The sequence below is a fragment of the Monodon monoceros genome, unplaced genomic scaffold (genome assembly GCF_005190385.1).
Source record: "Monodon monoceros isolate NGI ecotype Baffin Bay Population unplaced genomic scaffold, NGI_Narwhal_1 Super_Scaffold_6, whole genome shotgun sequence".
Lineage (NCBI taxonomy): Eukaryota > Metazoa > Chordata > Mammalia > Artiodactyla > Monodontidae > Monodon > Monodon monoceros.
In genome coordinates this window covers 59,560,684-59,632,772 of record NW_021703783.1, presented here as the reverse complement: position 1 = coordinate 59,632,772, position 72,089 = coordinate 59,560,684, and the positions used below count along the sequence as shown (strand labels likewise).

The following is a 72,089-nucleotide window of genomic DNA, read 5'->3' as shown; positions in this document are numbered from 1 at the left end:
TACCACCACCCACCCACCACTTTACCTCAATTACTTTTATTAACAGATTGGCAGTAAAATCCAAGTGTTTTCTTGTATGGCTTACTGCATTGGTATCACACTAAAAATAAGAAAAAAGACGGTCCACACTCCAAGAATACTTTTGAAATTCTTCCTCATTTTTTCTAATACATTTATGGGGATTTTTAAAATTAAATATTTAATCTATACTATTTAAATTAAAATGAATGTGAGCTAGAGTTCTAATTATCTTTCTTCCTTCCTTCCTTTCTTCTTTCTTTCCTTCCAAATGTAAGCCAAGTACTCCAACACCATGCATTAAATAATACATTCTTTCCCTGTGGATGTTAATGGCACCTTTGTCATATATAAAATTCTGGCATTAATAATAGTTTATACTTTCACAGTGCACACAACAGGCCAAGCAGTGTTTTAAACACTTTACATATAATACCCTTACAGCAACTCTATGCAGTATGAACCATTTTATCCCCTTTTATAGATGAGAAATTTGAAATACAGAGAGTTTAAGAATTTGCCCAAGGTCACACACTACACTGCTTTCATCCGCTACATGTACCTCATCCTGAACTCTACTCTGGCCCATTATCAATCCCTCAGCTGGTATCATACTTTTAATTATTGCAGCTTTACAGTACATCTTGGCATCTCTTAGTGAACCGGCACCCTCATTGTTCTGTTTCTGTTTTCTTGCTATTCTCAGTCAATCTTTAATGTAAATTTCATCATTCGAACTAACTAGTGACAAGTTAGTTTAAAAATATTTTTTCAATAGAACTGTATGATTTTTTGTATATTTCCCACATCGTACTGAATTTTCATGTTCACTTCTAACAGATTTTCAGTTGATTCAACTGAATTTTGAGGCATTTAACTATAGCTTCTAAAGATAAAAATAATTGTGTCCATTTCTTTGCAATATTTGCACTTATCTGTTTTCCCATGTTATTGCTTTGATTAGAACTTCTAGAACAGGGGACTTCCCTGGTGGTGCAGTGGTTAAGAATCCACCTGCCAATGCAGGGGACACGCGTTTGAGCCCTGGTCCAGAAAGATCCCACATGCCGTGGAGCAACTAAGCCCGTGCGTCACAACTACTGAGATTGTGCTCTTGAGCCCGTGAGCCACAACTACTGAGCCCGCGTGCCACAACTACTGAAGCCCACGTTCTGCAACAAGAGAAACCACCGCAATAAGTCCATGCACTGCAACAAAGAGCAGCTCCCGCTCGCCACAACTAGAGAAAGCCTGTGTGCAACAACGAAGACCCAACACAGCCAAAAAAAAAAAAATTTATTTAAAAAAAAAACTTCTAGAATATTAAATAAGGTGTTAAGGCAGAAAGTATTAGTTTTCCCCCAGCATCTATTCTCTTCTTCATCCATAGGAAACCCTAGTTTTCAGATGAGCAAAAGGCTACTCAGAATAAAGGCTACAGTTTCCAGCATCCCTTACAACAAAGTGAAGCCATGTGACCAATGACTGACCAATGTCAGCAGAAGTATTATGTGGCAACTTCCATAAGCCACAGCAGACACCACAGTGGTCTCCCTTCTTCTTTACCCATTGTCCTTTCCTCCATCCTTCTGCCTTAAATACAGATATGAGATCTGGAACTTGGGTTATCATCTTAAAATATGAGAATGAAGACCATACCCCAGGAGTGACAGAATGAATCTGGGTACCTGAAGAGGCCATGAAGTAGGCCTACTTTACCGCCCTTAACTACCTTTCTCCAGTTTTCTTGAAAAGAAGAAGAGAGAGAAATAAAACCAAACCTAATCCTAACAGATACAATTGTAATAGTGATGATCACCCTTTTACCTGAACATAATAGAAATACTACTTAGTATAATACTTGCCATTGGCTTCTTATATATACTGCTTCTCAACCTAATAAAATTTCCTTCAAACTGATTTACAAAGAAATTTTTTTAATTTTTATTTTATATTGGAGCATAGTCGATTAACAACGTTGTGTTAGTTTCAGGTGTACAGCAAAGTGATTCAGTTATACGCTTACATGTATCTATTATTTTTCAAATTCTTACTTTTATCAAATGACTCTATTTAGATCAGCACTGTCCAACAGAACTTTCCACAATGATGGAAATGTTCATATCTGTGTTAACTCCATAGCCACGAGGCATATGTGGCTAGTAGTACTTGAAATATGGCTAGTGGGAATAAGGAACCAAATTTTAAAAAATAATTTAGCTTCATTTATTCAAATTTCTACTGGAATAGCTATGTGTGGCTAGTGTCTACCATGTTGGACAGAGCAGATCCAGATAACTGTATAGATATTCTCTTTTAATCTATTAATATAAGATATTGAAATAATAGATATAGTGATATTAAACCAGCTTTCATTTCTGGAACAAGATCTACTTGGTAATGCTAGATTTGACTTGCTAATATATTATTAATGTAGTAAGATGGAGGAAATTGCATTCACCAGGATTCTTAGAGAAAGCACTATATTTGTTTAGAAGAAATGCTTCGTAAGTCTCTTGGGGTAGTATATAAGACCTTGAGGGAATGTGCAAATAACAAGGATAATGGAACTTGCCCTCCATAATAAAGGAGTATGGAATTTTATGTCCTAAACAGAAAAAATGACAGGGACAGAGTAGAGCCTGCGAGGCTGAGTACTGCATGAGGAATGAAGGAGAGACAAATAAGACATTAGTGACTCCATAGAAAGAGAACGAGAAAGAAGAGAGATTTCAGATAGTTTTCTGAAAGATTGTAAATATCACGTGATACAGCTCTTCCTCTAGTCCCCACAAATTTTCAGTAAAGTCCACAAAGATCATTAATGTTGCAGGGTATGTGTGTGTGTGTGTGTGTGTGTGTGTTACTTATTGGACAGGTTCACAGATATTCTATTTCTTTGTCCTTCCAGACATGTAGTAGGGTTTCATTTTCTTAACCTCTTAAAATTAGTTGCGGCTTGCACCGACCAATAAATGTGAGTGGAAGTAACGTGGGTCATTTCCAGAAAGAAGTTTTTGGTGCCCATGCGTGGTTTTCCATATTCCCTTTTCCCTCTCATGGCCATGACCCAGATAGTGGAATCTCTGACAGCCTGTGTCTCTGAATGAGAACTAGATACAACAGAACCTACAGTCAACCTGTGACAGACACAGTGTGAGTGGGAAATAAGTCTTTGCTGTCTTGGGCCACTAAAATTTTTAGATCGTTACTGCAACATAATCCAGTCTATTCTAACTAATAAGGAAATTGATAGCTTATAGTGGAGTGTTGTGCATTTTAAAAAAACATTAAAATATTTGGCACTAGATTTAGGAATGCGAGGTAGATGGTGAAGAAAACATTGAGCACGAAAAGATAAAGATCTATTTTATACAGTGAGAAATCATGTGGAACAAGGTAGAGAAAACAAAGACATATAGCAAAATGGGAAATATGTTCAGAAAAGAATTATGGTTACACCTATTGGTACATGGAGCTGACTGAAATCAAATAGGAAAGTAGTCATGAATGTTTTTGGGTGATTTGTACTGCAAAATTCCACCAACCTGGACAAAAAATGATTCTAGACTTATGACAACCATAGGTCCCAATCGTCTATTGAACAGGAAGTGGGCCAGTAATGCTGCCTGCCCCAGTAAAGGATATAGTCCCTGATTCCCACTTCAGATATGACCAAAGATAATAGTGGAGAAGGAAGAATCTCTTAGAGTAGAATCTTGGTGCAATGAATAATAACAGATGTTCAAGGAGCCAAGTCAGGACTCAACCAAAGGATAATCCCCACTTCCAGAAAAGGGGCTCTTTTCATGTTACCCGACCCGTGTGTATATTGAGTGAGGGGCAGATAACATTTTAGTTCACAAGTCTCCAGATCAAAAGAAGCCATATCCAGGCTTGATAGAGATTATTTATTAGGCATCACCTCCTTGTTCACGAACAGCCCATCACACATCACCCAGAGATCCTGGACTGTAAGTCTGGTTTTGTTAGACTATAGAAATTTTGGGTAGTGTCCTTTGGAGAGGGGACAGTTGTATTTTGAATGTGGAAAGGAGAGTGAAGTCAGTAACTGGTGACCAGGAAGGAGTTCTCTGGTAATTATTAGGACTGTTTGCAAATATTCCAGACCTTTCTACTTCCATGATGAAGGTAGGATTCTTCTTAACCTTTAAAAGTTAGATGCAGACATGTGACTTGCCTTTGCCAATGATATCTAAGTAGAAATTATATATATCATCTCTGTAACAATACATTAAGAGGCCAGAATACGATTCCCCATATTTCCTTGGGTAATCATAATGACTGCAATTTAATGATAGCAGTCATTAAATAATTTTCCAAATGGTTGATATTCTGAAAGCCTGTATCCCTATGTGAGGAAATCCCCAGCTGAATAAGCAAGAAATAAGCTTTCATTGTTTTAAACCACTAAGGATTTGGGGTTTTTTGTTACCCTAGCAAAACCTTGAGTATCCTGGCAGATATAATGTGATTTGAGAAACCCTAGGAAAAGGGTGAGCTCTGCACTGAATGGTGCAGGGCCAAACAGAGTCGTCTTGTGAGGACTTGTAGATAGATGTTTTCTGGGACACATTTGGGATATATGCATCTATATTCATGTATATTCATTGTTTTCTTTTAGTGCTATAATATTTCAGTTTTTATATCAGTTATGCTAGCCTTAAAAAATGGGTAGACAAATGTTATGGGTTCTCTTTTCATATGCTTTGGAAGAGTAAAAGGAACAAAGGAATGATCTGTGCCTTAATTCATTTTTTAAGTTCACCTATAAAACCATTTTGATCAGAATTATTTCACTCGCAAGTGAAAGACTCCTAAATTAAACTAGCTTTAGCAAAAGAAAGAAAGGAAGGAAGGAAGGAAGGGAGGGAGGAGGAAAGAAGGATGGAAGGGAGGGAGGAGGGAAGGAGGGAGGGAGGGAGGGAGGGAGGAGGAAAGAAGGAAGGAAGGAAGGGAGGGAGGGAGGAAGGAGGAAAGAAGGAAGGAAGGGAAGGAGGGAGGGAGGGAGGGAGGGAAGGAAGGAAGGAAGGGAGGGAGGGAGGAGGGAAGGAGGGAGGGAAGGAAGGAGGGAGGGAAGGAAGGAAGGAAGGGAGGGAGGGAGGGAGGAGGGAAGGAGGGAGGGAAGGAAGGAAAGAAGGAAGATGTATTGCTTCACACATAGGAAGGACAGGAGTAGCACCAAGGACTCAAACAATGCTGGAATCTTTGTCTTTTACTTTATTTCCATGTCTGAGTTCTATGTCTGCATGTGTGCCTGTCTCTCTCAGATTCCATCTCTCAGTCAAAGAGTTTCTTATTGTGTGTCTGTCTGTCCTGTGTCACCACGCCCCTGCTCCTGATCCCTTTCTCTCCCTCTCTTTCTTGTCTTCCATTGCAGATGGGCTTAATTTATATGGGAGGGAGTTGTTGAGACCACATGTAGTTACAGGCTTACATCATTCCCATTTAGCAACCAAGACGAAGAGAACTTTTCCCACGGATGTGAACACAGTATTACCAGAAAAGACTTCGATTAACTCTACTGGGGTCACGTGCCCACCTTGGATCCTTATATACAAGGATATATACTAATATGGTTCAGCATGATTGGTTTACTTCTGTGGCTAGGAATCAGTGCAATATCCCACTATCATAATATCATATAACTGAGGTGGGGGAGGAGCCACCCCCCAAAGGAAGAAGTGGTACTGACTGATAAAAGAAAAAGAAGAGAGATATAAATGTAGGGAGAAACATAATACTTAGGCAAATAAACACAGTAGATATACACCGCCCCCCCCAAAAAACTGGGCTCAGCTCTGGAGGGGAATAAATCTTTGGCAACCCTTTTCAACTCCCTCCGTGGTCATTGGTCTATTTGGGTTTTCCTAACTCCACTTGAGTCAATTTTGGTAATTTATATTTTTATTAGAAAATCACTTATTTCATCCAGATTTTCCAATGTATTGGCAAAAATTGAACAGGCTTTTCCTCATAATGTCCATCAAAATGAAAGCCAATGGCATAATGCCATGGGCAATTCCATGCAAGCAATTCTCTGGGGAACTAAACCAAAAGTATTTCAGGCTGCAGCTCTCTCTTGGTTTGGTTAATCCAGGAACAAAATTGAGTGTGTCTAAAGAACAGATGGACTGCATATCCTTCAGGCAGTTCTCCATATATATTACTTTTCACAACTGAGCTTTTGATATGTACTGGGCAGCCGAGATTTCTAGGTTATAACCTCTGTCAAGAACCTGGAGTACAAATTATTTTACAGAGCCTCAATTTCATGTTTCATAGGTCAGTCAAAATGGAGAGAGTTGACATTCTCTTATGAAAGCTGAGACATCTAAAATAGGACACATGTCTGAAGAGAAGAGTCCTCAATACCTTACAAAGGTAGGTCCATGGAATAAGTACTCATGGACAGGGCCAATCTCTTCTCGGATCAACTAAACAGCTGAACGAAACACAAGACAGAACGACAGACAGCATTCTGTGAGAGCTCGGAAAGAGCCAGTGCACTGCCATCAGAGGGTATGGATAAAGCAGGTGGAAGAGAAAAATGACATACAGGTTTCATCACAAAAGTGGCAGTAGAGATGGGCATTATAGGATGGGAGGGACTTCAAAGGGCAGAAGGGAAGCAGAGGGGCAAGAGAGAACTTAATGAATGAGCATGTCTTGTGAAATATATGCCTTTACAGTTTAGGGAATGCCTGAAGGGATAAAACAAAGGTTGGATGAAAAGATAAACCAAACTATTGTCCAGCCACTGTGAGGTAAGGAGGTCCAGGCCGAATGATGTGGAAAGCGGCCACATGAATGACGCTAAAGATGATCACAAAAAGCAGAGGAAAAGTGCAGCTGAGCCCGGCCTGAATTCAAACCAACGCTGAGAAATAATAAACTGTCGTGGTTCTAAGCCACTACATTAGGATGTGGCTTGCCCTATTAGGTATACGGTCAGGTCTGGAACTGCCTACCCAGTCTTGTGCTACCCTTATACTAAGTAGTGTAGCATACTACCCTTACAGTAATATATATTTGCATTCTGAATCTAAACCCTCCTTCACAAAGGATCCTGAATTTCTTCTATGAGAAGGAGGATTACAGAGGTCCATGGATACTGAAGAAAAAAAGTAAATTCAACACCAGGTTTGTTACTTATACTGTGTCTATTAACATTCACCTTGTGTGCACTTTCCTTTTCCCCACATGATAAAATGTTTCCTTTTATTACGATTTCAACAATGCTTTGGATTACTGTCTAGATGTTCAAAATCCAAGGTTCTATCTTTTTCCCATGAAGATGTACATGATGACTGACACTGACACGAGTGACACATTCACGTGGGTTTATTGCAGGGGCTCTGAAAGCCCACCCCACTGACTATATAATCCTCTTGCCTTCGTTCTGTGGTGCAGCCAGTTTGGAGGGGTTAATTTTGTGAAATATTTGGGAAAATTTAGAAAGCAATTTGAAAAAATTATGGAAAGTCTGTCGGAATAACTTGTTCCTTGATTCAACTTTCCTCGACAATGGGAGAAAACAACACCCTGATTCTTTGCTTACACCATTCCCCTCTATGAAGGCGGCCCTTCCTTCTCTTTCACCCCTAGATAACTCAACCTTTGATAGCCACTTGCTGTCTCTAATACTCTCTCAAAAAGCAGAAATCAACTGTTCTTTCAACTGCTTCTCCCAGCCTTTTAAATGTACTTCTATGACAGGGAACTGCGTGTTACTAAACTACTTCTGTACGTGTCTCGCACTGTGAGGACAGGTCCAGTTGTCACTTTTACTTTTCCAGTTCCAGGATCAGTGCACAGCAAAGAGCAGGCACTTGGTAATTCTCGGCAGAATTAAAATGAAGTGTGAAAACTAAAAATGTTAACTGTTTAACAGAATGTAAATAAACTTAAATGGAAGAAAATAGTCTCGATTAATTTTGGCAGGACCTTTTTAGAAAGAAATAATTTGTGAAATGATGGAGAATAAAAGAAAAAATCAGAACCAGAACAGCTCAAATAAACATGTAAAAATCGTGATTAATTCTAAAAAATAATTAATAATGCAGTGATAGCACAATTGCTTTTTTAGCCTTCTAGTATCCTCTATTCCTTCTAGAACTTTATATCTGGCTTATAATTTGACCCTAGAAACAATTACTATATTCCAAGTCAGTATATTATCTAAGACGATATGGAGATCCTTCATCATTAATCTCAAGGCATGCGCTGAAATAGCAGGAGAATGGAGAAAAGGGGAAACAAAAATGCTGACATTTAGGACTTTAATTCTTTTACTTATCTTTATGGGCACAGAGGAAATAGAGGTAAATCAGAGGCTGGAGAGAACTATTATAACATTCCAAATAATATCATCAGATAATGTGGGAGCTACTACATCCACTGAAATAAGAACAGATGTCAACACAAACTATTAGAAATGCACAACCTTCCGAGACTGAACCAGGAAGAAACAGAAAATATGAACAGACCAATCACAAGCATTGAAATTGAAACTGTGATTAAAAATCTTCCAACAGACTTCCCCAGTGGTGCAGTGGTTGAGAGTCCGCCTGACGATGCAGGGGACACGGGTTTGTGCCCCGGTCCGGGAGAATCCCACATGCCGTGCAGCAGCTGGGCCCATGACCCATGGCCGCTGAGCCTGCGCATCCGGAGCCTGTGCTCCACAACAGGAGAGGCCACAATGGTGAGAGGCCCGTGTACCGCAAAAAAGAAAAAAAAAAAATCTTCCAACAAACAAAAGGCCAGGACCAGATGGCTTCACAGGCGAATTCTATCAAACATTTAGAGAAGAGGTAACACCTATCCTTCTCAAACTCTTCCAAAATATAGCAGAGGGAGGAACACTCCCAAACTCATTCTACGAGGCCACCATCACCCTGATACCAAAACCAGACAAGGATGTCACAAAGAAAGAAAACTACAGGCCAATATCACTGATGAACATAGATGCAAAAATCCTCAACAAAATACTAGCAAACAGAATCCAACAGCACATTAAAAGGATCATACACCATGATCAAGTGGGGTTTATCCCGGGAATGCAAGGATTCTTCAATATACGCAAATCAATCAATGTGATACACCATATTAACAAATTGAAGGAGAAAAATCATACGATCATCTCAGTAGATGCAGAAAAAGCTTTCGACAAAATTCGACACCCATTTATGATAAAAACCCTCCAGAAAGTAGGCATAGAGGGAACTTTCCTCAACATAATAAAGGCCATATATGGCAAACCCACAGCCAACATTGCCCTCAATGGTGAAAAACTGAAACCATTTCCACTAAGATAAGGAACAAGACAAGGTTGCCCACTCTCACCACTATTATTCAACATAGTTTTGGAAGTTTTAGCCACAGCAGTCACAGAAGAAAAAGAAATAAAAGGAATCCAAATCGGAAAAGAAGAAGTAAAGCTGTCACTGTTTGCAGATGACATGATACTATACATAGAGAATCCTAAAGATGCTACCAGAAAACTACTAGAGCTAATCAATGAATCTGGTAAAGTAGCAGGATACAAAATTAATGCACAGAAATCTCCTGCATTCCTATACACTAATGATGAAAAATCTGAAAGTGAAATTAAGAAAACACTCTCACTTACCATTGGAATAAAAAGAATAAAATATCTAGGAATAAACCTACCTAAGGAGACAAAAGACCTGTATGCAGAAAATTATAAAACACTGATGAAAGAAATTAAAGATGATACAAACAGATGGAGAGATATATCATGTTCTTGGATTGGAAGAATCAACATTGTGAAAATGACTGTACTACCCAAAGCAATCTACAGATTCAATGCAATCCCTATCAAACTACCACTGGCATTTTTCACAGAACTAGAACAAAAAATTTCACAATTTGTATGGAAACACAAAATACCCCGAATAGCCAAAGCAATCTTGAGAAAGAAAAACGGAGGTGGAGGAATCAGGCGCCTGGATTTCAAACTATACTACAAAGCTACAGTAATCAAGACAGTATGGTACTGGCACAAAAACAGAAATATAGATCAATGGAACAGGATAGAAAGCCCAGAGATAAACCCACGCACATATGGTCACCTTATCTTTGATAAAAGAGGCAAGAATATACAGTGGAGAAAGGACAGCCTCTTCAATAAGTGTTGCTGGGAAAACTGGACAGCTACATGTAAAAGAATGAAATTAGAACACTCCCTAACACCATACACAAAAATAAACTCAAAATGGATTAAAGACCAGACACTAGCAAACTCTTAGAGGAAAACATAGGCAGAACACTCTATGACATAAATCACAGCAAGATCCTTTTTGATCCACCTCCTAGAGAAATGGAAATAAAAACAAAAATAAACAAATGGGACCTAATGAAACTTAAAAACTTTTGAACAGTAAAGGAAACCATAAACAAGACCAAAAGACAACCCTCAGAATGGGAGAAAATATTTGCAAATGAAGCAACTGACAAAGGATTAATCTCCAAAATTTACAAGCAGCTCATGCTTTTGTAATCCAAAAATGGGCAAAAGACCTAAATAGACATTTCTCCAAAGAAGATATACAGAGTGCCAACAAACACATGAAAGAATGCTCAACATCATTAATCATTAGAGAAATGCAAATCAAAACTACAATGAGATATCATCTCACACCAGTCAGAATGGCCATCATCAAAAAATATACAAACAATAAACGCTGGAGAGGGTGTGGAGAAAAGGGAACCCTCTTGCCCTGTTGGTGCGAATGTAATCTGATACAGTCACTACGGAGAACAGTATGGAGGTTCCTCAAAAAACTAAAAATAGAACTACCATACGACCCAGCAATCCCACTACTGGGTGTATACCCTGAGAAAACCATAAATCAAAAAGAGTCATTTTCCATAATGTTCATTGCAGCTCTATTTAAAATAGCCAGGACATGGAAGCAACCTAGGTGTCCATCAACAGATGAATGGATAAAGAAGATGTGGCACATATGTACAATGGAATATTACTCAGCCATAACAAGAAACGAAATTGAGTTATTCGTAGTGAGGTGGATGGACCTAGAGTCTGTCATATAGAGTGAAGTAAGTCAGAAAGAGAAAAACAAATACCATATGCTAACACATATATATGGAATCTAAAAAAAAAATGGTCATAAAAAACCTGGGGGCAAGACGGGAATAAAGATGCAGACCTACGAGAGAATGGACTTTAGGATATGGGGAGGGGGAAGGGTAAGGTGGGACAAAGTGAGAGAGTGGCATGGACATATATACACTACCAAATGTAAAATAGATAGCTAGTGGGAAGCAGCTGCATAGCACAGGGAGATCAGCTTTGTGCTTTGTGGCCACCTAGAGGCGTGGGATGGGGGGTTGGGAGGGAGAGACACAAGAGGGAAGAGATATGGGGATACAGGTATATGTATAACTGATTCACTTTGTTGTAAAGCAGAAACTAACACACCATTGTAAAGCAATTATACTCCAATAAAGACGTTAAAAAAAAAGAATAGATGTCAACAAAAAGAGCAATCAAAGAAATCAGAGAAATTTCTGGAATGGAGCAGCTCCACCAGTAATTTCAAAGCCTTCCTGACTGTAGCACCCAAATTAGACGCCATGTTCCCACTTCACTGGCCATGAAGAACAGCCATGTTAAACTAAGCTGAGGTGATCAGACATTGATATCTTTGCCATCCATCTTTTCAATCAGTTTTATTGAAGTATAATTTACATATGATAAACTACATTTATTTAAGTATGCCGTTAGAAGAATTTTGACAATTTATAACTACCACAATGTGTAACTACCACCATAATCCAGATACAGAACATTTCCTCACCCAAAAATGTTACTGTGGCTCTTTGTGGTCAACTCCATCTCACTCCCAGCCCTAGGGAACCGCTTACGTGCTTTCTATCCCAGTAGGTTACATTTTGCATTTTCTAGAATATCAAGTAAACAGAATCACACAAAATGTACTATTCTTTGGCTTCTTTGCTGCATAATAATATGTTTGAGATTCTTCCATGTTGTTGTGTTCCTTTCTCTTTATCACGGAGCAATATTCTGTCATATGGCTATACTACAGTTTGTTTATTCACTCACTTCTTGATGGACCTTTGAGTTGTTTCCAGTTTGGTGCTATTATGAATAAAGTTGCTATGAGTTCATGATTAAGGCTTTGTGCTGACACATAATTTCACTTAGGTAAATACCCACGCATAGAATTGCTAGATAATATAACTGCATGTTTAACTTAAACTATATAACTGTTTTCCAAAGTGTGTGTACCATTTTATACTCCTTCCAGCAATGTATAAGTTACAGATGCTCCACACCTTTGCCAACACTTGATATTGTTAACCTTTTTCATTTTTTAAGCATGCTACGGGGTCAGTAGCGGTATATCACTATAGTTTTTGTTTGCATTGTTCTGATAAACAATAATGCTGAGCATCTTTTTATGTGTTTATTGACCATTTATATATCTTTTTTGCCATGTATCTGTTCAAATCTTTTGCTCATTTATTATTGGGTTGTTTGTCTTCCTATTTTTGAGTTGTCACAGAGCTTTATGCATTCTGGATGCCAAAAAAAAAATCCAGAACAAGGATAAAAGTAACTTTTTCGTATATATGTATTGAGAATAATTTCTCCCAGTCTATGTCATGCTTTTACTTCTTTATTCCAAGAATAAAAGGTTTTAAGTTCAATGAAATCTAATTTATCCTTTTTAAAGATTTTACAGTTTGTACTATCTCAAAAACTATTGCCTACTCCAAAGTCACAGAGATTGTCTCATACTTTCCTCTTAAGTTTTATAGTTTTGGCTTTTACATTTAGGTCTATGATCCATTTCAAGATAGTCTTTGTGTAAAGTGTGAAGTATGTGCTGAGAGTCATTTTATTCCATGTGGATATCCAATTATCTCAACATCCTTTGTTGAAAACATTACCATTTAATCCACTGAATGACCCTGAAATCCTATCAAAAATCAATTAATATGTGTATATATATATATATTTTTTTTTCTGGACTCACTATTCTATTCCATTCATCTGTATGTCTACTCTTAGGCTAAAATTCATTATCTTAAGTCCTATAACTTTATGACATCTTGAAATTAGATAGCATAACTTCTAACTTGATTCTTATTTTTCAGATTACATTGGCTAGTCTAGATCTTCTGTATTTCCATATAAATTTGCCAATATCTATAAAAGAAAGGCTACAGGAATTTTGACTGGGACTAAGTTGAATCAATAAAACAACTGGGGGAATTTTGAAATTTTAATAGCATTGATTCCTCCAATCCATGAATCTAATTATGTGCATCCCCATTTGTTTAGATCTTTAATTTTCCTCAGCAATGTATGGTAATGTTCTATATGCACATATTCAATATATTTTGTTAAATGTATTTTTAGGTATTTTATTTTTATGCTATAAAATAGTACGTGTTTCTTTTAATTTGATTTCCCAATTATTTGTTGCTAGTATTAAAAAAATTCAATAAAATTTTGTATATTGAACTTACATCATCTGGCTAAATTCACTACTAGTTCTAGTAGTTTTTTTGCAGCTTCATTGGGGTTTTTTACATATACTATCATCTTCTACAAATAGAAAGTTTTACTTCTTTCTTTCCAATCTATACACCTATTATTTGGTTTCTTGCCTGTTGCAACAGCTATAATCTCCAGGAAAAATCTTGAATAAAAGTAGTGAAAGTACATACTCTTGCATTTTCCCAATCTTACAGGAAAAGTATCCAGTATTTCACTATTAAATATGGTATTAGTTGCAGGGTCTTCAAACTCCTTTTATCAGGTTGAAGAAGCATCCTATATCTAGTCTCCCAAGGATCTTCTAAATCATTAATTAGTGTTGAATTTTTAAAAGTACTTTTACTGTACCTATGAAGATAATAATGTTTTTTCCCTTTTATTATTCTTTAATTACATTTGAATTACATTAATTGTTGAATACTAAACCAATCTTGCATATCTGGGATAAATCTAATTTGGTCATATGTGTTATCCTATTTATAGATGATGAATTTGATTTGCTAATATTTTGTTAAGAACTTTTCTGTGTTCCTAAGGAATAATGGTCTTATCTTTTAATATCTTCGTTATCAGAGAATTTCTGGTCTCATAAAATGACTTAGGAAGGGTTCCTTTCTCTTTTATTTCTTCAAGCTTTTATGTATGACTGGTATTATTCTTTCTTACATTTTTGGTAGAATTCACTAGTAAGTTCATCTGAGACTAGAGTTTTCCTTGTGGGAAGGCTTTTAATTATAAATTCAAATTATTCAAAAATATAATGCTATTCAGATTTTGTTTCTTTTTTTTATCCATTTTGATTATTTGTGACTTTCACTTATGTCCATTTTCATTTATCTCAATTTTAGTAATGTATTTCTGTCCTTTATATCTTTTTTGTCTGATACAAACGTGTAAGAATTTCTGTAGGATATATACTTAGATGTGAAATTTAGTGCTTTGTTTATTGTCTCCATTGTATCTTTATTTTCGTTTACATTAATCTCTGCTTTTATTTTTATAATTTGTTTTCTTTGACTTTCTTTTTCTTTATTCCATTCTTTTCTAACTGTATGTCTTCCTCCTTGATTTTCAACCTACATTCTTTTTCTTTAAAAAGCATTTATTACTATAAATTTCCCTCTAAATACCTCTGTTGCCCATCCCTCAAGTTTTATCCTTAGTACTTTCATTATCATCGAGCTCTAAGTATATTTTAATCTTCAATATTATTCCTTTTTGACTTAGAGTTATTTAAAAATACATTTTTAAAGGTTCAAAAGTGTGGGGTTTTGCATTTTTTAATATCTTTGTTATTTTGATTGTATACCAGATTGCATTACTGACAGAAAGTATGAATTACATGATACCTAATCTTTGAAATCGGTTAAGGCTTGTTTTATGGCCTAGCACGTGGTCAGGTTTGTTTGTTTGTTTGTTTGCTTGTTTGTTTTAATGTTCCTCATATTCTCCAGTATAATATACATTCTTTAATCAGTGGTTCTAGAAACATGGTTCTATACATATCTATTAACTCACAGCTGTTAAATGTGTGATTCATCTTCCATATATTCATTATATATTTGGTCTACATGACCATCAATAATTGACAGTCATGTGTTGAAATATTCCATTCGAGTATTTCATTTGTCCACTTCTCATATAGTTTTATCAATTTTGTTCTATATATTTTGAGGGTTTATAAATTTTACATTGTATTTTAGATATTTTATTGAGTTCTGTAAATTTAGAATTACTAGAACTTCCTGTTGAAATAAACCTTTTATCATTTTTATGACTCTCTTATCCATAACAATATGTTTTGTCTTAAAGTCTACTTTAATATAACTACAGAAACTTGAACTTTCTTTTGGTTAGTATTTTCCTGGTATGTCTTTTTAAAATTCTTTTAATTCTTTTACTTTTCCTTCACTTTCAACCTTTCTTAGTCCCTATGTTTCAGGTGTGTTTCTTATAAACATGCAAATGGATTTTGCATTTTTATATCTAACAACCTCTGTCTTTTAGCTGATAAGTTCAGATGATTTACAGATACTGTTAGCTGGACTTGTTCCTATCATCTTGCTCTTTCTCTTTACTGTACTTTTAATTTTTTTTTTATTCTTTCTTTGAGCAAATTGTTGGTTTGCTCTCATTTAAAAAATAATTTTTATGGTGAAATACAAATAACATAAATTTGCCATTTTAATCATTTTTAAGTGTACAATTTAGTGGCATTAGTTACATTCACAATGTTGTGCAACCATCACCACTATTTCCAAAAGTTTTTCATCACCCCAAACAAACTCTGTAACAATTAAACAATAATTCCCTTATTCTTCCCATCCCCCAGCCCCTGGTACCTTTAATCTACTGCTGTCTCTATGAATTTACCTATTCTTTTTTTTTTTTTTTTTTTTGTAGTACGCGGGCCTCTCACTGTTGTGGCCTCTCCCGTTGCGGAGCACAGGCTCCGGATGCGCAGGCTCAGCGGCCATGGCTCACAGGCCTAGTCGCTCTGCGGCATGTGGGATCTTCCCAGACCGGGGCACAAACCCGTGTCCCCTGCATCGGCAGGCGGACTCTCAACCACTGTGCCACCAGGGAAGCCCCAATTTGCCTATTCTTGATATTTCACATAAGTACACTCATGCAGTCTTTGTTCTTTCGTGTCTGGCTTATTTCACGTAGCATAAAATTGTCAAAATTCATCCATGTTGTAGCATGTATTGTAACTTCATTCCTTTTTATGTCTGAATAATATTCTATTGTATGTACATACCATAATTTGCTTATCCATTCACCTGCTGATGAACATTTGACTTGTTTCCATCTTTTCTATATTCTGAATAACTGTGCGGTAAAAATGGGTATGCAAATATCTGCTCAAGTCCCTGCTTTCAACTATTTTGGGTATATACCTAGGAGTGGAATTGTGGTTTGCTTTCTTGTTTGATTTTTTCCTTCTACTGGCTGAAGATCACAGACTCTGTGTCTACTCTTTACTGATTATCTTTTAAATAATATTGGGTTGGCCAAAAAGTTCGTTCGGGTTTTTCCATAAGACATTACGGAAAAACCCAAACGATCTTTTTGGCCAACCCAATATCTTGCATTCATAATAACTAACAGTCTATAGTTAATATTTTAACCCCCTCCATACAATACAAGGAGTTTAGAAACTTAACTCTGATATCCTTCCTCTTGGCCTACATATATTTGTTGTCTAGAATTAGGTTTGTCTTCTTTTTAACCTCATAAATTATTTATTATCATCATTATAATTATTATTACTGGTATGCTGATATGATACAAGTTAAATAATACCACTGAAAGAGTATAAGTAGAGTAAGACTTAAAAAATAAACAGAAGACAAAAAAATCTCGATTTAAAAAAAAACTGTAAAAGTATCCAGATATTTTTAGCCACGAATAAAAAATAAATTAAAAAGTTAAAATTCTCAAAAAAAAATCAATACTGTGCAGAGCAAACAAAACACCAGGGTAGCAAATTTCTGCTCAAGTTTAAAAATCTGTGATGTTAAGTTGACATCACCACTCTGTCTAACTCTGGTTTGCTCATATTTACAAACTGATAGAATATATCATTTATCTTGACTGTAGTAATGAGTTCTGAACTCAGTACCTAATTTCCTTCCTCAATGCTTTATCTGTGCCTTAGCAGGCCAGTAAGGTTCAATTGTTTATTTGGTCAGCATATAATCCTTGAGTGTCTGGTACATGGCAGCACAGTTCCAGGCATGAGTAACACAGCACTGAATCCACAGATGAAAATCAATGCCTTCAGATATTATTAAACATTCCTCCAAAGACATACAAATAGCCAATAAGCACATGAAAAAATGCTCGATATCACTAATCATGAGGGAAATGCAAATCAAAACCACAATGAGATACTTCCTCACACCCATTAAGATGGCTACTATAAAGCAAAACAAAACAGAAGATAACAAATGTTGGCAAGGATGTTGGGAAATTGGAATCCCGTGCATTGTTTGGAATGTAAAATGCTGTAGTCACTGTGAAAAACAGTATGGACATTTCCCAAAAAGTTCAAAATAGAACTACCATGTGATCCAGCAATTCCAATTTTGGGTACATATTCAATTGAATTGAAATCAGGGTCTCTGTGGGATATTTGGGATATCAGGGATATATGTATACCCATATTCATAGAAGCATTATTCACAATAGCTAAAATGCAGAAGTCATCCAAGTGTCCATAGACAGATGACTGAATAAGCAAAAGGTGATATATACATATAATGGAATATTATTCAGCCTTAAAAAAGAAGGAAATTTTGACATAGGCCACAACATGGATTAATCTTGAGGACATTATGCTAAGTGAAATATGCCAGTCACAAAAAGACAAATACTGTTTCATTCTAGTTATATGAGATACTTACAGTAGTCAAAATCACAGGGACAGAAAGTAGAATGGTGGTTGCTAGGAGATGAAGGAAGAGGGAAATGGGAAGCTATTGTCTAATGGGTATAGAGTTTCAGTTTTGCAAGATGAAAAGAGTTCTGGATATGGATGGTGCTGATGGCTGCATAAAAATATGAATGTTTTTAATACCACTGAATGTCATACATAAAAATGGTTAAGATAGTAAATTTTATGTTGTGTATATTTTACCACAATAAAGAAATTTTTAAAAAATTATTTCAAGGAGTTTACATATAGTGAGAAAGAAAGAAAATGAACAAATACACAAAACATGTGATGTGTCAAATCGTGGAATGTTCTAAAGAAAAATAAAACAAGGAAGGAAGACAGGGAATGCTAGGCGTGGCCTGCAGGTGGCTGCAGTAGTCAGGGAAGACTTCAAGGAGACGATGCTTGAGCACAGACCTTGTGTTGGAGAGGGCTAGCTGTCCACAAACATTTGCATTCCCCTTCTTAGATTAGAACTGTCGCTACGAGGTGGCCTCTGAGCCAGGATGACATTTCCCAAGCCCTCTCACATCTGGACATAGCCATGTAACTAATTCTCACAATGGAATTTGAGCAGATGAGCTTTCTCTTACCTCTAAGCTGGGGTTTTTATGAATATGAAGTGGCTCCTCCACTGTCTCTTTCCCTTTCTGCCAACTGAAGCAGAAGACTCTGAGGCTTTAGAACAGGGCTGTCCAAGAGAAAGACAATGTGAGCCATATATGTAATTTTAAGTTTTCTAGTAGCCACACTAACATATGTATTATTACTTTGTGTAAAAAATATATATATATATATTATAGCTTTGTGTAGTGGCAGTACTGTAGCCAAGGGAGTTCATCCAAGATGTGATTATTGCTAGCAGAAATGGGTTAAATTCATTTCAATAATGCATTTTTGAGCCCAATATCTCCAAAATATATTCCAGTATACATTCAATATAAAATATTCATGAACACTTTATATTCTTTTTTTCAAAATCTAGTTATGTGTTTTGCACTTACAGCATATTTCCAGTACTGATGGCCACTTTTCAAGTACTCAGTAGCCACAGGTGGCACCACATTGGACACTGCAGGTTTAGAATATGCTGGAGCCAAGGGAGCCAAGCCACCCAGGGAGGTGGGTCCCTGAATCTCCATGTGGAAGACAGCCACCCACCAACAGGATATAATAATTTTTAGTGTTATATGAGAGAAAAATAAACTTCTTTTATGTTAATCTTCTAAAGTTTTGAGGTCCATTTGTTACAGAAACTGATTCCTTGAAGTGGTGTCTTAAAAAAAAAACCCAAAAAACTAAAATATAGAGCACTGACTTAGCAATCAGGTAGGAGATGGCACAAAATAGACATTAGAAGCTGGAAATCAGAAACCCATGTAATGTTAAAACTATTATGTGTGCACACTTGTAAGACAAAACAAGTACTTAGTGATCCTGTAGCATTAGAATAAGTAGTTTGAAAGATCCAGAATGCCAAAAGATGCTGTATTAGTCTACTAGGGGTGCCATAATAAAATACCACAGACTGGGCGGCTTACACAGCAGAAGTTTATTTTCTCACAGTTCTGGAGGCTGGAAGTCCAAGATCAAGGTACCAGCAGGGTTGGTTTCTGGTTAGCCCTCTCTCCTGGGCTTTCAGATGGCTGCCTTCTTGCTGTGTCTTCACATGGCCTTTTTTCTGTGCATATGTACTCCTGGTGCGTGTTCCTCTTCTTATAAGGACACCAGTCCTATTGGATTAGCGTCCCACCATTATTACATTGTTTAACCTCAATTACCTCTGTAAAGGCCCTATCTTCAAAAACAGTCACATTGAGGGTTAGGGCTTCAACATATGAATTTGAGGGGGCAAAATTCTGTCCAAAAAAGATGCTGAATGCTCCTCTCTGCACTGAACAAAGAGTTCAAGAAAGAAATGTGCTCAGGAAAGAACTGGCTAGCTTGCAAACAGAAATGGAACAGAATAAAGAAAATCTAGGAATTAAGGTGGGTTTGAGGCCTTGCAGGCTTAGAAAGTTGACTGCTTCTAGACACCAAGCAGTAGGAGATAAGACCTGAAGTGTTTTGAGCAGAAGCACCCATTAAGTTGCTTTCATTAAGCAGAGGTGTGCAAAGCTGAAACACAGATCATGGGAACTTATTCTCTTCTCATCAAGCCTATTGCTTCAAGGGAACTCCAGTAAGCCCCATTAAATTAAGGGAAGTATAGGGGCAAGAAAGGAAAGAAAGAGAGCAGGTGTAAGAATCACTTCTAGGAAAGAACTTGGGATATGATTACTGCACATGGAACTAACTAGAAATCAAGGGAATAATGTTTCTGAAGAATAGTGGTCTGGGCCTTACAAAGCCTGTGGCTGTAAAACATCCTCCCAAGGACCTCAATATCTACCAGCAGGAAGCAGGCTGTAAAAACTGTGCGAGCTCCAAGGAGGTCATATTCCTTAATGCTCATCTTAGGTATCCCAGAAAGGATAGTGGACAAGAAGAACATCCCAGAGGCCAGAGCCAAGGACCACAGAGAAGAGTGAACAAGCAAGTTCCGCCCACTGAGCAGGAGCATGGTCTAAGGAAGAATCTGCACCACGTCCCGGGCAGGGAGCCTTCACAGCACCTGCCCAGTCGGATTCCTCATAGTTATGGACCAGTTACCGCCAAGGATCTCCCAGTCTGCCCTTTCACAAACACAAGTTTCTGTTGTGGTTATCCTGTTCCTCATCCATATATATATATATATATTTTTTTTTTTTCCGATACGCGGGCCTCTCACTGTTGTGGCCTCTCCCTTTGCGGAGCACAGGCTCCAGACGCGCAGGCTCAGTGGCCATGGCTCACAGGCCCAGCTGCTCCGCGGCATGTGGGATCTACCCGGACCGGGGCACGAACCCGCGTTCCCTGCATCGGCAGGCGGACTCTCAACCACTGCGCCACCAGGGAAGCCCGCACTTTGTTTTTGAATTCATAGGTCTCTGGACCAAAGGAACACATTACCCAGAGTGCCTGGACTTTGTCATGGATGAGGCACCTGGGTGGTACTTTGGGTTGTTTCCTTTAGGGAGGAGGTCACATAGATATTGGGTGGCCAGGAGGCAGTCTGTGACAGAAATGACTAGCTGCCCCAGGAGTCCTTACTCCCTGTTCATAGTGTTAAAGTTTTGCTAGGACATGCTACAGAGCCAGTGACTACGATCACAGCTCCCCCTTGAATCCAGCGTGGCCCTGTGACTAACTGTTCTCTCAAGAGGATGTGAGTACAAGTGACGTATGCCATGTCCACTGTCTGATTTCCCTTCCACTAACAAGAAACAGAGGCCCTGGGGGCCTGGCCAAAGAGACTGCAGAGTCACAAAGAGAAGGAGCCTGGGTTGCCAAAGAGTTGCCACTTACAGGAAAGCCACCTGCCATCCAGGTACACCATTATCAGCTGTTATAGGAGTGAGAGGTACACTTCTGCTTTGTTAAACGCACTGTAAATTTAAGGTTTCTTTGCTACAGAAGCGAACAGCACCTGAATTAATGCTCCCGAAAGAAGTGAAGGAGAGAGGTAAGCAGCTCTCTGGACAAAGCGCATTCCAGGCAGAGGGAACAGTCAATACACAGCCCTCAGGCAACAGAGTAAGTGTGCCCAGGGGTCAGCAAGGAGCAGAGTGTGGCCAAAGCCAAGCAAACAAGGGGAAAAGCTGAAGATGATAAGATCAGAGGTGTAAAAAGAGGTCAAGTCCTTAAGACCTTGCTGGCCATTGTAAGGACTTTGGCTTTTACTTTGAATTAGTTGGGGAGCCATTGAAGTGTCTGGAGAATGAGAACATGACCTTTTAAGTTGGACCACTGTAGCCGGTGCTTAGGGGTAAATTACAGAGGGACAACAAATAGAGAGATCTGTTAAAACAATCCAAGGAGGAGGTGAAGGTGGCTTGGAATCAGGAGGTGATGGTGGAGGCAGGGAGCTGTGTTTGGATTCTGGGTATGTCTTTAAGGTAGTGCCAAAGGCTTCTTGTCGGAAATTCAGGCATAAATGCTATCTATGCTTCTGGTTGGCTCACGACAGACAACTATATATGCATCAAGAGCAGAAATTGGCTCCCAGCAGCTCATAAAGTACTTGGTGTCCTCAATAGTGAAAAGGGCTCTGCCAATGCATAACAGCATTATTGTTTCATTACAGGTATAAATAATTGATGTGTAGGGACTTCCCTGATGGCTCAGTGGTTAAGAATCCGCCTACCAATGCAGGGGACACGGGTTCGAGCCCTGGTCCAGGAAGATCCCGCATGCCACAGAGCCACTAAGCCCATGAGCCACAACTACTGAGCCTGTGCTCTAGAGCCTGCGTGCCACAACTATTGAGCCTGCGAGCTACAACTACTGAAGCCCGCGTGCCTAGAGCCTGTGCTCTGGAACAATAGAAGCCACCACAATGAGAAGCCCGCGCACCGCAACAAAGAGTAGCCCCCGCTTGCCACAACTAGAGAAAGCCCGCGCACAGCAACGAAGACCCAACGCAGCCAAAAATAAATAAAATAAAAAAATAAATTTATTAAAAAAATAAATAATTGGGCTTCCCTGGTGGCACAGTGGTTGAGAATCTGCCTGCTAATGCAGGGGACATGGGTTCGAGCCCTGGTCTGGGAGGATCCCACATGCCGCGGAGCAACTGGGCCCGTGAGCCACAACTACTGAGCCTGCGCGTCTGGAGCCTGTGCTCCGCAACAAGAGAGGCCGCGATAGTGAGAGGCTGGTGCAACGCGATGAAGAGTGGCCCCCGCTTGCCACAACTAGAGAAAGCCCTTGCACAGAAAAGAAGACCCAACTCAGCAAAAATAAATAAATAAATTACTAAACTCCTACCCCCAACATCTTAAATAAATAAATAAATAAATAATTGATGTGTAAAAAGTAAACAAAACTAACTGAAGGTCTCATGAATGCTTTCTGAGCTACCCAGCCCATAACAACTTTTCATTGAGGTTTAATACTATTAAATATATTCATCCTCAGTGCTGTCATTAATATTAACCATGAAACTGCCATTAGCCTGAGAGACAAGATCGCTTTGGGTTCTTTCAAACAGTCAACTGTGATTGTTCTAAAACAAACAAAAATGGCAGGCTACCACTTTAAACAGGAAAACGATCAAGATGTCAGTTTTATAGCCATGAAAGTCAGTGAAGCTTGACTCACAGGCTGCATGGAGGGTTACCTCTCTTACTTCTAATTGCATATTTAACAAGAGAATTATTAGATAATGGTGAGAGCAGAATTAATTTCTTTCTATTGTACAAATTTTAATCCATCTCTTGCTTTTCCTTTTAAAATTTTAGTCCTATCGTTACAACATGTGGTATTCCTCTCTGGCAATACTGTCTGCTTTCCTCTCTTTATAATATGTTCTCAGTTATGCCTCAGCTGAGTTTGCAATTTTTAACTAGTTTAGAAGAGTCACTGAAAAAAAAAGGAATCCATTTACATAACTGTATTGTTCTCCAACTAGCAACTTTGCCTGGTTTAGGCTGACACTGACTAAGGTGGAAACTTCTTGAAATCTGTAATTGTTTTTTAAAAATCACAAGATTACAAAATGTTTAGGAAAAGATAAAACACAAAGTACCCTGAGGATACTCTAGCATCATGTCACTGTAATTGCAAACATCAATAAAATATTTAACCATGAGACAAGAAATCAGTAAAATGGAAAAACCAATTCCAGAGTAAATTTCAGCAAGCTTAAGAAAATAATAAAAGTGGCCACATGGGAACATAATTAAACAGTAAGAAATCCAGTAAACTGGGTGCTGGAAACAGGAAGAAGTCTTCCTTGAGTCAAAAGGATAGGCAGAATTTAACATCATCAGCAAAAAGCATGTTGAAAACTGAAACAAAGAGGAATTAGACACATACACACTCACAAAGGATATTAGACCAGTTTACTAAAGAGGTGTAAGGCCTAAGAGGGGAGAAATAAATGCAACAAATATTAGGCATTATTTGCAAAAAGCAAAACACATAAGGAATAAGAAAATATTCTCGGGACTTCACTGGCAGTCCAGTGGTTAAGACTTCACCTTCCAATGCCTGGGGTGTGGGTTCCACCCCTGGTCAGGAAGCTAAGATCCCACATGCCTTGGGGCCAAAAAACCAAAACATAAAACAGAAGCAGTATTGTAACAAATTCAATAAAGACTTTAAAAATGGTCCACATCAAAAATCAAAAACAAAACCAAAAAAACTTAAAATATTCTCACTTTACTTAACCTACATAAAGCGTAAGATAAAATAAACTATGCTGTCTTACAAATAAGGACTTACAACTTTAAAAAATAACATTAAACAAAAGAAATAATGTTTCGGCACTCTTTTGCACAAAACACAATCACTTTTGATGGGGCTTTTATAACAGACAACATGTGGAGAGGAGAGAAAGAGAACTTAATTAAAGTAATTATGGCATCATTAAAATGTAGACCAAAAGACTATGTCCTAATTTGCAAGGGCTTACAGGTCCCCATGCTAGATGGTATCATTCTTTATAAGTGCAGCCAACTATAAGAACAAAAGTCTCTGTTGTACCAACATGGACATGGCAGTTTATTGGACAGGCATGCTGTATCTAGAGATTTTATCCACTGCAGATTTTATTCATATCTTAAATCTTTGACAAGAATAATAATCCAGGGATCCCAAACAATTCCATTAAGTTGGTCAAGCAAGCCTCCATTTTCTCACACTCCTTTCTGAATCTTTCTCCTTTTCTCAGGAGATTCTTTCTCGTCCTACCCCACTAGGAACATAGTCACCTCCATTCAAGCTTTCCTCCTGCCCCCAATCTTACCTGATTCCACTTCCATCTGGCCCACTCAACTATGCCTGCCCTGAGCTCTCTCTCCTTGTAGGTCCTATTGTCTACAGACACGTTGATAAACTTATCTAAGTATAACGAGGACATTAATACACATCTAAGAATTGGCCCTCTTAGTTTGCAACTAGAGGAGGAGAGAGGAGCATTTGGGGAAATAATTCAACCAAAGAGACCAAAATTTGGTCCAATTACAATGTCTCAACCATGGTGGGTGGGGAGGAATTATAACACAGTGCCTACTACCCAGATGTGGTCCCCAGCCTGAATGCTTAGGAATAAGGATAATAAGTGAAAAACCACCACCAGGAGGGATTGTTCTCTGACTGCCTATTTCAGCACAGAAAGGAACTGACCTGATAAGACTTTGCTGGGGGCTGAGAGGAGGGTGCAGATGGGGGCCAAGGCCATCTCCCATACTCTCCAGCAGCAGCACCAGCGAAGATCCAGATCTGGCTTCACTTGATGGCGGCAGCAGCAGCAGCTGGCGCCCTTGACAGAGGACACAGTGGCATCACAGAACATCCCTGACTTTCGGAGTGACAACAGCTTCATCGGCAGGAGTAGCCAGGCTACGTGGAGATATCTGATGTCATGCATCCCCAGTAGCAGTAGAAAGAAACCAACATATTGCAGTGGAGGCCTTGGGTATCAGGGAGGTTGAAGGGACTTGTTTCAGAGTATGTGTGACTGGGGGCGCCCAGAATTCACGGGAGAGGCAGGAGTGAGTCTCTGAACAAGGCTAGAAGGTCCAGTGCTTTATAGGAGGTATTACAGAGAAACAATGTTTTGTACTTTAAGGTTAACCCAATTTTTACCCCCAGGTGTGGTCTGAGGATAAATGTCTTAACATGCTACATGGATGATGTTGGTTAAGTGATTACTCTTTCCAGGAACAGTTTGCATTTTAAGAGGGACTTCTTGGAGACAATACCTTAACCTTTGTATATCAACACTTCCCCCAAATGTTTAGTGAAGTTGTGGGCTAATGTATCTCCATTTGGGCTCAATACTCTACTTGTCCAGTTTTTCCAAGGCTGAAGGCCCCTGCATATGATGAGATGGCTCTAGGTTAGGAAAAGATAATATGTGAAGTATTTAAAGTTAAGTTTCCAGTCCCTGAGCCCCTAACCCCAAACTCTTCTTTCCACTTCACAATGAAAACATTTTCATTTGGTCCTACAAAGCATTATAATGAAAAAATGCTATTAAAATAATGCTATTAGGAAGGTATAAAAAGTTACCTGCAGCCATTTAATTCTAACCTTAGAAAAATAGAGATGATAAATGTCAGTCTTTGGCCTGATGTTTTTTAACATTCTCATTATTAATGTATGTATGTACATAATGTAATATGATTAGTAGAGATGTGTCCAGTTTCACCAAATATGGAAATTAAAAAGTGACTTCAGCAAACATCTTACACATCCACACTACGTGATTAGGCGCCAGCAGCAAATAGTTTTAAGAGGATATCCTAAGTGTCCAATAAACACTTAGAATGACAGAAATGGAAGGTTCTTCAAAGGTCCTCCAAATCACACAAACCATTTTAAAGAAAAAAACTGAGGCCTAGGCAGGCAATACCTTTTGTTCCACGGCCAACCTTGATCTAGAACCTATGTCTCTCCACTACTCAAAGTGAATTCCTTCCCTTCTAGATAAGGCTCTGGAGATTAACGGGACGCCTGTCCCCCATTTTATCCAGAATCTCGGTTCCAGGGCAGTGGTCAATCTCCATTTTTACCCTCCAAACATTGTGGTCTCTCCAAACAACCACGCCCAAACCTGCAGCATAAATGTAGCATCATGTAAAGGGGTGTCCCACTATACACTCTCCGTTATCACATTATTTCCGGAAACACCTAACCCAGCTCAAAATCCATCCTATCTGTTGTGGTCTGAAATGTTACAGCACAACCCACTCCCTGCATCCTTGCCTATAACATGCACACATAAGTACACACATGCAAACATGCACACAAAATATGCTATCTTTTCATTAAGTGAGGGCGCAAATCACACAATCATTAAGGAAACTGACCTTGCTCAACAGTGCCCAGGATGACAAGGAGTCTGTAAAGATAAAGAATGAATTCCCTCTGGGACACATAACCACAGCTTAAGCAGCTCTCTTTGAACAGCTGGACATCTGGATGTCATTTGAGATGGGAGCCATAACTGCCCTTTGGTATTAATATCTTTTTTTTTTAATTGTTGCTAAGGCCATGAGGAGGAACCAATCATGAACTCATTCTCCTTCTGACATTGCTTATGGTCAGCCAAGAATAAATTTTCTGCCTTCTCTGACCCTGCAAACAGTTAGAGAAGCAAATATATCACATTCTCAGACCCAGGAATAGCTGAAGACAAAGGCCATTTTAAATGGCAGCCCTCAGTTTAAGAAGAACTGTTAAACCGATCCACTCAGAGACCTCAGAACTGCCAGGATGTGAAGTCAAGGTCCTTCTGTTACCCATGTGGTGAAAAATCAGTTTCTAATTCCCTTCTGTGACTGAACTCTTGCGAACAGATGTTACACCAAGATGACTGTGCTTGCAGTGTAGAAAGAAAGGAAAATATCAGAGGAAGCTGATACATTAACTGGACAACTCAGGCTAAATGACATGGATCGTATTTCACTACACTTATTCTTTCTGTAAAGTGTGATAAATCTTGAGATTCAGAACCCCAAAAGGGCAAAAGACTATGTCCAAGTTTGAGAAGGCATGCAGTACGTCTTGTATACAGAGGAATGTCAGTCATCATCTGTGTATATTCTGATCACAGCCCTTGCTGTTCATTCTTCTGTTAACCTCCACCTGCCCATCAGATTTCTCATTTACAACCTCATCTCCTTCCGAAAACCAGTGATGACATGGCCATAAACCAGGAAGACCCATCCCTTTGAAACCTCTGCACCTATTCCAGAGAGCAATACACCTGCCCAACTCTTCCTGTCCTCACTGATGGGACCTGAGGATCCATTGCTGAAACCACTGAGTCAGAGGCATCCAAAGGAGTCGATGAATAACCATTCAATTAGCATGCGCAAAGGAACAAGACACTAGGAATTGAAAAAAACTCAATACCCAAGTCCAATTCCAGATCAAGTCCATTAGAAATCTCTGAGTGTGCAGTTCAGGTATAGGAATTTTTAAAAAATCTCTCCAGGTGATTTTAAAGCACGGACAGGATTGAGAACCACGGGCTTAGCACAATACAGAACCCTGGGGACTGTGGCCACGTAGGTAATATTATACTGTTCCAAAGTCAATGATCTTTCAGGCAAAGATTATCGAGGTAGAACTGTAAAATACTTCAAATAGCATGAAACGTGGTGTGGCAATTTTAAAATATGGCCCCCAATTCTTTGTCACTTCTCCCATTGAGAAGTAGGGTATGTGTCCTCACCTCTTAAATATGAATGGATCTTTGACTGCTTTGTTTTAAAAAGTACAGCAGAATTGATGCTATCTTAGTTCTGAGGTTACATCACAAAAGTGCACAAAGTAAAATTTCCACTTTGTGGGCTAGGAGACTCTTTTTGGAGCCCTGAGCCACCATGTATGTCCAACCAACTTGAATCACCACGCTGTGAGGAAAATCAAGTCGCATGGAGAAGGCACATTTTCTCGACGTCCGAGCTGAGCTCCCAGCCACCATCAGCTTCAACTGAGAAACTGACAGATTATTTACAAATTCTGGGACTTGAAAACATCAGTATAAATAAGTGGTACAATATAAATGGAGTACTGTCTCTGAATTTGCCCAACAAACATGCATTTTCTACTTTTTGTTTTCTTTTTTTTTTTTTTTGCGGTACGCAGGCCTCTCACTGTTGTGGCCTCTCCCGTTGCGGAGCACAGGCTCCGGACACACAGGCTCAGCGGCCATGGCTCACGGGCCTAGCCGCTCCGCAGCATGCGGGATCCTCCTGGACCGGGGCACGAACCCGTGTCCCCTGCATCGGCAGGCAGACTCTCAACCACTGCGCCACCAGGGAAGCCCACATTTTCTAGTTTTCCTCCAAATCTAAGATCACTCTTGCTTTAAGCAATCAATGAAATTACAAGTGTTTGAGGCTCCATATTGTTTTTCGTGTTTTGAATAGATAGAGGCTACATTTTAATTGAAATAGATGGAAAAAATACTCTGAAAATGCTAGGAAAAGGTCTGTAACATAAAACTGCCTAACTTCAAAGAAACAACCAATATTATTTTGAAATATTAGAGAAATGAATGGACTTTAATCATTGAAATGGTGATATAGAAGGCTGAATGGGGGTCCCCAAAAAAGGCACATCCATGTCCTAATCCCTGGAACCGGTGAATGCTACCTTATTTGGAAAGGTCTTTACAGATGTAATTAAGGCTCTTGAGATGAGATCATTCTAGGTTGTATAGATGGGACCTAGATCCAATGACAGGTATCCTTTCAAGTGGCACAGAGGAGAGCTTTAAGACCCACCAAGAGGAGGCAATGTGACCACCAAGGCAGAGATCTGAGTGAGACAGCCATACATTCGTCAGGACTGCTTACAGCCACCAGAAGCTGGAAGAGAAGAGGAAAAGATTCTCTTCCAGCGCACCAGAGGGAGTGTGGCCCTGCCAACATCTTGATTTCAGACTTCTGGTCTCCATAATTGTGAGAGAATAAATTTCTGGCTTACCAACCAGTCTGTGGTAATTAGTTACAATAGCCACAGGAAATCAATACAGTTGGGAAAAAAAAATCTTCATCTAATTTTCTGCTTCTACACAAGTGCAAAATTTAATAAATTGCAATTTTATTCTTTATAGTTGTCTCCTTATGCTTCTACTTACAAGACAGATTTCAGCTTAAAATATCATTTCTATTATAAAAGTGTCAAATTTTTATAACTATTGTTATTTTTCTTTAAGTTTAATATTTCCCATGCTGTTTTGGGGGGGCTTTTTAATGTACGATCTAGCAGTGATTTTTAGGCTGTATTTATCAGCAACCTAAATAGAGTACAAAGTGAAGCACTTGACTGAACATTCTGAATTCTGCAGAAAGTTTGTTTAAGTACGTTTATATGTTTAATATATAAATTCGGGAGGTAAGGGGTGGAAAGTGAAGCACTTGGTACAGAAAGGATAATAAGGAGAATGATATCCTTGCTAGAAAGGATACAGTTTGTAGGGAAATGTCTGCAGACATGCTTTAAAGAAGGCTGGCAAATTCCAATAGTGGAACATCCTACAAAAGAACTTACCAGTCAGTACTCCTCAACATTGTCGAGGTCATCAAAAATGAGGAAAGTATGAGAAATTGTCACAGCCAAGAGGAGCCTATGGAGACATGAAGACTAAATGTAATGCTGTATCCTGGAACAGAAAAAAGGACATTGGATAAAAATTACGGAAATCTGAATAATGACTTTCGTTAAGAATAATATAGCAATATCGGTTCATTTAACAAACGCACTACACAGTAAAGATGTTCATGAATAGGTGAAACTGGGTGCCAGATATGCGGGGACTCCCTGTGCTATCGTCTCAATTTTTCTGTAAATTTAAAGCTGTTCTTAACGTCTATTAAAACACACACACACACACACACACACACACACACACACACACACGGCTGTCTCTGTCAACATTCCTATTTTAAGTAAGAAACTAAAGTTGAGGGAAGTGAAACATTTCATACAAATCAGCAATGTTGAGGAAATTTTCTCGACTTTCCCAGAATGCTAGTCCATACTGCAGAGAGTTATTTAATAAGGCTAATTATTGGCGATGTTCTGAAAAGGTAACAACACCAATAAACTTTTCTGGACTTGCAAAGAAAAAACAGCTGGTTCTGCTGGCAGTCGAGTTTCCACAGCTAACTGGTGTGCCATCTGCTCGCAGCATAGAGTGGTAACCATGGTTCACGTGTCACACCAGCGTTCGTGTTAAGAAGTTTGCCCCAACAAGCCTGGACAACTTCGCTTCCGCGCAGGTTGCTGGGGGGAGGGGTGGCGGCGGCAGCATCCAGAGCGTGTATATCGTTTTTCCAAACTCCATCTGCTCTCCCCTCCTCAGGCTGTGCCCGCGGTCTCCCCGCGCCGCAAGCCGCTGGACCGGCGGGTCTTTTACGCATAACAAAAGAGTCCTCCTCCTCCTCCTCCCGCCGCCCCGCGCCGCCCCCACCTTGGCTTCCCGCGGCCGCCCGGGCCCGCGTCCCCGGCAAGAATTGGCTCCCGGGCCCGAGGTTTCCAGGTACCCGGAAGGGGGAGGGGGCGAGGCGGCAACAATTGGGCGGGTGAGGTCGAAACGCGCGCCCAGGAGCGCCAAGACTCCGAGGGGCGGCGAGCCAGGGCCGTGCCGCCGCGCGATTGGCCGGCGCAGCCTCGCCGGCCGCCGCTGATTGGTGGATTCTCAAATTCGGTCTCAAGGCGCCAGAGGAGGTGTTTTAGCGGGGACTGCGATCCGGGGCTGGAGTCGCGCTCGGCGTGTCGGAGCGCTGGCGCTGCCCGGACGCCGCGGGGTCCCCGCTAGCGCAGGGCACTCGGAGCGGGGAACTGCGCGCCTCGCTTTCCCCGCCCGATGTCGCCGCCCGGCTGCTGATCGACTCGCCCAGCTGATCCCGCGCTGCTGTGGGGTCGTGGAGGTCCCGGTAGAGGCAGGAAGGCTCCTTCGCAAAGGGGGAGTAAGTAGCGTGCGGCCCCGGCGCCGGCGGGGAGGCGGGAATTGGGGCGAAAGGGGACCCTCCCGCCCCGGCTGCCAGCCTGCCACCCTTCCCCTCCCCGGCTGCCGCAGGACCAGGCGTGCGAGGGGTGTCTGGGCTCCAGCTCTCCCTCCGGCCGGGCAGTAGGGAACTTGCCCTTCCTCACGATCTGGGGGTTTCATTGGAAAAGTTTATATTTGGGGTCTGCTCGGAGGCCTGGGAAAGGGCTGCGCTGAGCGCTGAGTGGGTTTGGTCTAGCGATCAGGTTTCCTTCCCCCCTGATTCAAAACCCCTCAAAGCCGAATTCCTCCCCGTTCTTTGCGCCAAAATTAACTGACCTAGGAGACCCTGTGCTTTCTGACAGATTTGCCCTACACTCTCCTGACTTGAAACTTAATTTTGTCCTGTTGCTTTTCATTAAAAAGTATTATTTTTATCTGGGGTTTTTTCTTCCCAATTTCAGTAATTACTAAGCACACTTAAGTGTTTGTGCTCGTTCGTGTGCGTTTCGGAGAGTTGGAGTGGCCACAATCCTGAAAATTCCCAGGATGAGTTTAGGGAGCGGAAGTTCATGTTCATGAGCAAGTAATAGATATTTTTGTTGAAGGAAAGAATATCCAATTTAAAGTCATTTTCTAATGTAACTGTGCATTACAGATGGAGGTAAATTGTTTAACACTAAAAGACCTGATCAACCCCAGACTAGATTTTGCAATTGAAGATGGGGAAAATGCCCAAAAGGTAAGTGAACTTAAATACCTTAAGTTCTATCATATTGACGATGGTGATGTCTAATGCAATTCAGGATTCCAAAATGCCACTTGTATTTGTCTTAAAAACATAATAATCTTGATGAACATTTTAGGACTATGCTTTTCTTTTTTTTTCTTTTTTTTTTAATGGAGGAGGCATCCAACCATTATTGTTGAATTTCTCAGTCATTGTGCAGTGGTTAGATGTAATGTTGAAACTGACTTATATGAATCAAAGATATGCTAGACACTGCAATCAAAGGTTTGTAATAACTGTAGTTATCAAGAGTAGAATTAGCTAATGCTGGGCAGGAATATTAAGCCTCAGTTCCCAGGAAAATAGACTTTTTCACTCTAAATGCTAGATTATTAAAGTGCAGTGAAATGTTCTTCATCCTGATGGACCAGCTCCTAGAGGTGGTTCCATTCTCCCAAGAACATGACCAGTGTCTCCCATATAGGGAGATAAAGTGACTGAGCTCACCAAGGACTCTTTGAATATTTTACAGTGTTACTTCTGGTTTTGCACTGAGCTTTCCCTTGGGGTTTTTGCATGCCTTGTGATTTGTAAGACAATAGTAGCGTCTTCAAGAAACGTTACAAAGTGAACCGGCCATAGCAATGTCTAAACAGGACCCATGTCAGCACAATGCCCTCACCAGCCGGTGCCCTACCGAAAAGGTGTAATAGCTTGTTAGTAGCGAACATCTAAGCATTTTTGGGCAGAGGCAAGTAGATATGACAAACCCGGGTTTACAAAGTTTAAATATCAATCTGAGCATAGCAACTTCCATAGACATTGAACTTCTCTGGTTCCTGGGCTTAATTTTAGGCTTAGCACCCACAATGAAATTGCCTGGTTGCAAAGCACCTGTTACATGGGCCTTTGAAGAATACTTGACAACCGTTAATTTTGGGTAGGTGTGAAACTGTATGCTTTTTCATGTAGGGGTTTTTTTCCCTCCACCATTTGATTTATTTTTGTTAGGAAAAGAAGTATACCAAAACATTATTCTTTTAAAGAGCATTTTTAAAGAATTCGCTATGCCATCTGAGAGTGGCAATGCCCAGACTTTAAAGTATATATTCAGAGTTTTGGCTTTGGGAGTTTCAGAGCAAAACTTTTTGTTTTCCTTTGTAATTTGGATGGGACAGCCTTGAAAGAATGTGTATACTTTTATATAAAGTCAAAGTGTCCACCTCTTTCCTTCTGGGTCAATGACTTTTTATCATGCCTTCAACAAGGTTACTTCTCCTACTCTAGTTAGCCCAGTAAAGTGCTGTGCCCAGCTGAGCTTTCATATTTTAGTGGGTGTAGAGAAAACCTCAAATGATGCCATAGAGGTTTGGGAAAGTGGTTAAAATGTTTGAAATAGAATACACGAGCAGGGCTTATTTCACCTGTCAAAGAGATGGCAAAGGAAGAGAACAGAGCGCTCCTGCGAAATGCTAGGCTGGGCTTTTGTCTCTCTTTTCACATTGCTGTGAAGTAAAGGAAGGAGGATTTCTAGGGCTGCCGAGAACGTGGGATTTGGAGTCAGAGAGATCTGGGTTTGATTTCCTGCTTTACCATTTGTTAGCTTCATAACCTCAAATAAATATATTTATTCAGTGTTTCAACAAATATTTACGTTTCAGGGGCTGGGGGTACAGCGGTTTAATAAGTCTCCTAGCTTCCCTAAGCCTATTTTTTTCTTCCATAAATTGAAATTAATAAGTAGCCTCTCCTCTTTGGGTGTCTGTAAAGCACCCAGCAACCCATACTGTTCACACCTTACTCATTTTTTTTTTTTTTTTGCGGTACGTGGGCCTCTCACTGTTGTGGCCTCTCCCGTTGCGGAGCACAGGCTCTGGACGCGCAGGCTCAGCGGCCATGGCTCACGGGCCCAGCCGCTCCGCGTCATGTGGGATCTTCCCGGACCGGGGCACGAACCCGTGTCCCCTGCATCGGCAGGTGGACTCTCAACCACTGCGCCACCAGGGAAGCCCCACACCTTGCTCATTTGAACTGACAGCCCAAAGATGAATATGATGCAGGCCTGGCCCTCGGTTACCTGAGACACTTTCAGGGACTGAGATGTAAAACTAACCAACTAGACTGTGATTTGGTAAGAGCTATAGGAGTGGGAACCAAGTGCCCCAGCAGAACAGAAGATTAAGAAAGAAATTCATGGGGAGTCTAGGGAAAGTTGGAAAGCTTCACAGAGGTAATATCTGGGCTGAGGACTTCAACTATAAGGAAACAAGAAGGAGTAAGACGGTCATTATAGGCAGAATCTATATGAGTATATGTGCTGTGGACATTCAAGAAATGTTCAAAGTTTCCAGAGTGGCAAGAAGCTAGTGGTACTTCTTGAAACCCTCTGGTGGGTGCCTGGAACAGTATCCTACGGGTCAGTCGGCATTTAGAGGACTTATCTTTCTTGACTGTCTGATCTTCATTGCTCAAGGTCTACAGGTAGGCATGCATCTTCTTACCACTCACGGAGAAACTTTTCTTTAAAACATAGAGGAGTTTTCAACGCCATTACCCAATCTTACTGTGCCCAAGTTGTGAGATTATAAGCAAGACTCTCCTCTTCAGTTGTCTACAGTGCATTTAGGAATGACAAAAGTAGAAAAAGGATGGTTTGGGATGAAGCGGTGGACAACAAGGATTGAGCTGTTGGGAGGGCTTTGTGAAGGAGATAACACTTGAGCTAGGGCTTGAAGGGATGAGTGCTAAGACTTAGGCAAGTAGAGAGGAAGGAAACTAGTAAAGAAGTAAATCAGCATGGTAAATTTGGGGACACGCCTAGACTTAGCGGGCATGGGTTTTCTTTGAAGGTCATTCATCTTTTGGGAGTGGTTAAAAAAGAAGGTGAGTTCAACTTGAAGCATATATTTGTACCCGTGTGATTACAGGTAAATAAATATGTACAAGAGGCAGTTGGTTGCCTGATCTGGGAATTCACAGAAAGTCCTAGCCAGATACAAACTTGGGAATTAACAACATACAGGTTGGTTTTAAAGCCTTGTACATGAGTGGGTGAGCTGCCCTGGAGAGAGCAAACAGGGAGGTGTGGAGGGCCAAGTTTCTAAGAGTGGAAAAAGAGGAGCCCGTGAAGGAGGCTGAGAAGGAACAGTCAGAAGAGAACCAAGAGAGCAAAAAGTGGTAGCTCAGAAGGACTGAGAGTTTTATAAAGCAAACAGTCAACAGTCTTAACCGTTGCAGTGAGGTCAAGTGCAATATTTTGCCATTGACTTGTCGACTGACAGATGACCGAAGTGAGAGCAGTGGATCAGAGCAGACTGGTGGTTTGAGGAAACCCCTGGGAGACAGGCAGGGGAAAGCCCTCCATGTGGATTACTAATTCTGGAAAGTGTGCTCTGAAGGGAAGGAGAGTTGTTAGTCAATAGCTAGAAGGAGACGCCTCCTGACGTGCCTGTCATATTTGCAATGAGTCTTAAACAGCAGGTCGGGTTTCAGTGGGCAAAGCTTAGCCCACGGCTTTAGAGTCAACGTGATGGTGTGAGCAACGGCTCAGGTGTGATAAAATTTGGGGCAGGTTTGAAGAAGAACGATGGACTGTTTGGACAAAATGTGGGACGTGCGTGAGATGGGACCGGAAAAGAGGTTGGCAAAATGTCACCAAGGGCCTTGAACAGGCTGACGTCTATGTACTATTTGAGGTACCATGATTAAAGCTGTATCTGAGACAGAAGCAAGACTAGAACCAAGATCTTCTAATTACCAGGTCCTTTCCATGTCAGCTTACAGCTCAGTCATAATGCTGGTATAATAAATAATAATGATGATGGTGGTGATGAACATTTGCACAGCACTTCACAGACTACAAACTGCTTTCGCTCTCATTATCTGATCTAATCCTCACAGCAGCTGCATGGCAGGTAAGCCAAGGCGCATCACCTCCATTTGCACATGAGAACTGGAGAACCCGTTTCCTGGGGACTCTCTCCAGGTCCCCTCTAACTGAAGAGGTGGTTTCCAGGGTGTTGCAGCTTGACTTCCCGGCAAGCAGATCTCACGTGGAAGATTAGTATGCAGGTGGTTTATTAGGGAGCGCCCTGGGGATGGGAGCCCATTTAAGGGAAGGGAAGGCAGCAGAATTAGACAGAGGGAGAAGCAGAGCTTCAGAACAGTCTCAGTGGAAGTTGGGTTTACCCCATAGGGAGTTCTGGGACGACCCCTCAGAGGAGTCCTGAGTCGGGGTAAGGGGACCAAGCTGTTACAGGTCAATGCTACCTCTCCCAGCCACTGAGGACAGTACCGGCCTCTCGGGAAGGCGTGTGATCCCGGATGAGTCAGCCCTCTTCAGCCAAAGCGTGAAGAAGCTTACTATTGGCATTACTCCAGCAGCTGGGGAAATGAGTCATTCATTCCAGAAGTGAGCCAGGTGCATCCCAGTGTCCACCACATGGCTGGGTAGCCTTGCTGGAAAGCCTTGGAGATATATAATTTGGTCTGAACCCCTTATTTCAAAGATCTGGAAACTTGGGCCCAGACAAAACGAACAATTTGTGCAGTATCAGAAAGATATAGAGTGGAGTCAAAAACCGCTCTGTTTCTGAATTCTCATTCCAATCCCCTTTCCTTTGCCTTCTACAGTGTCAGGATTGCAGGACAGACAGACGGATGGATCAGGATGTGATTAGATTGCGGCTGACTTTCTGCCCACCTGAAACCTCAGAAAACAATTTGCTTGGCATTTTTTTCTGTTGAGTAGAGGTGTGATAACGATCGTAACCTACCATGTGACGTAACTCCCCTCCTACTTTAAGTATTACTTAAACTGTAGTGAAAATATGTCAAAGTGCTGGAGGAAATAATTCATCTGAATTGCTCCTTGGTAGGGAAAAAGTAGGAGCTCAGTGTTCCTGGGAGGACAGGTACCATGAGGGCCGTGGAGAAGAAGGATGAATCTCTGCACCTCAACAAGCCTAGGACACACCCTCCACCGTTGGGATACCTTTTGAAATAACTAGATAATCAAGGTCCTGTGTTCCTTGAGCACATGCGAAGGGGAAGGCATTGTGCCAAAAACTGTGAGGAATGGGACGTGTGCAACTAGCTCCCTGACCTCCAGAAGCGCACAGTCTCGTCAATGAGACAAGACACATGCCCAGGGAGTTAAATAGCAGTACAGTGTGCTATGTTATATTAGCTCTGAGGGCCAGGATGGATGGTAATAAAGAACAGGAAATGGAGCGGGGGGAGAGAGAATAGCTAAGTTTTATTGAGTGTTCACTATATGCCAGGAACTATTCTCATAACTCTGGAGATCAGTGTTTTTATGAACTTCATTTTCAGTTGAGAGAATTAAAGTGAGAAGGGAATTGCCTGCTCTCACCCTGCTGATAAGTAGCAGAGGCCGGTAAGCTGGCCCTACCAGCCCACACGCAGAACTGCTTCCCATGCTGCCTCTCCATAGAGGCTAGTGGGGACCTGTGGCCTGCTGGACACCTTTTGTTGGAGCTGCGAAAAAGATAACTTCCTCCCAATTCACACCCAGGACAAGCTTACTTCTAGATGCAGAATTTTGGAAACTTCTGCTGTCAGCTATTTCTTGCCTTACCAATGACTTTTATACTGAATGAGGTTGTATGTGACCTTGGGCAAGGCACCCTCTGTGTGCCTCAGTTTCTTCATCTGCAGGCTAGAAAAATACTACTACCTCGGTTACAGGATTGGATGAGGAGTTAATAGGTGTAAAGTGCATGAAACAGGTATCATGTGTAGCACATAATATGCACTCAGGACTTTCCCTTGAGAGTTCCCTTGTAGAAGACTTCATCAGAATTGTATACTAGTAGGGATTTGTTAAGAGGTGTGAATAGATGCACTGCCTCAGGCTGGATGCTTACTGCGGCAGTGGCGCGAGAAATCGTCACCCCCATCTCCACCCCTTTCCTGCTACCCTAGGACAGAACCTCACCATGGCTAGCTGCAGCTTCTGCTGATCCAGAAAACAAGAGTTGGCCTGCTACCGCAAACTCCAGTTTCTCCCAAACAGTTTTTTTAAATTTATTTATTTTATTTATTTATTTTTGGCTGCGTTGGGTCTTCGTTGCTGCGCGCGGGCTTTCTCTAGTTGCGGCGAGCGGGGGCTACTCTTCCTTGTGGTGTGCGGGCTTCCCATTTCAGTGGCTTCTCTTGTTGTGGAGCACAGACTCTAGGCGCGCAGGCTCTAGAGCGAAGGCTCAGTAATTGTGGTGCACGGGCTTAGTTGCTCCGCAGCATGTGGGATCTTCCCGGACCAGGGCTCGAACCTGTGTCCCCTGCATTGGCAGGCAGATTCTTAACCACTGCGCCACCAGGGAAGTCCATCCCAAACAATTCTTTTTCCTTCTTCATATGTTGCTCGTTTATAGGAAAACACTTTTTTTTAAACCACTGTTCAGCCAAAATCCAAGCATGCAATAATCTATAGAGTGATATTGTGTGCAGGAAAGGGAGTGACAAATATGTAATTCATCCACCTTCCTAATTACGTAAAGGCACTATTACCTGGAGGTGAGTTCAACTATGGGAAGAGCAGAATCTTTCTGGGTTTGAATGGCAAAAACTTATTTTAGGGGAAAGAAATTTGTTTCGGTAATTTAGTAATTCCAAACGCGAGTTGTGTGTACTTAGTCCTTTTTCTTAATGGATTAATGAACCCATCATTAATCTTTTCTTTTAATTATCTAAGATAATCTACTCAAAGAGTCTGGGGGAAGGTGCTAGGCCACAAACTATTACCAAGCTGCAACACATTGCGAACAGAACTTGAGAGTTCAGCACTTAGAAACCTCTACAGTCATTCAGTCGATCTGGCCCCTGTGACATCTAAACCTGTGCTCAGTGGTCTCTTCTTGTCGAACAAGCTGCAGGTCAAGTTGAGTGGCAAACTCAAGAGAGTCACATGTGATGGGAGTTGCATGAGTCCTATGAAGTAAGACCATGTATCAGTCTCTGGGAGTTTTCAGTCTGTGAAAAACCCTGGTCCTTAACCAGGGGTAGTTTGAGAAGCACTGCTCTGGGGGAGTGACATTAGATAGCTGGGTGGTTTGAAACGTGGCATTTTGTTGGATGCCCTTCCATTATTCTGTCCTGGTAATTGCTCTATTAGCCCTGGTGAACATTGAACAAAAGCATAATTGCTCTTCACTAGTGCAAACTCGTAAGTAGTGTTTAAAAAAATATGTCACTTAGAAGCAATATGGGCTCAACCCACATTTGCTCTTATTATCATCCCCGCCTATTCCAAGCATCCACCAGCGACGCATAACACTCATGACTTCTTTCACAGAGGTGCCGTGAAAAACATGCTTAAAGGGAGTAGCAGCCACTCGTCGGTTCCCATGGATCCTTCTGTTTATTTTCATTAGTCCTACCTATCCTGATACTTTTCAGCCCTGAACGTATAGGTCTGTTTGTATTTTCATGACTTAGTGAATAATGGGAATAAAGTGTACTGTTAGCTGATACCTGCCCTTTCTCATTTTCGCTAAAAGGTCTCTTTTTTAAAATAGGAAAATATATTTGTTGATCGCTCAAGGATGGCCCCAAAGACGCCAATAAAAAATGAACCAATTGACTTATCGAAACAAAAAATCTTCACTCCAGAAAGAAATCCCATCACTCCTGTTAAGCTTGTCGACAGACAGCAAGCAGAACCATGGACACCCACCGCTAACCTGAAGATGCTCATTAGTGCTGCCAGCCCAGACATAAGAGACCGAGAGAAGAAAAAAGGACTGTTCAGGCCCATTGAGAACAAGGATGATGCATTTACAGACTGTCTGCAGGTAAACAGGCTGTGCTCCTAAGACCTTTCATAGAATTTTAAAATGTTTACCTGATTATTAAAAAGTCACAGAATTCTCAGTTTTTCGGTTACTATTGAGTCAAAAGCAGTACTCCACTTAATCTTTTTATTTATTTACAGCTGAAGTGGAACTCTTATTCTATATCTCATTTTTCATAATGAATGCTTTCTTTTCTTCTGTATGATACTGTCTTCACCAGTACACATTTTTAAATGATAATTTTTTTAAGCAATGATATTTAATAATTTTGATTTAATGAAGAAATTTGGATTTTTTTTAATGCTGCCATGAATTATAATTTTTGCTTTGATTTTAAGGGTAATATTAATCTAAATGTTTTTGACTTGGGGAATTTTATCATTCTCACGTATGTTCAGTTCGTTGGTTTGGGGCTTTAAAGTTAAATCATCTTTAAATTACCTGTCCTGTAGGGAACCAGAGCTACTGAATAAGCAGCATATCTATACTTTAAAAAAAAAGTTTTTCTTAGGGCTTGAACTGACCCTTTTTCAAATGTGAGTTGATAAGACAAGGACACTAGTTTAATGTACTTACAATACGAAAGAATAAGGAAGAATAAGATTTAGCTCCCCCGTTCAGTTCCATCAACCCTTGGTAAATTGTGAAAAATAAAGAGTTTGGTGACACACTGCAGGCAAGTACATCTCAAATTTTCACGTTAATAGGAATTACACAGGATCTTAGGAAGAGACAGATTCTGATACATCAGGTCTGAGGTGAGGCCTGAGGTTTTATACCTCTTAACATGCTCCTGGTGACGCTGATCTCAGTCTAACAAGCACACTAGTAGCAAGGGTGTAGCAACCTATAAATCAAGGCTGTAGCAACCTATAAATGACTGCATTGTTCATTTTTTATTTTAAACAGTAGACTCAGCCTCAAATCACAAAGGAGGAAAAGTTCAGTTCAGAGAAAGCAATAGGTAAAATGTTAAGAAAATTAGATTAGGAAATGCATTTTAACCAGAATCTAGGATGGTATGGATTTAGATGTTCCCCTCCACTCGCCAATACCACCCATTGCAATTTCTCTGTTAAGATGTTAACTGTGACATTTCCCCCCTCCCTCTGTCTGCCCTCTGTAGCTTGATGTTGTTGGGGACAGTGCTGTGGACGAATTTGAAAAGCAAAGGCCAAGCAGAAAACAGAAAAGTTTAGGACTCCTGTGCCAGAAGTTTCTAGCTCGCTATCCAAGTTATCCACTGTCAACTGAGAAAACTACCATCTCCCTAGATGAAGTTGCTGTCAGTCTCGGTATGTATTGTGGGATCACCTGGAGGCCTGTCTCCAGTTACGGTGAGAAGTTGATTCCTCGGGCAAGCCAAAGGCTTCAGATCACCTCCTTTACTAAGTAAAGAGCTGACCCTCAAAAGAGTGAGGACAGGGGCTTCCCTGGTGGCGCAGTGGTTGAGAGTGCGCCTGCCGATGCAGGGGGCACGCGTTCGTGCCCCGGTCCGGGAAGATCCCACGTGCCGCGGAGCGGCTGGGCCCGTGAGCCATGGCCGCTGAGCCTGCGCGTCCGGAGCCTGTGCTCCGCAACGGGAGAGGCCACAGCAGTGAGAGGCCCGCGTACCGCAAAAAAAAAAAAAAAAAAAGAGTGAGGACAGAGGAGCAGGTAGAGCTTTTCTTCTGTCATCATCATTATGCATAGAATTCCAGGGAGCCTTTTAGGCCTGAGGGTCAAACAAATATTTGGTTTTTTTAAGCTTAAAAAATATGTTTACAGAAGACTCACATTACAAATTAATATCTAATATCTTAATCCCATGTTATTTCAGATAGACTCAAAAGATATTTAGAAATATCCTTCTGTTTATTTTTTAAAATGCTTCAAAGAGTTCAGAACTGGTGTTATTTTTGTTATAAAGCACGATTTGAAAGCAAGAGCATTATGTTTGAAGCCCTATACTGTGACCTTCACAGCAAGTCTGCCCAACTAGTAAAAGCACATCTGGATATAACTCAAACAGCTAAGCCTTATAACAAAGAGGAATACACGTGTTCACATGGCGTGGGTGTGTGTAATGTGCAGTGGTGTCTGGACTATAAATATGCAGACTGCCGATTCAGAATAGAGACTCCTAGTGGACGTGGATTGCAGTTGGTTTCAGAATGAACATACTGTTGACAATAAATAAGTAGAAATCACATGATTTGAAGATGTCAGAGTGTCCCCTTAAAAGATTAGGAGGGTTTGCATACAGGGGAAAAAAAGGCTCGAAGAAATCAGCCCAGTAGGCTTTATGATAGAGTATATTTTTAGTTTGTTTATTAGTTCTATATCTTCCCGTAGCCCAAAGAATGTGACCCAGTAGATGATTATCACTCTGAATTATTCAAACTGATGGCTAAAAAGATTTTATTTGCTGGAAATTGAGGTAATGAGGAACCAGTGTGTTGTGATGGGAAGACCATGGGCTGTACTTTGAGTAAGACAGAGCTGGATTTCAAGCCCGGCTCTCTAATTTATAGACTGTGAGAGCTTTAAAAAGTTAATTATTCTTTTCTCAACTACAGCCTAGGGACCATAGCACCTACCTTGCAGAAACTTAGAAAAGTTGGGGATGATGTCAGTAACATGCCCAACTCAGAGCCTGGCTTACTCTTATTGCTACATGGAACAGTTTCTACTCAGCTCTCATTAGAGGTACTCCCCCCACCCCCTCCACCATCTTCAAGCCATCCTGTGATCCTCTACAGCTAGGAGGAAGCAGAGGGCTTTGACGGGGAGCCATTTTAGAACCCGGAAGTAGAATACAGTATTCTGGCATTGGTAGCAATGAACGAAGAAGGGGAAGGTGAGCCAGCTGGACAGAGGCTTGGTGTAGACATAGCTGAGGAACCGGGTCTGGAAACTAGTCTTAAGAAGATGAGGGTAGGGACTTCCCTGGTGGCGCAGTGGTTAAGAATCCGCCTGCCAATGCAGGGGACACGGGTTTGAGCCCTGGTCCGGGAAGATCCCACATGTCGTGGAGCAACTAAGCCCGTGCGCCACAACTACTGAGCCTGCGCTCTAGAGCCGCGAGCCACAACTATGAGCCCTCGTGCCACGACTACTGCAGCCCGCGCGCCTAGAGCCCGTGCTCCCCAACAAGAGAAGCCACTGCAGTGAGAAGCCCATGCACCGCAACGAAGAGTAGCCCCCGCTCGCCGCAACTAGAGAAAGCCTGCGCTCAGCAACAAAGACCCAACACGGCCAAAAATAAATTTAAAAAAAGAAGATGAGGGTAAAACAACAGATTGTACGATGTCTTTCTCATTGGGGTTCACGAAGCCACCTTCCTCCATATACCCAGGCCACATCAAGAGTCCTTGCACTGATATCAGTGCAAAAGACAAAAGATTAGATGTTGGAAAGCTACATTACAGGTCCCAGGGAGGACAGAAGAGTGGGATCCTACTCTCATATGGGCTGTAAATCCCCATGTTATAACCGCCTGGAACAGAATGCCAAAGATTTTTGCAACAGCTTCCTGCTGTCTCACAATTTCCAAGACCTGCCAGATGAACCTGCCATCTCTCTTCACGTGAGATCGTAAAAATGGAGTCCCTTCCTAGAAGCTGTTTCAGGGGTAACCATCTCCTGGGATTGAGTCTAAACTCCTGCTCTATCCCAGGTCACAAGCTTTAAGACCATATTTTAACCAACGATGTGCAAAGCATTCAAATTGCATTCATTCCCAGTTTCTGGCCTCATGTAGATTCGATACTGATATTATAGATAAGAGGTTAAAGAACTGGGAGTGACTTCAGTAAATGGAAAGTTACACAGCCTGGGAAACTACTTATTGGGCTGAGATGCTCTTGATAAGCTCTATGGGGCATAAGGGAAGCATGGTAACAATTGGTAAATCCTCAAGGGCATAACTAATGCCATGCCTACGATTAATCGGATTGCCTTGAATACAAAAGAAAAAGAAGGCTCAATGCCAGGGAAGACTTTCCTGGCAGAGCAAGCCCCAGAGTTACCTGCAGGACTTGAGACCTGTGACGTGGGAAGTTTAGGTGCACCCAGCCAGTGGACAGTTAGTCCAGATTGCAAAGGTGAGTGATTATTCAGGCAAGTAGCTGCCTATGGGCTTTTGCCAGCACCACCTTCTGAACACTTACGGTGCATAGCAAGCATCATCTTCCTCTCTTAGTTGTCCAAATCTTCCTTTATTTCTTGAGATGTCTAGCCACTAGATGGAGACTTAGCAGCTTGTGTCTAATACAGAATAACAAAACAGCCAGACATATGGCTGGCCCTGGGCTGTCTCAGTTGCATTCACATGACATTTCTAATGGGAAGGTTTGTAACGTTCCACTCTCAACAAGATGTGTTAATATATGAAAACAGACTGGAATGAGGAGCCAGGCAGATCCGGACAAGGGGCTACTGACTGCTCTGGCCAACACCTTCCAGCAGGCATCTGGCACCAAAGCCTGAGCTTTTGAGAGTGAAGAGCCTTTCCAGGTCATGAGCCGAAATGTTCTGACTGCAAAATGCCTCTTCATGCATGGGGTAGAATTTCCTCTCAGCTCCACAGTTTTCATTGTAACCTGGTTTATTTCTTGTGTTAAATCTTTGAAAGGCCAAGAGCTATGTGCACCAAGTCTGCCCTGATTATAGAACAGCTCTTGGCAAGTGAAGAGAAAGAAGGCATTTTTGTAGCTGGGCCAGTCTTCTGAGAGATGCCTGGAGGCTTTTGTTACGGATACTTAGGTGAGAGCACAAAGGGCCAGTTGAGTCCCCAAAGCCTAAGGGCCTATTGCATAACAGGATGAGTCAAGATGGAAGATTTAAAAATCTGTTTCTACTGTCACCTCTTATGCTAGCAGGAATTTTAGGTATCTCCAGTGCCACGCAGGAAGTTCTGATATTTACCAAATAACATAACAAAGAGTAGATAAATTAACACCTGTCAGAAACCCTTTAAGTTTATGATCACATTTAATGCTCATCATTTTATGAGATAAATACTAAGGCACAGAGAGATTAAGTAAATTCCCAGGCTCACCCGACCAGTAAGGGATAACGCAGGGATTCCAATTCATGCAGTCTGACCCTGAAGCCCCCGCACTTAACCAGCGTAAATATTTTTAGTAAATTCAATAGACTGCTCGTAATCCTGGCTATTTAGGGAGTGTTGGGAAAGTGGGTAGGGAATTGATGAACTGGATGGTCAGCCTCTGCTAGAGTTTCTGTGCTTTATTAATGGGCTGTTTGGCAGGATACAGTGAATGGGAGCCCAGGGAGAGTTGTCCACAGGTGTGATGAGCAGAGGGCGGCCTGTACGTTGTTCCAGCCCTGGCACTAGCTTCCTCCAGCAACTTGAGAAGGGTGCCCAAGCCCTTGACTCCTGAGTTGCCAGTGCAAAATGGGAAACAAAATATTTACCATCTGTTTTCCTTACTGGCCATTAAGAGAATTAACAAGTAATTTTTTCACATCATTCAAACTCCAGGAAAGGAGAATATGGTCCAATAATGAGTTAACAGTTACTGGACACAGTTCTATAGTCTGTATAGCTAGGATTACAAGTCAAAATCAACCATCCAACATTCATCAAGCATTTATTACTGTGACGTGTGTTGCTGAAGCCCACCAGTTTTAACGCACTGAAATGTTCATGTGGTTTGCCTAACAGGTCCAAAGAAAGTTGCTCTACTATTTATATAATACAGATGGAACTGTCATCCATCTCAAGGTGGATGTTTATCCTAGATCTTATCGAGAGTTGGATCCCAAGAAGAAAAAAATTTCTTTTGCTTGCATTCATATAGTATGAATTTGTTGAGCAATTATATTTGCTGGGCAGAGTATCACACAAAATAGTCCACAGACAAGGTCCAAGCCTTCAAGGACTTTATACTCAAAAATGTTGGTCGGCATGATGATGGCTGGCTTCTCTTTTTCAAACAGGCGTTGAAAGGAGACGCATCTACGACATTGTGAATGTGCTGGAGTCGCTGCATCTGGTCAGCCGGGTGGCCAAGAATCAGTACGGCTGGCACGGACGGCACAGCCTGCCCAAAACCCTGAGGAACCTCCAGAGGCTAGGAGAGGAGCAGAAATACGAAGAGCAGATGGCCCACCTCCAACAGAAAGAGCTCGACCTGATGGATTATAAATTTGGGGAACGCAAAAGAGATGGCTGTCCAGATTCCCAGGATCCACAGTTACTGGATTTCTCTGAACCGGACTATCCCTCTTGTGAGTCCACGGTACCCACACGAGTAATGGCAGGGAGAGGGCAATGGTGTCTTCTGAAGAGAGTCACTGCTAAGATGGGAGGAACCAAATGGACCACCCTGGAGGGAAATGTCCTCTTATTCTCTCTCCTGAAGACAGGGAGACAGATGGCTTCCCGGCTGGGCTGCCCACTCAACCTCACTGAAAAACTGTCTAGTAGCAGTTTCACTTGGTATTTGGTGTGTTTGGACCGTAGATCTCGAACAGCGCTCCCGTTTCAGATTGACAGCCCCATGCTGATTCCTGCTTGTGAGCCTTTAAGGAAAATTTACTTGGAAAGAATTTCTCTCTCCAAAGGATCCTATTTGTTTAATTATATACTGGAGTAGATGACTTAGAAAAGAACCCCATTAGCAGAAAATACTGATTAGAAAGATGGACAACCTTTATTTGATGCAGATTTTTTTTTTACTTATATTACATTGTTCTTCCCCTTCCAGCTTATATTTATGCTGTCCCTCCTTTAACCATTGATCTGCATTCTCACCCTGCTGCTCCTTGCTAAGATAATAAAGTGCAGGTATCCCTAACATTTCACTTGCATTTATAAGCAATAGGAATGGAAGGGTGGGCCTGGCTTTCGTTCCATTTACTACCTCATGCCTTTTAATTCCACCCTATGAGCCAGTTCTTATCCTCATAACCAGAGGAGACAGCCATCTGTCGGCGATGTTTTGCCTGCCATCTATGGCAACACACATCTAATCAGTGTCTCCTATTTACTTATTGTTTATTTCTTCACTTATTTCTGAAAAGCAATGGAAGAGGTGGATGCCTACTATGTGGAGGGTACAGTCTAGCTATTGTGGGCTCAGAGACATAAAAGTGGAGACCTTGCCATTGAGGGAAGAGTTGATGTTCTGAAAATAGTTCCTGGTCCCTAACTCTATCCTTTTATCCCTCTACTTTGATCTTTTCCAAAACTGCTTCAGGAAAACTACTTCATGGCTTCTTTTCAATGAAGTATGAATATAAAGCATTTCAGAATTTATACCTACTGTAGCTTTATGACCCACAAGAAAATCTGTCTTATTTCTTTGTGAACCATCTTTTTATGATGTGTGTCCAACAGACTTCCGCTGATCACTGTAACAAGAGTGATGTTTCCATCTGCTGATACAGTTAGATAGGTCTGGCAAACTAGAAGTACAGTCTCTCTTGTGGTAAATTACGTTTTGACGCTTTTGTTTTATTCCCTTTGTAGCATCTGCAAACAGTAGAAAAGATAAGTCTCTGAGAATTATGAGCCAGAAGTTTGTCATGCTGTTTCTGGTCTCCAAAACCAAGATTGTTACTCTTGACGTGGCTGCCAAAATACTGATAGAAGAAAGCCAAGATACGCCGGATCACAGTAAATTTAAAAGTAAGCATCTTCACCTAAATCCACTTATTAGCACAGAAAGAGTGGGATGTCATATGCTGATGTTTGCTGCCTCAGAGATTTAAAAAATTATTATTTTTTTGAGACGTGCACTCCTTCCTGCCTTCATAAAGGTTCTTGGTGCTGTGAGAGGTAAGCTGGTCACATACCAGAATTCCTGTGAAAGTTCTGTCCGATGCCTTTTCCCCGGCAGAGTGGATGGTAGAAGCAGAATGGCATCCCACAAATGCAGGTCAGGGAGGATGTAAGAGGCTTTGCATTTCTCTTTAGTATCGCTGCATCCAAGACGGAATGTCTGAGTTTTCTTTCCCTTCTTTCCTTGCCCCCTGCATACTCTTCTGATGGGTGGACATGAAAGTTGTCTACAGGTAAGAACCAGAGGAATGAGCAGGGTAGGGTATAGGGGTGGTGGGACATGGCTGCTGGACGAGGAAAGTGTTTCCAAGTTTCACACCCCGTGCATCTTCCTTTTCCATCAAACCTGGGTCCTGAGCCAAAGGCCCCTGGCTCCTGGTAGCTCATTCAAGCCCTGAGAAACCATGAGCTGAACATTCTCTAGCTTTTTTTTGTTTGTTTCCAGCTAGAAGTATAGCCACCCTGTGGGAGAAATGACTAGATAAAATCCAGCTCTATCAGGATTGGGAAGACTATGGCATCTGGGGTGAATGCTTGATGTTTCTGGTCGGTAATCAAAGCCCTTTGCTTGATCCTAGCCCTAAGTTCAAGTAGGTTTCCGACCTATACGTTGATTTCTTTAGTAGAACTTACTTTGTGGGCATCATCCTGCCTGTTTAATGTGTTACCACCCCTCTGAATTTCTCCCCCAATCCCTGTACTTTCACATGTCTCTCACAAAACCTCTTCAGGCTCAGGGAATGCCCATCCCACCCCTCCCCCGCTGGGTGGCCAGAACACTGGGATTAAAGGTGAGGCGCTGCCTGTCTTCAGCACAGTCATACCTCGTAACCTTGAGCCCTAGACAGTCTGTGTGCCCAGCAGTGCAGCCTCTCAGGAAGCTCTGGGGAATCCCTGTCATTTTCACAGCCTAGCTGCCTGATGGAGCAGGTGCCACCACCTCCTGCTGGAAGAAACTCCAGGCAAGCTTTTGACGAGCCACAGATCAGAATTACATTTCCTAAGCCTTTCATTACAGCCCATTTCCCTCTCTTGGTACGTTTGCAATCACAGCGATCCTGGCCTGTCACCAGGTTCCTCTTGTACGAGGTGTGAAGTTGTGGAAATGGGAGAACACAGTGACCTTCCCTTAGTAGTGTCATCAGATACATAAATCCTGGGTGATTTCACGCCGGAGCCACTGGTCTCTTCACGCTACCCCACTGCTCTCTGCTAGAGGCTTATATATGGTGGCTAGAAAGTGACCTGTCACATAAACTAAAACGTAATGGTGTTGCTGACCAATGTATGGCGTGACCGCAACTGTCTTTATATCTTCTAGCAAAGGTACGACGCCTCTATGACATAGCCAATGTTCTGACCAGCTTGGCACTGATAAAGAAAGTGCATGTAACAGAAGAGCGAGGCCGGAAACCCGCCTTCAAGTGGATTGGGCCTGTGGATTTCAGTTCCACTGGTAAGGCATGGTTTTGCTAGGGACCATTTTATGTATAATCCCCAGTTCCTTTTCCAAATCATACACCCACCACACAGTGAGACTGATCTTCACCTTCATTTCCCATCACCCACATCACATTCAAAATTAGACTAGTGACATCAGTCTTGGAACAATGAGCCTTAGTCTACAAATGGTTATGCTGGTTGGCTTACACACAGATAACTTAGAACCTGGCAGTTTCTGGAACTATTAAATCACAGCTCTTTTGCATTTTCCTGGAAGTTTGGGACTGAGGATTAAAAATGATACTTCATAAAAGAAAAATTTTTTCAATTTTTTTAAATGACACTTCTTTTGAACTCTGGTTGTTTCTGCATTAGCAGAATAAAACATTGTTTTTCTTTGAAATTCCAGATAATGTAAAAATTATATCAATTACTATCCCAAAACTAATATGTGGTAAGATGGCTTCTAAATATAGTATAGATGTAATGAACACCTTTTTTGTAATTTATTTAAAAAGTTGCTAATGTCATAATTTTACTAAATTAGAGCAAAAGAGGGTATTGTCTTCTGCTTACTTCAAAAGTAATATTTGCACAACCGGGGACTGGATCCTTCTGCGCCAGCTACTTTATGTATGGCTATGCTGCCTGGAAAAAAGCCATTAAAGTTATTTTTAAGTTACCTTTCCAATTTTAGTCTTAGTATAAATTCCGGCACTTAACCCAGGCTTATAAAAGATATAGCTCTCTACCTCATTTGTAACACATTATTCACTTAGGAACTAGATGAAACCACTTAAAATCAAGTCTAATTAATTCAACCCAGCAAGTACTTACTGCACGTGGACTATACAGGCATACTTCATTTTATCGCACTGTGCAGATACTGTGTTTTTCACAAATTGAACGTTTGTGGCAACCCTGCGTTGTCAGGTGATGCTTAGCATTTTTAGCAATAAAGTATTATTTTAACTAAGGTATGTACATTGTTTGTTTAGATGTGATGCTATTGCACACTACAATATAGTGTAAACCTAACTTTTATATGTACTGGGGAACCAAAAAATTCATGTGACTCGCTTTATTGCAGTGGTCTAGAACCAAACCCGCAATATCTCCGAGGTTTGCCTGTTCTAATGCCGTGAGAGATTCAAAGACATATGTGATACAGCCCCTGCCAGCGTGAAGTGTACAACTTTGCCACTTTCTATTCCTCTGCTTCTGGCTTCTCCCGGTCTTTTCACCTGTGAAGCTCTCTTCCCCCTTTCAACATAAAAATATTCTACTCAACCTTCAAGATGTCACTCAAACATCAGCTCTTGCATGAAGTTTTCTCTGATCACCCAGAGCAGAGTGTCTCATCTAAACGATTGCAGTTTAGCATCATGCTATTGTACTTGGTGATATTATGCTTTGTCCCCGCTGTACAATTTTGAGGGCAGACACAGTTTTTATTCGCCTTTGATTACACCCTGGTACCCACATCAGTGCTTTATGCACTTCAGTTGGTTAATGAGCGTCTACTGAAGGTGTATAATTAGCACACATTTGAAAATTAGATAACTCTTAAGCACTACACATGGCAGTACTGGCTCGGTAGGAATTCAGAGAGGATATGGGTTAAGTTCTTCCCAGTGATCTCTAAGGGATCACTGTCCTGATGTCCAGTGTCTTGAGAGCCATTGTTTTATATATTTTGTCCAATATTTTATTTGTTTCAGGAAGGAGGGTAGATATGATCCATTACTATCTTGACCCATTTTCTTCTTTTTGATTCTATAACTTCTGATTTTTTTTTTTTAACTTCGGATTTTCTAAACAGAACATCTGTTGGGGTTTTGTTATAAGAAAAAGAAAACTGTAAGGTGATTTTCTTTTTCAATATTTGTGTGTTTTAGAAAATGTAAGTCTAGCTGGGCCTTTCAGTTTATTAAATCAGTCTTATAATTTGAATGTACATGCTTTGAACTTACAAAAAAATAGCACAGATGAGCAGGGTAGGAATGACTATCTGAACAACAGGGGTCATTTCTTTGTAGAATATAGGCCTGGTTCTGTATAGAAATTTCTGTCCTGATTTCACACAGGCTTATTTAAGCATAAAATGTGCCTCCGAGGCCCAGCCTTCTATTATCCTCACTGTTCTGCAGCATATCAGCCGTGAAGTTTCTGCTGACCTTATTCCTTTGGTCACTTAGTAACTGAGCCTCCTACTGCATAAGAAAGAAATAATAAAGCATAATAATAGAAAACAGAGGTTCTTATACTCATTGCCCTAGGGCTGTGGCGTAAGAGGCTGAGCTCAATTAATGTTAAAATCTCTAAATCTGCACGTTCGGCTAAGTATGATTGGGTTTTTCTTGGATATCTCTGCCCAAAGAAAGCATCTAAAATGTCAGGTCCATTCTAATTTGGGTTATAGAACATCCTGTTCTACTTTTGTTGCAGTTTAGATAATTTTAGAATATATATGGATTCAGTCTTACTTTAAAGTCATCCACTAACTTTTAAAAAGGACTAGTACAATACATTGAAAGAAATTAGGGTTTGACACAAGGCTCATAAAATTCCTTTGATTGTCTTAGCTTTTAATTTATAGGGTAGCTCCATTACAATGACAGGTCCTCAAAGCCATATCTTAAAAAGGCTAAAATTATCCTGAATTATAGCTGTATAACAACACTACCAATTCTCTTATTTATTTAGATGAAGAAATAGTGGATGTTTCTGCATCTGTCCTACCAGAATTGAAAAGAGAAACATACGGCCACATTCAATTATGTGCAAAACAGAAGCTTGCTCGACATGGCTCCTTTAACTCAGATCAGGCTTCTGAGAGGATCCAGAGGAAAGTGAACTCAGAACCCAGCAGCCCTTACAGAGAAAAACAAGGTATCTGCCTTTACTTAATCCATGGAATCCATCAGTCACCATGTAATTGCAGCCCGACCCATGCACTGTCATTTTAAAGTGAGCTGACTCTAGGCTGTGCCTGTTTTATTCACTTACCTCAAGTGAAATGATTTGGGGGGGGGGGGGGCGGGTAAAAGAGTTGGTGACTTCAAGGTTATAAACATAGCCCCATGCCTGAAATTATTCTAGCCGGCCTTAAAAGATTGAAGATCATTTGGTTTGCCATGGTTGGCCTGTTTGATGCATCTCAGCAATTCATCAGACTTACAAAGCAATACTTGCTTTGTTTTGTTTTCTTACTAATCTTTGATGAGACCTGCATTCACCATTAACAGCTAGCTTCTGGACATTTCTCTATTTGAATCAAAACCAGAATGCATTTGAGATAGTCTTATAATCCCTGAGCTGTGAATAATGAATCCTGCTGTATATAATTGGTGTGTATAAGTCCCTTGCTATATTCACTAGACCTTCATTTTCCTTTTTAGGGTCAGGTGGCTACTCCTTAGAAATCGGAAGTCTGGCAGCTGTCTACAGACAGAAACTAGAAGACAATTCACAGTAAGTAGTCTTAAAAACTCCAAGTGTATTTTTTTCTATTTCCTAGTCTTAACTTTGACTAAATTGAAATGCCACCCATCAAAAGGTAAAATTTAACAGTCCTGCTCAAAAGTCAGTCGTTTGTTTATTAAGAATTTTGTAAGTTTCCCCCTTGTGCCCAACACTGTGCAGGATGTGGCATCAGGGACACAAAAGTATGAAAAATTTATTCCCCTAGGCCATGAAAGCTTACAAGGAAAAAGATAAATAAAAAGACAAATACAATGAGAAAAGACAAGTCACTACTAATGTGACACTGAGAAATGACACATCATAGTCCCATGAATCACTTTGTCATCATCGTAGCTAACGTTGTTTATGAACTACCAGGTACTATTCCTGAAGTTTTACGTGTATGATCTCATCTGATATCACAAAAACAACCTTTTGAGGTTGGTACTATTATCCTCATTTTACAGAGAGGAAACTGAAATCCAGAGAGGTTAAGTAACTTGCCCAAGGTCGCAATGCTATTAAGCGACAGAGCTGAATCAGATTTGGGGTCTGATTTTCAAGGAAATCATGTATTAGCAGAGGAAGCAGAGGAAATGCTAAAGCGAAGACAGGAGGGGTTTATAATGCCAGACATGGGAAGAAACAGATTGTTGAGCCAGGATCAGGGAGTGGAGGGGAAATAAACTGGTTAGTCTGGCCTTAATGATTTGTCCAAATAGGATCATGAAAGGAAGTATTTATAAGAAGAGCTTGGGATATTGGAGGTAAGTAGGTCAAGTTGGCAGAAAGCTTTGAAAGCCAAGTTGAAGAGTTTGGATTTATTAGATGGATGGTAAAGAGTTATTGTAGGTTCACTGGAGAAGACCATTCTGGCTGCTTTAAGCAGGTGGGCTTGGAATAGAGAAGGGCTTCAGATTAGGAGCTCATAGAATAGAGCATTCCTAGTCATTCTGGTCTGCTGTGGTGCTGGTCTGAGCCGTGTCAGCTGGGGATGGAAAGAAATGGAAAGCAGTATAAGACAGTGAGTCGGCAAGAGTCACTGAAGTAGAAAAGAGGCATCACAAAGAACACCTGGGTCTCAGGTGACGGTGATCTTACTGGTGGAGATGGGGAGGTTGAAGGTGAACGGCCAGAGGTAGGGCAGTGGGTGCGACCATCAGCGTGGGCACGTTGTTTCATGGAGCTGAGTGATAGCCATCACTTGTTCCGGGAGGCTGTGGTTGGAGAGCTTTACTCACCTCTGCAGCCCCGTGCACTCCGCTTATTCCCAGCACCAGAGGGGGCGAGAACGTGGGCAAAATTGCTCTCAGTGATTCCCTCACAGAGGTTTAGGGAAATCCCTGTTCTCTATTTACTAGTCCTTAAAGGAGTCTCAAAAGAGTCTTCCTCATCTACTTGCAAAATAATACTAAAAATATAAACATGCTTTCTAGTATTTGGAAATTTTTCTTTATAAAAGGCCCAGACATCGTTTATAATCTAGATTGAGGGGACTTAATTTTGAATGTGTGCTGCCTAAAAATTCTGTAGTAATATGCAGCAGAATGGGACAAGAATGACAGAAAATAATTTTGTAGATAAATTTATTTCCTCACTCACTGCCCACTTCATTTATCTCACAGAGGATTTGAGACAAACTAGGTATGTCCTTTAAATCAATGTCTGGCCTAGACTCTGTTATCTACCCAGGATCTCTCACAGTGACTGTGAGGCCCCACTGGGTGACCTTCAGTGGGTGGATTAGCCTCTGAGCTTGTTTTCCTCCCTAGTAAACGGGGGCAGGGGGGATGGATGAGAGTAGCTAGTGTTATAATAATTATGTGAAATTATTACCCTATTATGCTAGTCATCGTAGCATCTGTGTGCCTGGGAAGGGGTATGTGCTGGGTAGCTGATGGCTACTGGCTGTGGGAGAGGCAGGGGAGGAGCCTCTATTAGCCCTCACCTGAGATCCCCCTACCCCGCCCGTAACCGTCCATCCGGGTGATATGGTCATCTGCCTCTGGAGTCAGCTCACGGGCTCAGAGAGTGCGCTTTAACGGCACCCTGAGCAGTATTCTCTCACTCCTGCTTTGGTACATCTCTCTTTAGGAAAGCAAGAGTCGGGAGTTGGTAGAATGTGGTAACTGGATGGGTCCCACTCTGTTTCTTTTATTCCAGGGCAGAAGCTTTTGCCAATCAGAGAGCGATACTTCCGTCAAGCAGCCTGGAGGCCGCTGCTCCTTTCCCCGGCCTCTCTGTTGACTCAGAATACTGTGTTAATGCCTTGGCCCACCCAGTACTTTCCGTGGCTCCAACGGACTTGCAGGCCTTCTCTGCCCAGAATGGTCTGAACGGACAAGGAGGTGTCTCCCTCGCCTCTGCCACCTTGGACGCGGAGAGCCTGAAGCCAGCTCTGCTGGCTGGCCAGCCCCTGGTGTACGTGCCCTCCACCTCACTGTTCATGCTGTGTGGGAACCTGCAAGAGCCGCCGTCCCCGGGGTCAGGGTCAGAGAGGGACAGCAGGGGCTCGGAAGGCACAGCAGAGCGCTCAGCCACGCCCTCAGTTCAGAAGCGCCTAGGGGAGGAGAGGAAGCCCCAGGAGGAGGAAGAGCCGGCCACGAAGAGACAAAGCAGGGACTACGAAGACGGCCCCCTCTCCCTCGTCATGCCCAAGGTAAGGGGTTCCGGTGGACGTGCTAGCTGATTGGCCCGTCGACCCGTAGTTCCTTCCCAATAGAGACACGCAGATAAGCTACTGAGTCTGGAATAGGAAGCGGTGCATGTGTCACTTGTATAATTAAGCCCAGGACTGGCCGCCCCAAATAATCTTGCCATGAAGCAGTACTGTAACAAAAGTGATTTTTATAAAAATCACACTTTGCATAAAACGCTAAAAAGTATAAGGGGAAAAAAACCTACCCATGATCCCACCACATAGAGGCAATCACTGTCAACATGTTTGTATATTCTTTCCCAGTCTTTTTTGCTATACTTTTTTTTTTTTTTTTTTAAACACGTTGATGAAATAATCATCTTAATCCAGGGTGCACCTGGGGTCCACAGTCAAGAATGTAGGTGCCGTTTGGCCCTCAGTGTCTATGTCAGTGCTCGGGTCACTGCTCAGAGGGCCCGTTTCCCTAGCCACAAAATGAAAAGAACAAAACTCTGAGCTGTCCACAGTAGCCTTTCGGAGGTTAATGAGATATGACTGGTCAGACTCTCAGGAAGCAGAAGCACTCTCCCTGCCGCTGTTTGTAGAGGGTCAGGGAGGCACACCTCATGGAAATCAGTCCATTAATTAAGACCCTTCCTCCTCTATGCCTTCCTCCTGCCAGAATGAATTTTTCTAATTTTGTATCTAGCCTGGGGTTGCAAAACGGAAGGAAAAGACTGACTGGTATATCTATATATACGTGTCTTAGATAACCAAGACAGCTTTGGGTCAGCCCTGCAATTCTTATCAAGCCCTAAAAGCCTGCAGCATCAACACCCTTTATGTGTTCCAGCTCAGAAATTTATTTCGCAGTCTAAACACCATACCCAGTTTCCCATTATTAAAATCTCCATCGTTTCTGTGCTTAAGAAATCGTAAGCCTACAGAAGCGCATGACGTGACAGTGATCTTCAGGCCGTTCCTATAAATATGACAGAAACAACTGACATACACAAATCAGGGTGGCACACACCTGTGTCTGACCTTTTTGTTTATTTGTTAGCTATTTGGAGAAAGCTGTTATTATAATTTACTGCTGGGATTTTGACTTGCTTTTCTGGTTCCTGGTTGGGTTGTGCTTAGAAACCCTTAGATTCCACGGACATTGCCTCTTCCAAGACCGTGGATAAAAGGGGACCTGCACCCCATGAAGACATTCACATGAATGGACAACTTTCTGCTGCAAAGGAGGTTTCGGGGAAGGCTACAGCAGACTGCTTCATTTCTTCTGAGTGGGGAAATCCTTCTAGGAGTACAGAGATAGAAAAGCCTTCGAAAGAAAATGAAAGCACCAAAGAGCCCTCTTTGCTACAGTATCTTTACGTGCAGTCGCCAGCAGGTAAGGGGTGTCATGTCTTCGAGTCCCTTGGGGTACTCGGGTCATAAATTTGATGTTTGAATGTTTGTTCATGTCACCCGACCAAGCTGGTGCATTGATGAGCTGCCTCTGAGTCATTTCAGTCCTAGCCCCTTGCTTTCTCCATCGACGAAATGAAGGCAGAGGCTGCTTTCACTTTCACCAACCTCACGGATAAGGAGAAAACAGTTAGGGTGGGTAATTTATTTTTAACGCATTCAACTTTACTTGGTAAAAAGCACAACGTATTCAAAAGGTGATTCTGTTTTTATAATTCAGCTGAATCTGGCCGTGGTTCAGTTTAACAGTGTGAACGTCCTGGCCACCATGTGCAGCTCACATGCTGATCTCTTCAATATTCAGAGGTGCTGACATGTCCTTGTGGTCGAGTGCAGGGCTGGAGTGAGAGGGCTGGACATTAAAACCACTTACTATCCACGTGAACTTAAGTATTCAGCCCTCCTCATTGGTAAAACAGCAATAATAAGAGCACCTGCTTCATGGGGGTGCCATGAAAATTGGATGAAATTTAACAAGATAATACATCTAAAGCACTTAGAATAATAGTGCCTGACGCTTAGTAAGACTCAATAAATGCTCTTACTCTTGAAATAAAGCTGAAATATAACAGATACCTAATTTTTAAAATATGCATTGTGTACATGAGGCTGCTTTCTTGCAAAGAGACTTAAAGTGATTTTCTTCAATCCCTTGTTCCCGTCACAGGTTAGGTAGGTGTTTGTTATTTCTCATTTATCTAGAAAACATTCTTTATTCCTTTAGCAAATATTTTGTTAGGGCTTCGTCTAAGCACGCTACTCAGTGTTGCTGATACCTTAATAAATAAAAAAAACGGACCCGGCTTCTTCAGAATGAAAATGACAGCCCAGCATAGGGATCAGTAGCTTTTTCTGGGCCATGGGCCCTTGGACTCTATGGTGAAGGCTGTGGATTCCTCCTCAGGATGTTTACAAATGCAGAGAATTAAATACATAGGATTACAGAGGAAGCCAATTATATTGAAATCCAGTTAGAAAAGGAATTTTTTAAATTATAGTAATAAAAAGATCTGACAGCAAGTGCAAGCCTCTCATAACTTCAAAGTTGTGGGGACCGTTAGACTCTTAAGACATCTGCCATCGTGGTAACATTACATGAATACATCTGTGCTTTTTACTAGTGATAAATTCAAGGTACCGTTCATTCTGTTGTGATTTGTTGCCTGTGGTCTTAATTGAGGGAAATATAAATTTCTGTTAGAAGTTTTGTAAAAAGGAAGCTATCATTGTTCCCAACCAAGTTCACTTTCCTCCTCAATTTGGATTCAGTGGAGCTCATGTTAATAAAGTCTCTCAGGAGACTCAAGCATCCACCAAACTGTCACATAGGTAACTGTGGGAATTCAGCGGTGGCCACTGTGGCAAGGAGGCGGTGCGGGGCTGGGAGAGCACAGAGCGGGTGGCCAGGCTGCGGCGTGAGGGTTGATTGACAGTGGGCTCCCGTTTGAAAGGGCCCTGAGGGGCGGGAGCTTGGACGGTGTCTTCACATTGCCCTGACTTTCACCTTGTTCTGCTTCTGTTCCAGGACTAAATGGTTTCAGTGTGCTCTTATCTGGCAATCAGACCCCCCGTGCTGTGGGACCGTCTTCAGGTCAGCTGCCGCCGCTCAGTGTTCCATGCATGGTCTTGCCATCGCCGACGCTGGGCCCTTTTCCTGTTCTCTATTCACCCACGATGCCCGGGCCGGTGTCCTCTGCTTCCAGTGCTCTCCCAAGCACGGGACCTGTGAATCTCGGCTTGCCTGGCCTTGGATCAACAGCTCACCTCCTCATCGGCCCTGCTGCCCTGGTTAATCCAAAGTCATCGACACTCCCCTCCACAGATGCTCAGCTTCAGGGTCCACACTCACTTAACCTGAGTCCGGTGATGTCAAGATCACACAGCATCATCCAGCCCGAGTCCCCCGTTTACGGAGGACATCCAGCCTCTGTGGTACAATTACAACAGGTGAGTCCCGAAGGTTCATTTCAGCTCCGCACAAGAAGGAGCATCACTCCGTGATAGCATTTGCCTGCGTTTAATCAGATTTTAGCCAAACAACCGTAGGACAGGGGTGCTACATCAGATTCTACCTGGCTTCCATTGTAGACCCAGAGGTTTCTGCTTATTTCATAAAGCATGGAGACAGAAGGTGGGAGATCCTGTGCTTTAGAGGCAAAACTCGTTTTAGGTGTCACTCTGTTTCTTAGACTCAGGAGGAACTTATTTGAAGCATAGTCATGGGGATTTGTGACGCATGCTGAATATTCAGGTGATTTCTCCAAGCTCTTATTTCATTAGGTCAATAACGGAGACCGTCCTGAATTTTAATTGTGCAGCTATAGAAACAATCCAGGGAAACGAAAGTCTTGATACTAGCTCAAAGATTTTTAGCGTCTATCATTTCATAAAATGCATTGTTTAGGAGGCAATGGCTATATGTTAATATATCCATTGTTTCCTTGATGTGTATATATATACATATTCAAAATAGATACAGATGTACATAGATAAATGTCTGTAATCGATATAAATTAATCAGTGCTTTATTTGCCTCCCCCAACTCCATCTGTAGGTCAGTCAGTGAGCATTTGTTGAATTCCTGTTATTCATTAGGCATCGTTCAGAGTAATTATTTCTCTCCCAGAGAAAGAGTTACGTTGTGACCAAAAGTATTTTAGATAAGTAATTCAGGGGCTCAAAAGTTTGTTAGACATTGAAAGATACATGTTAGTTTTTAAACAAGGCGATTATAATATAGCATATGCTTCTTGATCACCAGTTACGTGCAAGGCACTGACCTAGGCAGTAAAGATGTAACAGTAAACAGGATAATGGTCCCTGCCCTTTTAGGGCACATTAAAGGGATAAATATGTAACATGAGAGGATAAATATTAGCAAGTAAACACAAAGAGCAAAGACACATGCACATACTACTTGCCTGGCATGATCTAAAGTGCTTTATTAATCTCATCTCCTTTAATTGTTGCAACCCTGCTAAGTTGGTACTTTTATCATCCCCATTTACGGATGAAGAAACTGAGGGACAGACTGGTTAAGTAATTTGCCCGAGGTCACACAGCTAGTTATGGCAGAGCCCAAACCCTGGCTGCAGGTGTCAGTGCCACACTTGTGACCTCTTCGCTAGGCTGCCTTTCTGCACACAGAATAAATCAGCTAATTTCCAACTGTGGTAAGTGTTGTGAAGGAGATACATTGGAGGAGTGTGACAGAAAAGCAAAGAGGATGGAATACCTGCGTTGGGGATCACAGCGACACGGGTCAAGAGGGGGCTCCTACACTGTTAGTGGGAATGTAAGTTGGTGTAGCCACTATGGAAGACAGTGTGGAGATTCCTCAGAAAACTAAAAATAGAGTTGCCATAGGATCCTGCAATCCCACTCCTGGGCATATATCCAGACAAAACTATAATTCAGAAAGATACGTGCACCCCTATGTTCATAGCAGCACTATTCACAATAGCCAAGACCTGGAAACAACCTAAATGTCCATGGATAAGAAGATGTGGTACATATATACAGTGGAATACTACTCAGCCATAAAAAAAGAATGAAATAATGCCATTTATAGCAACGTGGATTTAACTAGAGATGATCATACTCAGTGAAGTAAGTCAGAAAGAGAAAGACAAATACCATATGATATCACTTATATGTGGAATCTAAAATATGGCACAAATGAACCTATCTACAAAATAGAAACAGACTCACAGACATAGAGAACAGACTGGTGGTTGCCAAGGGGGAGGCAGGACTGGGAGTGTGGAATCAGTGGATGTAAACTGTTATATGTAGGATAGATAAACAACAAGGTCCTACTGTAGAGCACAGGGAATTATATTCAATATCCTGCGATAAACCATAATGGAAAACAATATAAAAAATGAACATCTATGTGTATAACTGAGTCACTTTGCTCTACAGCAGAGGTTGGCACAATATTGTAAATCAACTCTACTTCAATTAAAAAAAGAGGGGGCTTCCAGTTCAGAGACTGGGTACAATTTGACTTCACTTCTGTTTTTATGTACTCTTTTTTGTTCCTTCTCTATTTTAGTCACCAGTTCCAGTGACCCCCAAGAGCATCCGACGCACACATCGAGAGACATTTTTCAAGACGCCTGGCAGCCTCGGGGACCCTGTCCTTAGGAGAAGAGAAAGGAATCAGTCACGAAACACCAGCTCAGCACAGAGGAGGCTCGAAATCCCCAGCGGCGGGGCCGACTAACCTGACGCTTTGCCCAGCAGGGGTGGGATGGAGGTGCCTGAATTTCCCTGTGTTACAGGTCATGTCCTAATGGTGAACAGAAGCTAGAATGCAAACCATCTGGTCTTCAGCATGCATCCTTCCTCTCTCCTGCATCCCCTGGTTCTAATGTTAACTATCCATCTTCAGGAAGCATCTATTTTCCTGAAAGTAATTGTTCCTAATCGTGCATTTCTTACCAGTTAGAGTCCAGACTCTGTTCGTGGTGTCACAGTGGAAGCACCAACTGACTGTTGTGGTTTTCATTCAAGAATCATCTTGTTGCTGGAAGGAGATCTGAACAGCCTCCTGGAGCCTTGTGGTTTTTCTAAAGTGGGGGAGGCCCGTCTAGCACTTAACTGGGTTGAGCGTTCTTGACGTGTATTCCCACTCACCCCGAGTAGATCTGTGGTGAGAGAAACTTCCTTTCTGCAGTTTGAAAAAGCTACTGCTTCCTTCGGCTTCATCAGGAAGCCAACTTCAGTTTGAATCCTATGGTATTATTTATTTTTTTCCTGAAGTGGGATTTAGTGCAAAAAGTTTACAACGACAGCAAAACACATGTTTTTCAGGGTATGACGACTTGAATGTTTGTACTTTTTTCCTATAATTTGCCCTGCACTTACTTTACAACCTAGTAATAATGTGGATAAGTGTATATACATGACGGAATGTCAAGACCAAAATAACTGTGAAGACACACCTTGCTATAATGAACTGTGCTAACCTGAGCTGGGCCTGAGAATTAAGATGAACTCTAGCAGCCAGATAGCTGCTTCTCAATAACTGTGTGAACAGTGAGGTTTTACTGTTCGTTTGTAAAAAAAAAAAAAAAAAAAATCCTACTATGTTCAGTTTCCTTCACTACATGCCCTCGTGTTTTAATTTAAATGTTAACTGTAGAACGTCAGGTATGGGATGTCTTCTAGCAATTGCTGTTTATTGAATAAATCAGGATGGTAGAAAGGAATTATATGGAAAATTGGAACCTAGTTGGGACCTTTTAGTAGAATTCTGAAGAGTGACAGCGTAGAAATTGATGTAGGACAATAGGTGATACTTTATTTTCTTTTACTTTTTTTTCTTCATGTTGGGAAGAATAAGAGGGAAAACGGACACATTGATGTTCAGAATCCAAGAATATTCAAATCAGAGTTATTTTTCCTAGAACTGCAAAATAAGAACAGAGAGTGCAGGGGATCGTTGTTCTAGCATAAATATAATTCTGGAAACTTACCAGTATCCCTTTGTTAAACCATATTACTTTAGGGTTTCATTAAGTAGCCAAACTAGATCTTTGTATGCCTAGATGTATTATTTACCTCATCGTCTCTTCAGAGTAAATGGCTTCCTCCTTCCCTCCCTCCCTCCCTCCTCCCTCCCTTCATTTTTCCCTCCTTTCCTTCATTCCTTCCTTTCTTTATTCCTCTCTCCTTTTTTATACTTCTTAGCTGTGGAATCTTGGTGTAGGATTTTATTTTTATTTTTTGGACCCAAGAAAATGTTATATGAAAGAATAAAGATATTAATTTAAGAGACTCTGGGAGTCTGAATAAAGTAGCTTTATATTAACTACAGGATAATATTAGCCTTATCACCCCCACAGGATTTTTGAAAACTTGAGGTAGGTAGCAAGATTAAATAAATTTGCTATTATATAAAATTTTTATCAACACTAAACTTTTAAAGTTTACAAGATGATATTCTTTCCGCCTTGTTCACAAGACTGTGAACGCTCTAGAGTTTAATTCTCTAGAGTTAAACTGATAAACAATGTGATTCTCATCATCAGCTAATCTAATTGCATGGTAACGATTACCCTGAACTAATACGATGGGTTCCCTATCGAAATAAAAATATGCCTTTTTCAAGTAGATTATGAGACACGTGGCATATAAATCTGCACAGGATACATGCATTTTAAATATATCAATGCTTCAGACCTTCCACAAAATATTTTCACTTGAGAGGTCTATATTTAGATGAAAACACAGACCGATTTTCCCCTCACTGTTCTTGGATGCCCACCACTTTAACTTCTCTGCTATCCTTTTTTTTTTTTTGTAATTCTGTTCACGATATGACCACATAAACCTCAGAGGATCCACAGTTCTTGAGGGGTGTTAAGAAACAAACCCATAAATGAGATTTTGATTCTGTGACCATACTTAGCAATAGAAAACCAAGAGCAGGTTCCTTTTGTTTTCAGTACCCACTTCTCCATGTGTCTTTGTGATGTGTAGAAATAATAATGCAGTGGTTGTTTCCGTCGGGAATATGAATTTGTTTGTTACGGAGCAACTGATGGTAGTGGAGCAGCTGAGCTAGACTTGGATATTAGGGGTGGTGAAGAAGCCGTGGCAATCTTGAGTCTATCATTGTATAATTTCGTAAAAGAAGAAAAAAAAAAAAAAGATTGTCAGTGATCCTGCTAAGGAAATGCAGCTTTGAGTCAGCACTGAGGGAGGTGTGTGTGTGTGCCCTACACTGTCCAGGGTTTGTGAAACCCTTTCATTCTGGTACAAGAGTTGGGGGTATAACTTTTATACTTGAATCTACCTACCAAGTTTACATTTCTCAGTTCCTTTTTGTAAGGTGCTATTTCTGTATTTAAATAACTTTTTTCCCAGTGTAAAGCTGCTTTCTGCTTTATCTATTGCACTGCTAGTTTTGTGTAGGTATTAATTTTATTGCTGCTTACTGCTTTTTTTGTATCACTTAGCTCTGCTCTTTCTTCTAATGGCTATATTATCTATATAATTTTTTCCTTTAGCAAAGTATTAAGCTTTATAAAATAGCAATAAAAGTTAATTCATTTTAACAAGAGTTGTTGGTTGTGTTTGTTGGGCTTTCTGTGGGTACCGATTTCAGTAAAACCATTCACCGTTGCAGAACAGCCAACCAGACCTTCATAAACCCAAGTCAGATCCTTTTGCTGAGCCCTTCCAGTGGTTCCCAAATGCCAAAATTTACTGTATCAGAATCATGTGGGAGCTTGGGAGGGTTGTGGGACTATACTATCGAGCTTTTGATTTCTACCAGAGATAGAATCACTGGGGGTTTGGAGCTTCCAGATGACTCTGAAGCTTCACCAATGTAAGAATCACAGGTGAGACTACCTCCTGATTTCTCATGTTACCTGCAAGGTTAAATGCTTCTCAGTCTAGCAAATGCCCACCTGTAGTTCAAAGCCAAATTCTATTGTTAACCCTCACTTGTAAATGAACCTCCACGCTGACCTACTCTGACTTTCCTTAGCTCGTATGATCTCCGGAGTCCGTTAGTGGTTGCGTTGTTGTCAGTCTCCCCTGCTAAATTGTCAGGTGCTGGGGAAACAGCTTTGAAACCCCAGCGTCAAGCCTGGCACTTGGGACTCCGGAAACCCCCAAAATGGTGAAAGGAGGGACCGTAGGACCTGCTGCAACAGGTCTCGCCCCTCTGCCAGCCTTCAGTTAGATTCAACACATCACTTCTTGTCCCAGTCTTTAGCCTTCATCTTACAGACGTGTCTAAAATAACCCAGGATAGATTTGCTTCTACACACACGACAGGATTAGGATTTTACCAGCCTGTATTTAGTGGCATGTTACGTTATAACAAGGCCCTGCTGTATTGCAGGCATCTACCAATATCTTCTCACACATGCCTGTGTCGGTTGTCTTTAACGGTGTAAAGGGTACATTGAACAAGCAGAACTCATGGGGTAATCGTGGAAGCAAGTTAGTTTTGTCTCCCAGTGTCCCTTTAAGCCTGGTCAGTGGGGGTAATGCACTAACCCTTGTAGGAACACGAGGTCAGGTGCTGTGACCTCCTTGTTACTGTAAATAATAGAAGTTCTATAGTCATTTTAAGTTAAGACAGTCTCGGTTCACGACGCAGAATGAGCATTTAAAACTTCTGCCACTGGGGCTCGCTGTAGCCTGGTCACCGATGATGGTCCTTTGTCTTTTCTCTGCTGGGCATCTCTCCTCTCCCAGTGAGCTGGCCTAGATTTCTGTGCCCAGCAAGGTCAAAGCAGGGGCAGTGGGAGAGGTAAAGGCCGCAGCATTATCAACGGTTTAACAGGCGCTGTCGTAAGCAGGCTTCTCATACGGTGGGACTGGCAGAGGTTGGAGCTGTTTTGTGTGGACAGTTCCTCAGAAGCCTCAGCTTGGGAACACTTGCCTGAACTTTCTGTGCTGCAGGCAATTCATTTTCCTCCAGCTGATATTCTCCCCCAGTCTCTGATTTTCCTGCATCCACTCCAGATAGCCTACTGGGCAGGATTTAGAACAGCCCCAGGCTGCCTCTATCTGCCGTCTTAGCCCACATCCAGTGCTCTTTGTCTGATTCTTGGAGAGAAGGCCCAGCCAAACTCACGCAGCCTCCCCGCTCTCTGCCAAAGCTGCGATCCCACCCAGATCCCCCAGGCCAGAGTCATACAAGAGAAAGCGTCTCAACTGCAGGCAAGAGGTGAGGTGAGCAACACCCCACAGCTCCCCTTAGTGGCTCTAGGGAGGCCTCCCTAGAGCCACAGGTGAAGGACCACAGCATAACTCTCCACAAAATCCATTTCTATTTCCATTTGCTCCACCCTTTCAAGGCTCTTTCAAGGCCTTGTAGGTTAAGGGGTTCCATAGTGTGTAACTGGTTTGCAAAACCTCCTTGATCAATTTTTTGGAATGCAACTATAATTTGCTGCTGTGGCCAAGCTCACCATTTAACATCCTGTTAAAATAGTTATAACCTTCCACTGTCCAAGATTTGCATCTTCCTAGATGATTGTTATGGCACTTAATAGCTCATCCTTAAGAAATTAATTTTTGATAGCTATTAATGTTTTTAGTATTAAGATTGGTTTGATTAGTTCAATGTCCTTTCTGTCCTGCAAATGCTTCTGAAATGAAATCACACCTGAAGCTACAATAATTTTCTTCTTTTCATTCTCTCATATCTAAACCCTTTTTTTGTAAATAGCACAGTGGTAGCCTTCAGTTTGATTGGCTCTTCTATACAAGCAGCTGGTCTTTCCCCAACTGTGCTCTGAAGAACTCAACTGCTGATACATATTAGGAGTCAACAGTGGGTAATTTTGGTAAAACAAAATTAAATAGTTAATGTTTTACTACAGGATTTATTAGAGGTTGAAATTTGCAAGAGGAAATAAAATACAAATTCTTTAAACCTGGTTTGATAGCGGGACCATTTTTTTTCTTAGCATCTTACAAGATGTTCCTCTTACAAGGTTCAGCCGAAGGTACTTTGAGAATCAATGAATTAACCTACCAAATAACCCTCTAAAACTTTCTTAGTCTTTACCGAAAAGAAAAAGGACATTAGCTTCTTAATGTCAGAGACCATGGGTGCTTTATATCTGTATTCACAATGCCTGTCACAAAATGTGCGCCCAATAAATAAATGGGTGATGAGTTAGCACAAATACAGTTAACGCTTGAATGACGTGGGCATTAGGCACGCTGACACTCCATGCAGTTGAAAACCCATGTATAACTTACAGTCTGCCCCTTGCCCTCCATATTTGATGCTCTTCCACATCCTGGCTCTGCATCCACAGATTCAACCAACCCCAGATTGTGTTGTAGTACTCTAGTATGTATGTATGTATGTATGTATGTATGTATGTATGTATGTTTGCGGTATGCGGGCCTCTCACCGTTGTGGCCTCTCCCGTTGCGGAGCACAGGCTCTGGACGCGCAGGCTCAGCGGCCATGGCTCATGGGCCCAGCCGCTCTGCGGCATGTGGGATCTTCCCGGACCGGGGCACGAACCCGTGTCCCCTGCATCGTCAGGCTGACTCTCAACCACTGTGCCACCAGGGAAGCCCTCTAGTACTTATTTTTGAAAAAAAAAAATTGTAAAAGTGGATCTGCACAGTTCAAACCTGTGTTAAGGGTTGACTGTACATAATTTTTAAAAAACCTTTAGAGGAGTTTTTCATTGCATGGTTATACATATATTATTTATTTAATAAATTATTGTGGTATAGAGCTTGGGGTTTTCTTCGTTTAGAAGAATGGCATCTACTATGCCATCAATGCTTATAAAACCGATTGAATTGTGAAAATCCTGCTTTTAACTTTCAGTGGCATCCCATGCAGCATTTTCTGATACTTTTAGCATGCCTTTCCAGTCCCCTCACAGTCTGGTCCCAACTTGGCTTCCCAGCTATGCTAGATATTGTCTATTGACCCTCAGCATTCATTCCCAATCCCTTTCTGAGTTCTTTATCACAGGGTCTGGGAGGCTGGGAACTACATTTCCCAGATCCCCTTGCTACCAGGTTCTAGATGTGATCCTGTCAGTTAAATACACTCATGCAGGATTTGGTGGAGAGAAAGGAAGCTGAAGTTGTTCTTCCTCTTACACTATAGTAACAGATGGCATCAGGCTGAGTTTTTTACCAGCCATACTTTATTCTACTGTCCAGTCAAAGACTATGTACCAGCTGTGATATTGGCAGTGGTTTCACACTGTTCCCAACCATTGTGAGGAAACAGCATCCCCCAACCTCTGGGTAGCAGCCGTGGTGACATGATGTAAACATTGCACAACAACCCCCTACTTCATTTCCATCCCTTCCAGCAATTTTGTAAGCACCTAATTCTCTCCGTTAAAACCTTCCTACTAGAAATACCTAGAGTGTTTTCTAAATCTTCCCACCACCTATCCTCTGTTGATCACTCCACTCTCAGTGCTGTTCATATTATTTTCTGCATCCATGCCTTTGCACCAGCCATCCTCTCTTCCTAAAATGCCCTCCTCCCAACCCCATTTCTCTTTCTCTATTGGGCTATCTCATATGCATTTTCCAAAATCCAGTTTAAATGCCCCTACCTTGGGAAGCATGAACTGTTTTCCCCACCACGGTGGGAGATCCTCCAAAGCAGGACTTGAGTTTTTCTCATCTAGTGCCTAGCACTGTGCCCAATGAGTATGTGAATAAATGGTCAACCAAGCTGAAGAATACATAATAGGGTTCCCTAAGTTATCAAGGTGGCTATAGCTACTAGCAGCTATAGCTGCTAGTAAACAGCAGCTTCTTACCAGCATCAATATTTGCATAGCTCCACCTACCTCACCAAAATCATGCTAATCATTTATTCACTCCATAAACATTTATTGTTACTATGAAAATGGCAATAGTCTTTCGGGGGGGTGCATTTTTCTCTCCCTTCCTTTATCTCTCTTTGATAATGGTAGAGAATTACAGAAATGTAGAGTTCAAAAGTACCTTGAAAATTCATATTCACTGTATTTTACAGAGGGGAAATGGAAGGGGCTTAAGTGACTTGGCCTGGATTACACTGCTACTTAACCACAAAGCTGGACCAGAACACAAGCCTCCCAATAACCTAGTCCAGCACCCTTGTACTATGCCATGCCAGTTATTAGGCGAAAGCAAAATCTTCTAACAAGATGTTGAAGGAGACATCCATACAAATCTATCAAATTTTCAGGATGTATGAATTTTATAGACTCACAAACTTGGGTGTGCAGAAAGCTGTGACTTTATTTCCCAGGCAGTCCTCTCTTTACACAGCAAGCTGAAACTGTGCAAAGCAATCTTAACATCTGACCTGGGTTTTGAGAAATGCATATGAGATTGTCAGGTAGAGAAGCAGAGGTGGGAGGAGGGACAGAAGGAATGGCTGGTGCAAAGGCATGGATGCATAATTACAATTGTTCTGTGATCTTTAAACATTTTAATCAAAACATTAAAAACTTTCTTACTGTTGACTATAAATATTTAGGGAAATGAAAATGTAGTAAAACTAATATTGATTTAGTATGTAATTTAAAACATTAGAAACATTGAGAATTAAAGTGTTTTATTTCTTTATAAAAAAACTTATCAAGAATAGTTTGGGGACTTCCCTGGTGGCACAGTGGTTAAGAATCCGCCTGCCAATGCAGGGGACATGGGTTCAAGCCCTGGTCCGGGAAGATCCCACATGCCACGGAGCAACTAAGTCTGTGTGCCACAACTACTGAGCCCACGTGTCTCAAGTCCGTGTTCTGCAACAAGAGAAGCCACCACAATGAGAAGCCCGTGCACCGCAACTAAGAGTAGCGCCCGCTGGCCACAACTAGAGAAAGCCCACTTGCAGCAATGAAGACCCAACACAGCCAAAAATAAATAAATAAATTTATATTTAAAACAAAAAGAATAGCTTGAATAGCGCCTAACTTCTCATCCTATAAATTACAGTGAGTACTGATCATCTTTTCTATGTCTTGACGGATTATTATACTCCTTCCTAAGTTTGAGTCAGCTTCCAAATTTTATCCTTTGCACTTTCAATTTGATGAAATATCTCTATGAGGTCATTTAATGTGGCGTTTTTGCAGGCATCACTCTCTCTGGGGGCATCTATATCCTTTTCATCCCAATCGCTTTCCTTGCTTACACTGATAAATTCACCTTCATTAAGTTCTTCTAACTGTATATCGATAGTCTCTCAAATGGTGGCAGAGTCTACATCCTCACTATCAATTTTTTCTTTCTAACTACATTTATATTCAGTTCAAATTTCGCCTCCAGCATTATCACTTTTTTTCTTTCTTTGCTTCACTTTCATCTTTTTTGGCCAATTCTTTCTTTCCAGTATTGATTTTATTAAAATATCATGTGTTTGCATCACTGGGAAACCCAGAGGCAACATGACTACATGCCTTTCTGTCTGCATGAACAGACTTTGTGCATGAACAACAGACTTTGAAAGAACTGACGTGATTGGTCATTGATCACAACGGGATCTGTTATTTATGTAGTGATTTGTGGACTGAAACAGTGAAGTTGATACTTTTATCCAGTTATACACAGTTAATATATCACACCAGAGTAACTGGAATTTGAACCATGTTTATGTAACTAAACCATGGTAACTGACATGCGTGCATATCAGAACTGTGCAAAGCAAGGACTGCTTGTATATATTCTGTGATTAAAATTAATATCTATTTGAAGGCTTAAAGACTTAAACATAAGACATCACACCATAAAACTCCTAGAAGAGATCATAGACAAAACATTCTCTGACATAAATTGTACCAACGTTTTCTTAGGTCTCCCAAGGCAATAGACATAAAAACAAAAATAAACAAATGGGACCTAATGAAACTTAAAATCTTTTGCACAGCAAAGGAAACCATAAACAAAACAAAGAGACAACCTATGGAATGGGAGAAAATATTTGCAAACGATGCAACTGACAAAGGCTTAATTTCCAAAATACACAAACAGCTCATACAACGCAACAACAAAAAACAAAAACCCAATCAAAAAACGGGCAGAAGACCTAAACAGACATTTCTCCAAAGTAGACATACAGAAGGCCAAACAGGCATATGAAAAGATGCTCAACATCACTAATTATTAGAGAAACACAAATCAAAACAACGACGTATCACTTCACAATGGTCAGAGTGGCCATCATTAAAAAGTCTACAAATAGCAAATGCTGGAGAGGATGTGGAGAAAAGGGAACCCTCCTACACTGTTGGTGGGAATGTAAGTTGGTGCAGCCACTATGGAAAACAGTATGGCAGTTCCTCGAAAAACTAAAAATAGAATTACCATATGATCCAGCAATCCCACTCCTGGGCAATATATCTAGACAAAACTATAATTCAAAAAGATACATGCATCCCTATGTTCATAGCAGCACTATTCACAATAGCCAAGACCTGGAAACAACCTAAATGTCCATCAACAGATGAATGGATAAAGATATGGTGTATATATATACAATGGAATACCACTCAGCCATTAAAAATATAAACCGAAATAATGCCATTTGCAGCAACATGGATGGAACTAGAGATTATCACACTAAGTGAAGTAAGTCAGAAAGAGAAAGACAAATACCATATGATATCACTTATATGTGGAATCTAAAATACGATACAAATGAACTTATCTACGAAATAGAAACAGACTCACAGACATAGAGTAGACTTGTGGTTGCCAAGGGGGAGGGAGAGTGTGACAGGGATGGACTGGGAGTTTGGGGTTAGCAGATGCAAACTATTATATATGGGATGGATAAACAACAAGGTCCTACTGTATAGCACAAGGAACTATATTCAATATCCTGAGATAAACCACAATGGAAAAGAATATAAAAAAGAATGTGTATACACGTATAACTGAATCACTTTGTTGTACAGCAAAATTAACACAACATTGTAAATCAACTATACTTCAATAAAAAATTAATTTCTATTTTAATCTCTCATTCTACCTTATGGCAGAAATTAATCTCAGTCAATTTGGAATAATATCATTCAATTCAGCACACTCCCCCTTCCTCAACTTACACTTCCTGCCACTCTCTAGAAGCAGTACTTGTAGTGACAAGTATTTAAAAACATAATTCAAACAGGCTTAAACAATAAAGGGCCTGGTTTGCTTACATCATTAAAAGCACAGAGGTAGGACCATGATTCAAGCTCAGTTTCACTTCAACTCCTTTGGTTCTGCCTTACTCCACATGCCAGTGTTATCCACAGGCTTCAGCAATTACATTTCCACTCAAGCCAAGTTCAAAGGAAGAGAAAAACAACGTGTGGGAAGTTCTTCCAAAGGAGTAAGAAAAAACTTTCTCAGAGTTCCCCCAGAAAAATCTCTCCTCAGTTCTTATTGGCTCAAATTTTATTACAAGTCCATTTTTAGACCAATTACTGGCAAGGGATGTAGGATTATCTTTATTCCATTTACACCCATATTTGGAACTGAAACATATGGGCTCTGTAGGGGAAGGGTTGACACCTGAACAAAATTGGGTTCTAGTAGAATGGGAAGAGCAGGAAGTAGCAATTGCAATTTCACTACAGCCCATGGCATCAGGGCACCAGGAAGGATATATGGGTTCTCAGTCCTTATCTGTTCAAATTG

General features: G+C 41.2%; 1 protein-coding gene across 1 annotated transcript; it reads left to right on the top strand.

The window, feature by feature from the left end:
* Positions 1–31,349: 31,349 nt before the first annotated feature.
* Positions 31,350–61,428, top strand: E2F7 (E2F transcription factor 7). The gene is made up of 13 exons (XM_029206143.1): positions 31,350–31,570; positions 32,246–32,329; positions 39,856–40,131; positions 41,258–41,426; positions 46,078–46,368; positions 47,612–47,770; positions 49,245–49,379; positions 52,073–52,258; positions 52,768–52,840; positions 54,995–55,490; positions 56,613–56,868; positions 58,471–58,892; positions 61,003–61,428. Exons 2-13 carry the CDS (start codon positions 32,246–32,248, stop codon positions 61,171–61,173), a joined length of 2,718 nt encoding a protein of 905 aa, XP_029061976.1. The 5' UTR covers positions 31,350–31,570; the 3' UTR covers positions 61,174–61,428.
* Positions 61,429–72,089: the final 10,661 nt, after the last annotated feature.

What these genes read in the sequence shown, in the direction of transcription:
- E2F7 (XM_029206143.1), top strand. Translation starts at nt 32,246, where the DNA reads ATGGAGGTAAATTGTTTAACACTAAAAGACCTGATCAACCCCAGACTA. An exon ending in TGAACCGGACTATCCCTCTT is followed by an intron (nt 46,369 to 47,611) that starts GTGAGTCCACGG and finishes TTCCCTTTGTAG; the next exon opens with CATCTGCAAACAGTAGAAAA. An exon ending in AAACTAGAAGACAATTCACA is followed by an intron (nt 52,841 to 54,994) that starts GTAAGTAGTCTT and finishes CTTTTATTCCAG; the next exon opens with GGCAGAAGCTTTTGCCAATC.